The 69,641-nt window shown below is 53.3% G+C and overlaps 3 protein-coding genes across 3 annotated transcripts in view; 1 reads left to right on the top strand and 2 right to left on the bottom strand.

Annotated features, from left to right (window-relative positions):
* Positions 1-2,395: 2,395 nt before the first annotated feature.
* On the bottom strand, positions 2,396-18,909 carry TNFRSF9 (TNF receptor superfamily member 9). Its single transcript, XM_004596077.2, has 8 exons — positions 18,412-18,909; positions 17,915-18,098; positions 17,125-17,232; positions 15,991-16,128; positions 15,506-15,572; positions 10,923-11,056; positions 10,322-10,456; positions 2,396-2,743 (listed from the first exon to the last, which is right to left on the bottom strand). Exons 2-8 carry the CDS (start codon positions 18,027-18,029, stop codon positions 2,655-2,657), a joined length of 786 nt encoding a protein of 261 aa, XP_004596134.2. The 5' UTR covers positions 18,030-18,098; positions 18,412-18,909; the 3' UTR covers positions 2,396-2,654.
* Positions 18,910-32,586: 13,677 nt separating this feature from the next.
* On the top strand, positions 32,587-47,477 carry PARK7 (Parkinsonism associated deglycase). The gene is made up of 6 exons (XM_058660779.1): positions 32,587-32,733; positions 34,719-34,820; positions 39,512-39,571; positions 40,271-40,340; positions 43,852-43,938; positions 47,162-47,477. The coding sequence occupies exons 1-6, from the start codon at positions 32,644-32,646 to the stop codon at positions 47,320-47,322; spliced, it is 570 nt and encodes a 189-aa protein (XP_058516762.1). The 5' UTR covers positions 32,587-32,643; the 3' UTR covers positions 47,323-47,477.
* Positions 47,478-64,226: 16,749 nt separating this feature from the next.
* ERRFI1 (ERBB receptor feedback inhibitor 1) overlaps positions 64,227-69,641 on the bottom strand; it is an 11,535-nt gene continuing 6,120 nt past the window's right edge. Inside the window, exons 2-4 of the mRNA XM_058674712.1 lie at positions 66,680-66,875; positions 66,514-66,590; positions 64,227-65,824 (exon numbers count right to left, since the gene is read on the bottom strand). Of these exons, the coding sequence (XP_058530695.1) occupies positions 64,641-65,824; positions 66,514-66,590; positions 66,680-66,801 (1,383 nt within the window). The 5' untranslated portion in view covers positions 66,802-66,875 and the 3' untranslated portion in view covers positions 64,227-64,640. The remainder of the gene's footprint in view (positions 65,825-66,513; positions 66,591-66,679; positions 66,876-69,641) is intronic.

Consider the following 69,641-nt stretch of genomic DNA (forward strand, 5'->3'; position numbering starts at 1 on the left):
ACTAGCGGGAACCACAGCCCAGCTCGGGCATCCCCTTAGCTCCCCAACAGGCTTGTTCCCTGCCACTGATCTTGTGCATGCCAGTGATTGCTCTGACTAAGCCTGGCATAATCCATCCCCCTTCTTAGCTAGCCTTTGTCATCAGATGCTGCAGCCTGGCGTGGCCTGCGCCATCCCCAATGCCTACCCTCGCAGGTGAGTGCTGCAGCCTAGCCCTGTGCAGACTGCCCCCATCCCTGGCTATCATGCAGACCAGTAGATGTGACAGCCTATCCTCACCCACATAGCCACAGCCCATCCTGGCTCCTGCGTGTGCCAGTGTTATGGTTTGGCCTAGCCCCACCTGGCTCACCTCTGCGGAGCCAACCCACACACCTGTTGACAACTGAAGCAGCCCTGCCTGTCCTGATCCACACTCATGCCTGACTCACGTGCTCACTGGCAGGAGTGATGGCCCACCAGGGAATTTCCCCAAGTTCTCCCACCAGGCCTACTCCCAGAGACAGATTTCATGTGTGCCAGCAGGTGCTAGGCACTTACTTGGCACAGTCTTCCCTCTTTGCCCCCAATCTTGGCCTTTGTGTGTGCTGGTGGATGTTGTGGCCACCCTGCCGCTCCGGGTGCGCCTGCAGGTGTTGCAGCCTGGACCAACCCAACCTGTTCCCAACCCCAGCACCCATGAGTGTTGGTGAGTTCCATGATTATGCCTCGTTCAGCCCGTCATCACTCCCAGCCTTCAAGCCAACCAGCTGGTAGGCACTCCCACACGGGTAAGCCCCCAGAATCTGCTCCCAGACCCAGTTCTCTCATGTTCTTGATAGTGTCATGGCCCAGCCGGACATGGTTCACCCCTGCTCTGACATTGGCAGCTATTACGGTCAAGCCCTACCAGGCAAGTTCCCCAGCCATGGCTTTTGTGTGTGCTGGTAGATGGTCACTGATACCAACAAGCCCAGCTCAGGTCTCCCACATGGACGGGTGGATTGGTTTGGCCCTAAAAGTTCCTTCAGTTTCCCTCCTCCAAACCATCCAGTCTCAGCCCCCTTGTTTCCCTGCAAGTACAGCAGCCTGGCATTAACCAGGCCCAGGATGCCCACCAGCTAATTCTGCCAGCAGTGTGACACTTGCCTAGGTACAATGCAACCTAAGCGGTTGTCTACAGATGGGGTACAAAGCTTTTCGAAGTGAGTGATCTTTCTTAGGTGGGATTTCCTTTCTGTGTAAATGATAGATACATGCCTTATAGAGTACTTGGCCCTATCTCACTGTGGCCCCTGAACATTTCCTCCCCACAGAAACACCTGCTCAGCAACAGTGCCAGAGGGAGTGGCCAACTTTAGCACCTAGATGCCCCTCGTGGCCAAAGTTCCCATCAGAATGAAACCTTCCACTAAGAAGGAAAACAGAATTATTTTCATAAATATCTTACATTTGTTTTTGAGCACTTACAAAATGATTCAGTTTATATCTTCCTGAGTATGTTTGCTTACTCTGGTGTGAATTTCCTAAACTAACCCCAAACTGAATGATTTTGTTCTTTCTCAGTTTTTTTTTTTTAAATTATCTTTTAGGGGAAAAGATGACTCACACTCCAAATCCCTATTTTTATTTTGTAACTTTTACCAAAATACAATATAAGGGGTCTACAAAAATGTTCATGGAAAACATGTATTATGAAAAAAAATCACACATGGATGTCAACTTTTTGCATGAACCAGGCTCAGCTTTCCACTCTATTTTGCCTGCACTCTGTGAGGTGCCTTCAGATTGGGTTATGGAGGTATAACACAGCCCGTGCCACACACACACAGCTCCCAGCAGCTCAAGAGAGCACCTGGTGGATTTCGTGGGTTTGGAAACCAAGGCCGCACGAGCCCATGGGAATGGCCCATTTCTTTGTGGGTGCGGACAGTGGACAGCAGAGAATTAAACACCATGTGGTCAAAGCCAAGAGGAGGAATCAGGGGAAAAACGTTAGATGAAGTGGTAACACCTCCTGTCTAATGTATCTCCTTCCCTATCCCCAAAAAAGTTAGATAAAACTCAATACCATTGAAGAGAGGAAGACAGGCAGATGCCCCTTCATCAGCAGGGACAGAAGGAACTCCTTAGTTTGACGGAGTATATTTCAAAACCCACAAAACAATCACATACAAGAGGAAGGACAGGCTTTCGCGTCACATGGCAGGCCCAGCCGGGCGCCAAGCAGCAGGCTAAGCTGAGAAAATGAAAGCTGGCAGCGCAGCTGAGACGCCAGCGTCCCATAGCAAAGGGCCTTGGTGGAGGCCCGGCTACTCCATGCTTCCCATCCAGCTCCGGGCGGCAGAGGGTGGCCCCCGGCGTGGGTCCCTGCCCACCACGTCATGGGTGCAGTGTGGTGTTACAAGCATTTGGGGAGTGAATCAATGCATGGAAGATCTGTCTCGTTCTCCCTGTGACTCACCTTTCAAATAAATAAAGAAATCTTTAGGTGGAAAGGGCTAGAAAAGCAGAGATACTAGGAAAATGCCCCTTGCTTCTGTTAACGTGGCACTCAGTCGACGGCCAGTGGGCTGGCCTGTAGGTGGATGTGTCTAGCTGCAAGGGCGGCTTTCACAGCAGAAAGATGCAGGCACACACAATTCGCCGCCAATTCTTCTCTTTGGGTTCCCGTGTCACAGTTCACAGCCTCCCTCCTCTTCCTCTGGAAACTGGCAGCTGCAGGCGTCTTCCTCCTGAGCGGTTTGCACCGGTTTCATAAACGCTAGGAAAACAAGTGGTCAGTGCTCACACATGCTGTTGTCTGTGTTCATCATGCGTTTCCCACGGACCAGCCCTAAGCAGCAGGCAGGACCAACCTCAGTTTTAACAACCTCAGCCCCCATGCAGGTCACATCAAAAGCGGCTTTACCCCGACTTGCCTAAGATGGCTTTCCACCAACAAACCCTTTGATTATCTTTAAAAATGCCTGTTTGCATTTCCTACAGTGGCTTCCAAAAGCCTTGAGCGTGGATTGCTACAGCCATACCCCAAATACACCCAAAGTTTCAGCTCCCCAGCACACAGTCCAGTGCTGAGGGTGACTTAGACCAGACACGGAGTGTTTCTTTCTAATGAAGTGTTATGGCTTCAAGATTTTCACACAAGGCCCCTTGCTTTCGTGTAAGAGTAAGGAAAGAACCGATTTGTGTGTTAGCTTCCAGGTGTGCTGTCCATGTGATGTTCTTGTGTCCTTGTTGAACAGCTGTCCACCTGAAGCAAAGGTGGTGGTGGTGGTGGTTGTTTTTGGTCCCCACTATCACATGCTTGCTACTTTTGGAAGCAACCTCAGGGCAGCAGCAGGTATAAGATGTCCACTGGAGCACCTGCAGCAGGACGGAACGTAATACCCAAAGTACCTGGATGTAACTCTGTGGTTGGGGCCACAGTGAGTTAGGCGCCACCTACGATGCCAGCATCCCCTATAGGAGTGCCAGTTGGAGTCCTGGATGCACTTCTCACCCAGTTTCCTGTCAGTATACCTGGCAAGGCAGAGGAGGATGGCCAAAGTGCTCGGTGCCTGCACCCATGTGGGGGACTCAGATGGAGTTCCGGCCTCCTGGCTTTGGCCCGGGCCAGCTCTGACCATTCAGGGCAGTGAATCAGCAGATGACAGATCTTTCCTCTCTCTCTATTAATTCTTTCAAACAAAAATTAAAAAATTTTTAAAGAACTAAAATAAAGAAATCCACTGTTTTCCTAACAGACAGGAAGGCCTCAGTTTGCATGAGGAAAGGCAAGCCACAGAGGGTAACAATGCAGATGGGAGAACTGCAGAGGAGGATTTTAATTTTGCTGCCATGAAAGAGCTTCCATCGGAATTAGGAACATGCTTGGAACAAATGAAAAAGAAATCAAAGATGCAGCACAGAATCCAGTGTCAATGTGAAAACACTGAAAATTCAAAAATGGACTTGATTGCAGGACGAAGAGGAGTAAGCAAGGAATAGTGGGGATGCCTGGGACAGGGGTGTGGGGCTGTCACTGAGGCTGGGGACCCCCGTCCCGGGTCCCTGAAAGGGAAGGAGAAGAACCAGCCTGATGAAATGTAGCTGGAAAATCGGTGCCTGAAATGTTCCCAGATCCACAGAAGCTATAAAAACACCTGCCAAGACTGAGCGAACACCAACAGAACAAACCCAAAAAACCCAGAGCCCACGGGAGGCCATGTGAGCTGGGCGAGGGGAGTCAAGGCCAAGGACGGCAGGTGTCCGGTCAGGGCCCTTGGCACAGTCACTAGTAGACTCCTTTGGGCACCTGCATCCTGTTTTGGGGCACCGGGCTTCAGTCCCTCTCCACTTCTGACCCACCTTCTTGCTAACGCACATTCCAGGGCATCGGCTGAAGGTTTGGAGGCTCTGGGGCTTGGGTCCCTGCCACCCGGTGAGAGGCCTGGACCGGCTTCAGCCCAGCCCACCTTTGGGGTCAGACACTGGGGACAGGGATCAGTGGGTGGAAGATCTCCGGTCTTTTCCTCTCTGTGTCCCTGCCTTTCAAATAAAGTTAAAATAAACAGATGAATAAAATAGATTTTAATTTAAAAAGAAAAAGAAATCACATAAGCCAAAAGGAAGAAGCGCAATATTTTTTTCTAGAACTGAAAGAAAATAATGATGAGCCCAGTTTGGGGGCATGAATTGGTACTAGGATACCTCAGACGAATGGAAAACAGAATTGGGGCCCGGCGGCGTGGCCTGGCGGCTAAAGTCCTCGCCTTGAACGCCCCGGGATCCCATATGGGCGCCGGTTCTAATCCCGGCAGCTCCACTTCCCATCCAGCTCCCTGCTTGTGGCCTGGGAAAGCAGTCGAGGACGGCCCAATGCTTTGGGACCCTGCACCCGTGTGGGAGACCCGGAAGAGGTTCCTGGTTCCCGGCTTCGGATTGACGCAGCACCAGCCGTTGCGGCTCACTTGGGGAGTGAATCATCGGATGGAAGATCTTCCTCTCTGTCTCTCCTCTCTGTATATCTGACTTTGTAATAAAAATAAAGAAAAATCTTTTTTAAAAAAAGAAAAGGAAAACAGAATTTAACTTCTGCAGATGTGCCCTTAAAGAATGGCTGAAAAAAAAGCCTCTGACCATAAAATAAATGACAGAAGAAGGAATGTGAGAACGTCAGGAAGGATAAACCATGAACAAAGCAAATGTGTTGATGTTATTTTCTGACCACTGGAGCAGGAATTACAGCACTGTCAATACAGTTCTTGATGTCTGTTTATATTTAAGACAAGTACTGATTAGAGGAGGGTCAGGGAGGGCAAAGGTAGGAACCTGCCTGCACTTCCTTTGGACTGGCTGAGCTGGCATCAGTGGACTGGCTGGCTGAGCTGGCATCAGTGGACTGGCTGGCTGAGCTGGCATCAGTGGACTGTGACAGATTATGTATTTTGAAATAGAACATATGAAACTAGAAAACTTTCAGAAAATAATTGAGGGACCTGGGATTTGGTGAAGAGATCTTAGACACTGCTCCCTAAACAATCAATTGCTCGATCAAACAATCAATCAATAAAACAAAAGGATACATTGGACTTCATAAAGTCACAGGGTTCTCTGTGGCAAACCCCGTGAGGAGAATGGGAAGGGACCAGGTATTTACAAGCCATGGATTTGACAAAGACTTGCTTCCAAAATATGTGAAAAATTCGTGAATTTCATCAACAACAAAACAAAACAAAATCTGGTTACAAAAAAAGAGGCAAAAGACATGAAGATGGCCAAGATAGGAAAGGTCCTAACATGTAAAATGGGACCTCACAAAATCTGTGGGAGAAAAGGGGTTAAAGATAAGTTTATTCAGGGGCCCAGTGCAACAGCATAGCGGTTAAAGTCCTTGCCTCGAATGCACCAGGATACCATATGGGCACCAGTTCTAATCCCAACGGCCCTGCTTCCCATTCAGCTCCCTGCCTGTGGCCTGGGAAAGCAGCAGAATATGGCCCAAAGCCTTGGGACCCTGCACCCTCGTGGGAGACCTGGAAGAAACTCCTGGCTCCTGGCTTCAGAAGGGCTCAACTCTGGCCATTGTGGCTATGCGGAGAGTGAACCAGTGGATGGAAGATCTTTTTCTCTGTCCTTCCTTTTCTCCATAAATCTGATCTGCTTTTCCAAATTAATAAATTAATTTTTAAAAAGTTCTCAGAAAACAGGCATTATGAAAAAGTGCCTGAATTTCAATTTTTGCATCAAAATAAACATATCTTTCAACTCTACTTTTCACAAACCCTGAGGTGTCCTCAGATGGTCCCGTTATATAACAGTCTTCAAATGACCAAAGTACAGAGATGGAAAGCAGACCAGTGGCAGCTGTCGGGGAAGGGTGAGGGAGCAGGTGTGGCAGGGAAGGGGCCATGGGTGGGAAAGCGTGGTCCTGAGGGATGGGACGGGAAGGTTTCACACTGGTTGTGCAGATGCTAACCCAGATCTGCCCCCGGATAAAGGCTGCAGCCATTCACACTCAGTGTGTGGGTCACATTTCTGACTGGTTTTGAAATTATACACTACGAGCCTTTACTGTCTTTGCAATTTCCTAGAAAATTAAATTGCACAACAAACAGCTTTTTAAATGACCTTGGGGCAGGCACTGTGGTGCACTGGGTAAGACTGAAATAGCAGCCTCCGTATCCCGCAGGGCAATGCCTGGAATCCAGCTCAACTCTACTTCTGATCCAGTTTCCTGCTGCTCTGCATCCTGGGATATAGCAGGTGATAACCCAAGTACCTGTGTCCCAGACACCCATGCGGGAGACTTGGGTCAAAGTCGGGGCCCTCGGCTCTCGCTTGGCCTAGCTCTGGCTGTTGGTTATTTCAGGAGTGAATCTGCAGGTGGAGGATTCTCTCACTCGGTGGTGTTCCACCTTTCAAATAATAAAAATAAAAAGCTCTTTTAAAATGACCTAAAACGTTTTAAAAAAAGGATTACAGGTTCATTGCAATTCCCTAACTACCCATAAACACTTCTGAAAAGCATTTTCTAGAGAACTTGGCTGTTTGGGGTACGATGGGAGGGTTCGCTGGCAGCTTTGGGGCTCACGTTAAAGGTGTGCACCTGACACAGGGAATGGACATGCAAGTGTGGCCAGGAAGGGAGACATGTAGCATTTACACCCTAGGCAGGAGTCCGGGAAAATGCTCAAACCACTCAACCAGGGGCTTCTCAAAGACAACACAAACAGACAGGTGCCTAATGTCCCTGTAGGCAAGGAAATGCAAACTACATGCAGTTAGGGACCGGTATGTGGCAGATCACTTCAGAAGCCACTCAGGACACTTGCATCCAATATCATAGTGCTTGCTGCTTGCAAGCTGGCCCAAGTCCTTTGGCCCCTGCGACCCAAATGGGAGACAGAAAAAGCTCCTGGCTCCTGGCTTCCGCCCAGCCCCAGCTGTTTGGGAGAGAAGATTAACAGATGCATGATCTCAATCTCTCCCTTTCAAATAAATACACAAATCTAATTTAAAAATACCTGTTACTCCACTCCCTATGCCAGCTTCCTGCTGATGGCCCCATGTGAAGTGGCAGATGTGGGATGTGTCCCTGTCACCCAGGTGGGGAAGCTGGGTCACATTCCCACCTCTGCTTTAACTCAGCCCAGTCCTGGCACCTGGAGAATGAAACCTTGGGTGGGAGCACTCTCTTTCTCTCTCTCTCTCTCTCTCTCATAAATAAACACTAACAATTTTAAAAGGGGGTGGCATTTTGCTTAGCCCCACACTTTAGTGCTGGGTTCAGGAAGTGACTCTGGCTCCACACTCCGGCTTCCTGCTACCGCAGACTCTGGAAAAGCAGAGGTGATTCCTCAAGGAGTTCCCTGGGGTCACCCAGGTCACCCACTCCTGGCTCCTGGGTCCAGCTCAGGTCTAGCTTCAGCATGGAAAGGATTTCAGGAGTAAAACAAAACATAAGAGGTCTATGTCTGTCTCTGTGTGTGTCTCTCAAATAAAAAAAGAGAAAAGAAAAAGACACCACAAAACCACAAAGAGACACAACATCCTCCCATCACACAGCTAAAAATAGTGAGACAAAGGATGGGCTCGGGGCACCCGTACATCATCCCGGGGTTCCTGGGTTCCAGTCCTACTTCTTGTTTCTACCCAGCTTCCTTCCAATGTTCCTGTGAGGTTGCAGGAAATGGCTCAGTGCTTGGCCACCCATGCAGGAGACCCAGATGGAGTTTGGGGCTTCTGACCAGGGTCTGGTCCAGCCTCAGCTGCTGTAGGCATTTGGGAAGTGACCCTTCTCTCTCTCTTCATGCATGGTAGTCTCAGGTTCCAAAACAAAGACAGGCTGTGTGGATCCTGGTATGCAGGCCAAAGCCTTTCAGCATTGTCATCTGAAGTAGCCCTGACCATGTCCCTCAGCGTCAGCATGTGGCAACACATGGTCCACTCATTCAGCAGAACACATGGCAACAAAGCCAACTGCAGCCTGGTGCCTCCCACACCGCCCCGTGAGGCCATGTTGTTGGGCAGCAAAACTATGAAGTTGAGCAAGGAAGTGGACACTGGGAAACACTGGATGTGGTTAGTAGCTGGGGGAGGGAGAGCTCCGCCCTGGAAGTGGTGACCTGGAGGTGGTGTGACCTGGAAGTGGTATGCCATGGGCTTCCCAGAGCAGATCATGTCCCATATCTCACTCTGGACGGGCTTGCGTAGGTGTTCAATGGGAGGGGGACAGGGTGAGCCTTTTCTGAATTTTTTTTTGAAGACTCATTAATTTTACTTGAAAGTCAGACATACAGAGAGACAGAGTGGTCTTCCATTTGCTAGTTCAATCCCCCCAAATGGCTGCTACAGTCAGAGCTGGGGTGTCCCACAGGGTGCAAGAACCCAAGACTTGGGCCATCCTCCACTGCTTTTCCACACAGTAAACAGGAAGCAGCTGGTACTCAGAAGTGGAGCAGCCAGGACTCAAACTGGCACCCATATGGAATGCTGGCACCATGGGCATAGAATTAGCCTGCTACCCCATTGCATTAGGCCCTTCTCAATTTTTAAAATTGGTTTATTTGAGAAAAAAGAGACAGGCAAGAAAGAATGCTGCCATGTGTAAGTTCACTTCCTAAATGTTCACAATGGACAGGGCAGCGCCAGCCCCGAAGCCAAGAGTCAAAACCACTACCCCAGGCTCCCACGTGGATGGCAGGAACCCGACTGCCACCTGTCCCTGCTGAACTGCCGCCTGCCAGGGTCTGCATTAGCAGGACGTACAGGGACCCTGTCATGGGACATGGACATCTTAACTGCTGGGTTGAAGGCTTATCCAACAGTAGCTTGCAAACTTCACATCTATGCATCTTTGTTTGTATCCCAACATGGAAGGCTTTACATTGTTTTTCAAGGAAGCTGTAAGTAAATTACTGTAGTACGTTTTTAGATCAGACTTGGGGTTTTCCTGCAAACCATTTGAACAACTTCCAGATGGACACTGGGGCTACAGCATTGCCATCACAAAGTAGCTCCTCTACATAAACTGTCCTGCTAAGTGCAGGTTTTGTCCTCCACAAAGACATGGGAACAGTCTTTCCCGTCTACAGACTCTGCCATAAACATTAACAGCTCTCATGCTGACTCACCCCAGCCATGCGTTCCTTACTTGACTCTAGTTTGAATGAACAAACGAAAGCAGTTTCTGAAATCTCTCATTGTGTGATCATAATCCATCTCATTAAGTCCACTTCCAAATCCTCCCAGTGTCCTGTGCCTTCCTCGGGGATGGATCTAGACTCAGGTGAATGGCGTTTACCACCCAGAGGAACAGTGTAGGGTTGAGGGCTAGGGAGGATTCCTCTATAGGCACAGATACACACATACACACACAGAGGCATGTGTGGTGGCCCTAACTGCCACTGCACCTGAATGCTAGGGTGTGCTCTGCCATATCCAGACTTCCTCTGCCCCAGCACTACTGGCATTTGGGGTTGTATCACTCTTTGTTGGGGGGTGCACTGCAGAAGTGCAGCAACATCCCTAGCTCCCACCCACTAGGTACCAACGGCACCACCACCATGACCATGCACCAGCATGCACCATCATGACCAACGTGACCATCCACCACCATCACCACTACCACCATCCATCATCAAGACCATCTACCACTGCCTAATGTCTCCACTGTGACCACCATAACTGTGACCTGTGATCCCATAACTATCTCTGTCGCCACATGTTTCCTGACCTTAGGAATGTCCTTGTTCCCAGCCATTTTTGTAATTTAATCGTATATATTTCTTTATACCATGAAAACCCCTGCCTGGTTTTTTTAGATAAGACTTGTCTCCCACGGGTATGTGGGTCTTACGTTGTTTGAGCAGGTACAGGAGTTTCTTTCTGCTCCGTTTGGCCAGGGAGAAGTGGAGCCCGAGGAAGAAGAGCAGGAAGAGCAGGGCAGCCCACGTCAGCGCCAGCAGGAAGGTGAACATCTGCGGACTGCGCCCTGCGAAGCGGAAGACAGGCAAGATGGACACACATACTCGTGCTTCCCCCGGCATACTGCCAAGCAGGAAGGGAGCAGGCTTGGGTGTTTCCAAGCTGCTAACTTAGTAAACTTGCACAATTAAAAGGAAAAAAGACCTGGTAGTACTCATAGGAGCCCACGCCAATGAAGTGGCAAGGTGCTCCTGGCATATAGGAAACAGAGGACTCGATCACCTCCTATCTTGGCATTCATTAGTAACTGATAAAAAGGGGTCCTGTAATCACCCTCCTCACCCTGTCCCCTGGGTTGCTGTTCCACTTCACTTTGGGACTGAATGCCAAAGCCCTGAGAGCAAACAAGGCACCCTGAAGGCAGGGGTAAGAGGGCAGAGGAGGAGAGGTACGACTGCAGATGGAGACAGATCAGATACCCACTGCAGGAGTCATGACACAAGCACTTGATTGAAGAGCGGTGAGGCAGCTACCTGGCTCTCCTGTTGCAGGTGCAGGCACAGTGGCAGAGGTGGTACCTGGAGAGGAGCCGGTCAAAGTCGGCCCGCAGACCACATCGCTGTCCTTCGTCCCCTCCACAAGCACAGACTTTCCCTCCGAAGAGCAGCTTAACAAGATCAAGGAAAATAGTGCAAATGAGTAAAACGCAGAGGATTTCAAACAAAACCCTTTGACATTCACTACCAACGGAGCAGCTGGGGATGCTGATCTGTGGGTGGGGGTTGCAGGTGACAGGAGGATGTTTCAAAAAGCTTTGATCAGACTCTCTGGCTCCTCCAGTGTCCACTCGGTGTTCATGGTGCAGCCCACCCTCTCCCCTCCTAACTGGACCCTTCTCTCTTCCCTGCTCAGGGAGCCACCTGGGCTCCTGCTATGCGTTTGTCGCCTGCAACTTCTTAAACATATTTGACTATCTCGGGCACATAGAAAGGATGGCATTACATTATGAATTTTGGTATTAGCATCAGGAAGATCAGGGGGAGCCTGGGCCTGCCACATTGCAGATGACCTTAGGCAAGTGAAGCGTTCGGTTCTCTCCCCTGCTAAGTGAGAACTGTATATGCTGCTGGGCCAACAGTGAAGAACGAATGAACGTTTGTTCTTTTGTACGGCTGTCACACTCACTTGATGGCTGCTTTCATTATAATCACTCCCACCTCTCTCATCACATCATCACTGTCACAATCGTCACCATCATTCTCATCAATATCACCATCCTCATCACTGTCACTCACGCCATCATTCTCACGACTGTCATCATCATCACCATCCCCCATCAACATCAACATCACACCATCACTGTCATCACCACCATCATCACCTTCACCGTCACCCTGTTCCCCACCATCACCACCCTCCTCCTGCCTGTCGTCATCGCCACCGTCACACCATCATCATCGTCACCAAGGTAGGCTTTATCATCGCCATCATTCTCACCATCATGATCAACACCGTCATTGTATTCATCACCATTGTTACTGGTGGGTCTTTTCCCTGGCCCTTTACCTATCCCAACACACCCTCCAGAGCCCAGCTCTCACCTGCTCTCCAAGCCGATTCATTTGTATACTCTGAGCAATTTGCATTGAAAGACCTTTTCACAAAATTCAGGTTTATCATAAACTAATGCACTTTTAAAGCATAATAAAAATTCTAGGTTAGAAGAAAAATCAAATGAAAAAAAAAAAAAAAAAGGCATAGAAAAGGCAGGCACCTGCTGGCACACGTGAAGTCTGGCTCTGGGAGTAGGCCTGGTGGGGAAACGTGGGGAACTGCCCTGGTGGGCCATCACTCCTGCCAGTGAGCACGTGAGTCAGGCATGGGTGTGGATCAGGACAGGCAGGGCTGCTTCATTTGGGTTGCCTCTGGCTGGGGAGACTGGGAAGCACGAGAAAAAACAATATCACACTGGCACATGCAGGAGCCAGGATGGGCTGTGGCTATGTGGGTGAGGATAAGCTGTCACATCTACTGGTCTGCATGATAGCCAGGGATGGGGGCAGTCTGCACAGGGCTAGGCTGCAGCACCCACCTGCGAGAGTAGGCATTGGGGATGGCGCAGGCCACGCCAGGCTGCAGCATCTGATGACAAAGGCTAGCTAAGAAGGGGGATGGATTATGCCAGGCTTAGTCAGAGCAATCACTGGCATGCACAAGATCAGTGGCAGGGAACAAGCCTGTTGGGGAGCTAAGGGGATGCCCGAGCTGGGCTGTGGTTCCCGCTAGTGAACATGAGAGCTGGAATGGGGCAGTGAACTGGGCTGGACATGGCTGTAGTATCCCATGGCATGGGTGTGGACTGGGTCTGAGGTATGCCAGACTGGGCTAGGCTCTAGTATCCACTGGTGTCTACAAGAGCCAGGGTAGGGATGAGACAGGCTGGGCTAGGTCTCAGGAACCACTGAATTATTTGAGAGCTGGGTCTAGGGGTGGGCCAGAAAGGGCTGAGCTGTAGCACCCAACAGTAAGAGCCAGAATGGGTGTGGACTGCTTGAGCAAGGCCGCTGTACCTGCCAGGATAGGATGTGGGCCAAGAACCCACCAGTGCATGAGATCTGCCAGAGGAAGACGACCTGATGGAGGAGCTTGGGGAACTCCTCTGTCAGGTCACAGTCCCTGGAAGTAAGCACAAGAACCAAGGCTGGGGGCAGGCCAGACTAGGCCACGTTACAGTACCAGCCAGAATAAGTGTGGGTCGGTTCTGGGGGAGGGCCAGGCTAGGTTGGTTCATAACACCCACTGGCACATGTAAGAATGAGGATGGGAAGAAAAAAAAGAATGAGGATGGGGTACAGGACAGGCAGGATAGGACCATAACACCAGCCAGTTCATATAGAGCTGGGTGTGGGGGCTGACTGGGCTGGGCTAGGCTGAGCATCTGCCAGCATGAGCTGGAAGTGGGCAGACTGGGCTGAGCCAGACTGCAGTACCTGCTGGTGAATGCTGAGGTGAGGTGGGCCATGCCCGATTGGGCAGCAGCTCCGAACAGCACAGGTAAGATGCAGCAAGGAGGTGAACCAAGGGGAGCTGTGGGGGTTCCCCTGCTGGGCCACTGGGGGCATTCCAGGCTGGGCAGGACGGCAAAGCCCTCTGGCCTGCATGTGAGCTGGGTAAGGGGGACAGCCAGGCTGGGCTAAGCGACCATATCCACTGGTACATGCATGAGTCAGAGCAAGTACAAGGTGGTTGGTTTGTCACAGCATCAGTTAGCAGGACCCGGGACTGGAGGCAAGTCCTGTCAGGTTAGACCTAGAACCACCTGTACAGTACAAGATCTGAAGCTGAGAGTGGACCAAGCAGGGAGATTGTGAGGCCTTTTCTGATGGGCTGCAGCTCCCAGCAGTGAGCATGGGAGCCCATGCTGGGGGTAGGCCTGGCTGGACAGGCAGTAGCACTCGCCAGCATGAGTGTGAGCTGGACAGTGACTCAGTTAAGCTGAGCTAGGCTCCAACACCCACTGATGTGTATATAGGTGAATGGGACGCTGGACAGGATCCTGCACATACCTGCATGCATAGGAACTGAGGCTGGCAGCAGGCCTGGTGGGGCTTCTGGGGGTCACTCTGACTAGGCTGCAGTTTCCACTGGTGTACATGAGGGCCAAGTGTATGGTGGGCAGGGCTGGGCCACAGCATCCACTGGTTTGAATATGAGATGGAGCTGTGGGCAGAACTGACCAGGCAACTGCAACTACCAGTGTGTATGTGCAGGCTGATATGGAGGATGCACTGAGCCAGACCCACACTGGCTGGCACACACAGGAGTCAGGTCTGAGGTCACCTCTGGTGAGGTTTCTTTGGGGACCTCCCCCCAACTGGATTGCTGAACTCAAAATTCCAAACACAGGCAATATCACAATATTGTGGAGTGCATGTGTCAGAACTGGGTCTCCTATGGTTGAAGTCTGTACAGCATGCCCAGATACACACTGGGGACATGACAACCAGTTCCTTGAGACCTGCAGAGGACTTCTAGAACCACGGAGGGCAGAACAAATTGGACAGCTCTCCTGGTCAAGCTTTGACAGCAAGTACCTGGGCAAGTAGAGACTTAAGGTGGACTGTGTCAGCCAATGGACCTTGGAAAGATTTCCTCAATCTTGGAGGAATGAAATCAATAATCTCTCAGAGCTATCAAAACCACTTAAGCGGTACCCTCAGACCATGCTCCACACAGGGGTCCCTGGGATGACACTGGGTAGCCGTTCCCCAACCTCAGGTACTAATACAGTGGGTTGCTGAGAGGGGCCCTCTTTTTTCCCAGATACAGTAATTTAAAAAATGATATCACCCACTTTCTCCATTCCTCGACCCTCGCCACCCTGATTAATGGTCTACATGGACACGCAACTGTCTCAACTATGTAAACATAATCAAAAATAAGATGAAATATTATTTTTAAAAGAAGTAAAAAGAAAATGTGAGGCCCAGATATTTAGAACTTAGGATCACAGATCACATGACTGTGCCAATGTGCCTTAAAGGCTCATTCCTTAGGCTCACTCTTCGTACCTGTACAGGAGTGATGGTGGAGCAGCAAGTGGCTCACTGGCCAGCACCTGTCCACAGCACACAGCGAGCAGCTCTGGCTTAGACCCAGCCAGCACTCACACTGTCTTGCACTCTGTGGGCTTGTTTGCCATCTGTGCTGGCGGGGTACACCAAAGTGCACGACATATTCTGCAAAGTGAGAATTACACTAGACTCTTGTTCTGTGTCACTCTCAGGGCTGGCACGGAATACCTTAGAACTGGCCAGTCAGTGGGGCGGGGAAGAGGCAGCCACAAAAATGAGAAGGAAACAGGAAGCAGGTCAATGGGGGCGGAAGAGGGCAAAGGGTCTCTGCAAATGCTCATCCCAATACTCTGGAAGAATTTCTGGGAAACATGCCTACAGTGCATGGGCCACTGTGGCCTCCCCAGCCCCGCCTCCCTGCTAAAGCTGCTGAAGGCCTGGAGCTTCAGTCTCTCTTTGTCCTGAAAAAAGCTCAACTCAGACTCTTCATTACACAAGCAGAAGGGAATCCACATTTGTCAGTAAAAGGAAGGAATACATACTTGGTCCAGGGTCGACAGCTACTGCCTTTCTGGTTGTTAAACGTGCCAATGCGACAGTCTCTGCAACCTTGCAAGAAAAGCAAAGCAGCCACAGGGTGAACATTCCCCCCATTTCAAAACTGCTCCTACGATGGACGTAGAGCAGTCATTACAGCACCTCCACCTGCACAAATTGCTCATCAGCTCTTACAATGAAACCCCAGGATTATTTTTATTCTAATGGTATGTCAAGTACTTTATATGCCTAGAGATGTAAGGATGCATAGCTCTAGGGATTAATAAATGTTCTAATTTCAAGAAATGTCCATGTATGAAAAAATAATGGAAATTAAAGTGATACTATCGGTACCTGATTCATTGATTCATTGCTTATTATTTAAAGGCTCTGCAAATCCATTTTGTATTTCCTGCCCGAAGAATCAAGACCCAAGCTACTAATAAGTTTGCACAATGAACTTGAGCTAGATTAAGAGGAGAAAGCCTACCTTGTTTTGTAAGTTCTTGACCTTGGTCACAATCTTGCTCACACATTTTGCATCCTGGCCCCAAGCAGTGGTACCCAGCGATGCACTCACACTCGGTGTTGCTGGTGGGAGAGCAAGCTGTCTTGGTCCTAAAAACACCTGCAAAACCCCCAACATGGAATGACCTTGACCTGCCTCCCTGTGAAGCAAATTTACATAAAGGTGAGACTCACTCTCCTTGCAATGTTCCTACTGACTTTTGGAAATAACATTTACTTTTAAGTCTCTGTGAAGCCCTTTGACACTTTCCAGTCAGCTTCTCTCCCAGGATGTCTGCTTGGTCCAGTGGTCAGACACCAGTTAAGACACCTGTGCCCACATTAAAGTGCCTGTGTTAGAGTCAGTTCCAGCTCGGCTCCCAACATCCCAGGAGGCAAGGGTGATGGCTCAAGGGATTGGATTCCTGCTAGTCACATGGGAGACACAGGGATTGAGTTTCCAGCTCCCAGCTCCCAGCTCCAGCCTGGCCCAACACTATGGCGAGCATCTGGGGCAGTGGCCAGTGTGTAAGAGATCCCTCTCTGCCTCTCTGCCTCTCTCTTTCTCTGAAACAAAGAGATAAACTTAAAATGTTCACTCCCAGGGCAGGCATTACGGTACAGCAGGTACACCTGCATTCCGTATGGGATGACGGCCCAAGTCCAGTTGCTTGTCTTCCAACAGAGCTCCCTGTAATGTGCCTGAGAAGCAGCAGACGATGGTTGAAGCACCTGAGTCCTTGCACCCACGTGGCAGACTCAGCCTGCCTCATCCCTGGCTGTTGTGGCCACTGGAGAGTGGACCAATGGACGGAAGATGATCTATCCATCCTGCATCATCCATTCATATCTCTCTCTGTGTCACTGATTTTGATATGTAAATAAATCTAAAAACTTCATTCTCACCCTCCCAAAAGAACCTCTCTCCTCAAACAAATGTTTCCACTAACATTTAACAAGCTCAATCCACAAATAATTACACTTACACTATTTGACTAGACCTGTCTGCCAGCAGAGGAATCAATATTGCTAATGCCAAGATTTTCACTGGAGATAGTAAATAGGGAATAAGCCATATTGCTCCTGGCAAAGAACAGCACAGCTTTCCAAATCATACCTTCACAGCTCCTGCAGAGCTCACAGGTTCTCTGTCCGCTGTCACAGGGGGGGCCACTGGGACGGCAGGGAGCGAAAATCAGATGCCTGCTTTTGCCACAGAAGGTACCTAAGAAAGGCGGATAGTAGTTGCACATGTTTGACAGTGGATCAGCATGACCCGAAACAGCATGAGGTTTGCAAGAAAATGAGAATGTAAAAGAATGACTCGTTTTCTGGACATCTCAGTGATAGGCACTGTGTTGACGCCTTTTTGAAATTACACATGATGTACAAGGTTCCGCTTAGCTTAGCCACGGACTTAGAAACACGTGTATGTGATAGCCAAATCAGTGAGAAAATATTCTCATTCTCTACTGAGGAAAACTTAACAGTGCTCTGCATCAACCCAGGAGCCCAAGGTGAGCAGCTCCCCGCGGAGCTCAAAGGCCCTCAGTGGTTTCCCAGAGTTCACACGAGTCTGACTCTCCTACTGTGGCATCCTGTGCACCTGCTGATCCCTGCTGGTCCCTGCTGTGCCCAGTCAGAGTACAGGGGCTTGACTTCAAAGCCAGCATTTACTGGGGCCATGCACTGTGTCCTGTACCCCTTCAGGAACCCCCACCCCTGAGGTCCACTGAGACAGACAGGTTCTCTCATGATATCCAGATGACAAAGTTCAGGCACAGAATTGGGCTGTGCTGGAAGCAAACACATCGAAATGAATGAAGAAAAACTCACGTGGCTGGATGGAGGGACTGAGCCAAGGTTTCAACAGAGTAGACCAGGGCACGCTTTAGCCTGGTACTCACCAGCTGGACAGTTCGCACAGGGATCCTGCATTGATCTTGTTCTCTCCAAGTTCATGATCAGCAGCACAGTAGTCACCATGTTGTAGTAGCCAATTCTCATCATGGAATCTTGCATGGATGGAATAGCAGCAGAGCAGATTCCCAAAGAACTTTAACCAAAAGAGATGGACTCAGAAATACCACTCTGCGAAAGGCAAACACTCCCAAGGTGAGATGGTCTCCCACCGCCACGCCATTGCGATCGCCGCCCCCTCAGCCGAACGCCGCGGGGCTAAAGTGCTGAGGACCCTCTAGGCTCCATTCCTCACCACACCTCTTAACGCAGACAGGGACTTGCCTCACCGCAAAACTAGAGTGCCAACGTCTCCACTGCCAGGTTCTTGACTGTGACAGGCAATGAACGGGGAGAAGGAAGGACAGCACTGTGCCCACAAGCCCAGGCCCTGTCCTCCCTGCCACCTTGGGCCCCTCACCCCGTCTGCCCCACAAGGACAAACCTTGAGCTCTCAGGATCGCAGCTGCTTGCTCTGCAGTCCAGGCTCAGAGGGCTGTAGGTCCAGCCCAGCAGTTGATGACTCAGCCGGGGCGGGGCCTCGCGGGAAAGCCCCACAGCGATTTCCTCCTGTGAAGTGGTTCCTTTGACACTTGCTGACCCCCAAAATCCCCAGGAACTCCCAAGTCCCCTGGATGATAATGGCGCTAGTGACCGCTTCTTGGAAGGGCTCTCTGATGTCTGGGACATTTCCCAGAGGACTTTGGGAACAGAATTTTGTCAGTTAAAATCTATGGCAAAACTTTGTAGTATGTCCTTTAAAATATTCGAGAGGAAATCAGCTTCTAAAGGAAGAGGGGTATTCTTGTGGTGTGCTAACCCCCAGCTCCATGGTCTTGGTGGCACTTTAGCGGCCCGCCCTTAGGTACAATTGAGGTAGTGGGCACCAGACCCACTTCCCAGGGCATGCCATCCTCGAAAGAGCTCTGGGACCTGCAGCCGCTGCTGGACTCCTGGGGTAGCACCACGCGAGCCAGCCACTGGAGGTTGCAGGTCTGGAGCTGGTGTGGGCCAGGACTGCCTAGGGCTTCCCACCATGCTCCTGGCTGTGCAGGGCAGATGAGGTTGGAAGACGGAGAAATGGAGACCAGAGAAATGTAGCATTTGCGAGTGGAGGTGAAATCTCTGAGAGATTTGGGAATACAATAATCTCAAATTTTAAAACATTCCTGTTTACTTGAAAAGCACACAGAGAGAAACAGAGAACTTCTGTTTGCTAGTTCACTCCCCAGATGCCCACAACAGTTGTGGCTGGAAACTATCCAGGGCTCTCGCCTAGGAGGCAGAAACCCAAGCATTTGAACCTTGGCTGCCTCCCAAGGTCTGCCTCAGCAGGAAGCTGGGATTGGGAGCTGGAAGCAGGCAGCAAGCCTGGGTGCTCTGCTGTGGGATGCAGGGGTCATAAATGAACACCAGTTCCTGCAAGCTGTTTTGGAAAAGATGTGGAGGAGGAAGGATTAGGAGTGGGGAGGATGAGAAAGAGGGAAGAAGGGAGAAGAGCAGGGAAGAGAAGGGGAGCAGCTGGGCAGACCTGCTGGGCACCAAGTGGCCAAGACCCCCAGAGGACAAGCAGGGGGCTCGGTGGGAGGTGTGGGGCTAGGTGGGAGGTGTAGGCTTCAGAAACCATGGTGACTAAAACAGAGGGTTTTCCATGAGACTCCAAATAGACAAGAACAGTTTTTACTCTAGAGCAACGGGGGGCTTGAATCAGGAGGTAAAAAGAGAGAATGGGCTGCTTACTGCTGAACACCTGCCACATGCTAACCCTGCACTGTCTTGCTCCCATCACGCCATTCTCCATTCTCCTCCCGCAGAAATGTTTAGTGGCTTCTGTTGCCTGCCGGTGAACCCTGGACACTGGAGCCCGCCTCCAAGCACCTCCCAAATCTGACTCTGAAGTTGCCATTTTATTTAAAAAAAAAAAATTTTTTTTAACTTGCTTAGCTTGTCAGAGTTAGAGACCGAGAAGGTTCTTCCATCTGCTGGTTTACTCCTCAAATGGCCACAAAGGGTGAGAATTGGGCAGGTCCAAAGCTGGAGCCAGGAGCTTAGGGATCTCCCATGTCCCAAGGCTTTGGGCCATCCTCACTGCTTTCCTAGGCTACAAGCAGGGAGCTGGATGGGAAGTGGAGCAGCCGGGACATGGGCAGAGGATCAGCCTGCTAGGCCTCCACGCAGGCTCCCGAAGTTGCCTTTTTAAAAACCCAGCTCTTCAAAGTGGACCTCAGTATGTTCACCATGCCGAACAGCCATAAAGCCCCATCCAATTCCACACTTTCCCTCCGGTCAGAAAGAAACCCCACACCAATTCTCATCCCCCAGAACCTGCCCCTCACTGATCTGTCTCTTACCTAATTTGAACATTTCACAAAACAGAGTCCTGTGCAGCCAGTCTTGGGGTGCAGTGTCAGCCTGATGCTGGCAGTGCTGGCATGGCTGACTGGAGTGCTGGTTCAAGCCCCAGCTGCTCTGATTCCTGCTTACAGGCCTGGGAAGGAAGCAGCAGGTGATGGCCCAAGTATTTGGGACCGAGTCACGCATGTGGGAGATCAAGGTGGACGGAGTCCCTGGCTTCTGGCTTCAATAGGGTCCAGTGTTGGTTGCTGCAGACATTTGGGGCATGATGCGTGGAGGTAAGATAACTACCCTGGCCCCGTTCTCTCTTCCTGTCACTCTGCCTTTCAAATAAATAATTATAAAATGCAGTCATACCAATATATATACATGTACATACATGGTCTTCTATTCCTGGCATTTTTAAAAAGCTTTTTTAAAGATTTATTTTTATTTGAAAAAACAGATATGTATAGAGAAGAGACAGAGAGAGAGACAGGCCTTTCATCTGCCGGCTCACTCCCCAAATGGTTCCAATGGCCAGAGCTGGGCTGGTCTGAAGCCAGGAGCCAGGAGCTTCTTCCAGCTCTCCCACATGGGTGCAGGGGCCCAAGCACTTGGGCCATCTTTCACCACTTTCCCAGGCCATTAGCAGGGAGCTGGGTCAGAAGTGGAGTAGCTGGGACTTTAAGCACATATATAGGACACTGGCACCACAGGTGGGAGCTTACTCTACTTGCCACAGCGCCATCCCGATGCCTGGCAAGTGTACTTGGCAATGTTTGACTGTGTCAGCACTTCATTCCTTGTTAGGACTGAATGAATACTCGGTGTGTGTGTATACGTCACATACTGGTCACCCACTGCTCAGCTGGGGACATGCGGGCTGCCTAGTGAGTTTTTCATTGTATTTGAAAAGCAGGGATATAACTGTTGATTGAGATTTTCTACCCACTGATTTGTTCTCCCACACAACTACAGCAGTGAGGGCAGGGCCAGCCTGAACCCGGGAACTCAGAGCTCGCTCAGGGTCCCTCACGTGGTGGCAGAAAGCTAAGTGCTTGAGCCACCATCACCTGCCACTTCCCAGGGTGACTCTGGGGAGCCGGGACTCCAACCCGGGCACTGAGGCCTGGCCACGCCTCTGGCTGCTTTGGACGACGCCGCTGTGCCTTTGGGTGTCGGTGTTGGCGTCAGGGCACATCTCCAACGGCAGCACAGCCAGCAGCAGCCTTGTCTGCTCACTGTCTAAGGAGCTGCCAGGCTGGCTCCTGTGGTGGCTGCATCATCACACAGTCCCACCAGCAAGAAATGGGATTTTCATTTCCTCACAATCTTTTTAACATTTGTTACTTTGCCACTAAAAAGAAAGTGGACAGCCATCCCAGTGGTTATGAAGATCTCACTGTGGCTTTGATCTGCTCCCCTCCCCCAAGATTTACTACACACACGTGGGCACACACACACGTGGGCAGACACGTGCCCTATGTAATGGCAGCAGCCGGATTTAGAGCTGTGGTTAAGAGCCCACACAGGGCGGCCCGGGACTGAATCTGGCCTCTGCCATTTGTGGCTGGGTAACCTTTGGGCAGACTTCACCTTTGCGAGTCTCAGTTTTTCCGACCCTGGCAGGAACCTAATATGGTCAGTCATCTGCGTACAGTGATGACGACATGAAACAATGAATTGTAAGCTGTGATCTCGCTGCCTGGTACACAGCGCTTGAGGCAACTGTGGCTGTTACAGTGCGACTGCTTGCCGAAAAGCCCCTTCCTTCCCTGGCCTCCCACACTGAGCGTCAGGAAAGCAGCACACAGCACGCAGTGCTAGAGAGGCAGAAATGCACCCGCTGTCTGCAAAATGTGCTCACAGCACTGGGGTCATCCTACCTGTGACACCCCTGGGATGCCCCAGCCCAGCCTGGGCAGGATTGGCTGAATGTGAGGACATCAGCCCTGCTACTCTCCTCCCCTCCAAAAAAGAGGCTGCTGGGCAGGCAATGCTGCTTGGGATGCCATACCAGTGTGCCTGGGTTCGAGTCCTGGCTCCACTCTCCAGCCCAGCTTCTGGCTAGTGCACACCCTGGGAAGCAGTGGGTGGTGGCTCAAGGACTTGGGGTCCCTGTCACCCACATGGGAAAGCTACATTAGGTTCCAGGTTCTTGGACATTTGGAGACTGACCTAGGATGGAAGGTGTTTGTCTTTTGCTGCCTTCCAAATAAACAATAAATTAAAAGTGTTTTTGGTGTGTGCAGTGGGGAGGGGTGAGGAGAGAGAACGCTAATCATCTTCTGACACTTTCCAAGTCACCGCCTCACCAGGGACCACCTCATTTACATGTGGTATCCTGTGCTGAACGCCGTAAGACGACATTTAACCTGACTGTGGCTGTAACGCAAGGCCACGCACCAGACCACGCTTTTGGACAGTTGGTGGGCAGAGTCTCCACCTCCTCTGAAAGTGACGTACATTTCCCAGCACAGTAATCACTTTACTTTCTCAGGTTTCTGTGCCAAGTCACAGAAAAGTTTTTATTAAGCCAAAGGAGTCTCCAGATTCACTTTTTCAGTCTAAAGTGAGGCACAACCAACCACATATCAATAATTTTGCCAAACAATACACTCAATTGGATTAGGGTGTTTAAAGAACTCATAGCATTGAATTTTTGTGTGACAAAACCTTTGTAGTAAATGGAAGGAAGTTATATGCCTTCCCAGATACACGTCATCTAAGCTAGCACCAGAAGTGATATTCTTTTAGTATGAGTTTCATTTGCTTTAAAATGTGTGATAGTCCTTCATCCTTACTAATCTCTCCAACACAAGCAGAAATTCATACCTTCCACAAGATCTCCACCAAACGAAAGCAGAAACAAGCTCAACACAGCACAGGGGTGAGGTGTAGACACTTGAGCAGCGAGAGGCACACCTGGGTCATCCACAGCAAGGGACACTTTGCTGTCTGTATTGTCTGGGAGTGTGACATCGTGTCTCTCCAGTGAACATACTTTGAGACTAAAGAGCACAAAGGGTCAATTGTAAACAAAGAAGTTACAGGAGAAAGCGGGTTGGTGCGGTGGTATGGTGGGGTAAGCTGCTCCTTGGCATGCCTGCATTGCTTGCCCATGTATCTGTGGTCGGGCCCACCTCCCCTTCCAACCTGACTTCCTGCTAATGCCCATGAAAGAGGCTGCAGACGAGTCCCCGTCAACACATGGGAGACCTGCATTGAGTTCAATGTGGCCCAGTTCTGGCTGTTGTGGCCATCTGGGGAGTGAACCAGTGGATGAAAGATCTTCACCTCTGTGTCTCTCCTTCTCTCTGTAAATCTGCCTCAACAACAACCACCACCACCTTAATTTTTACTGAAAAGGCAGATATACAAAGGGGAGGAGAGACAGAGAGAAAGATCTGTCCAATGATTCACTCCCTAAGCGGCCGCAACTGCTGGAGCTGCGCCAATCGGAGGCCAGGAGCTAGAAGCCTCATCTGGGTCTCCCACAGAGTTGCAGGGTCCCAAGGCTTTGGGCATCCTCGCCTGCTTTTCCAGGCCACAAGCAGGGAGCTGGCCGGGCCCAGAAAAGTAACTTTTTCAAAGCAGATATGAAAAACAATTTTTCTGATGTTTTACATACTTCCACTTTTTACATCAAGTACAAATTGTATAGATACTGAATACTTATTTTTCAATCCTTTAAGTTATTACTGTCCAAAAAACACAAATCGTGTGACATTCTCCATTGTAACACGAAATCAGAGCAATAAAAACAATCTTATGGAGCCAATCCGTAGTAATGGATGTGAGGTGTGTTTTCATCCATAAAGAGCATGTATGGGCGCTCACATCCTGCTCAGCGACTGCCACCTGCATCCCCGCTGGGTCTGACACCTGACTCCAGCTTCCTGCTGACGCAGGCCACAGGCCACAGCATGATGGCACCAGCAAGTGGGCTTCGTGTCACTCCTGCGGCAGACCCAGAGCGCAGTGCCTTCCCCAAGCTCCCAGCTCCACCAACCCTGGCTACTACAGGTGAACTCAAGATGGGGCTGCCGTGTTCCTGTACTTCCCCACCTCTCAAAAATATTCTTCAAGAGCATGTATGCATCTGTAATCACAGCTGAATTCAATCAGTCATAGCTATTCAATGTCATCACTTACAAACATTATTTTTACAGTATTCATTCATTTGAAAGAGTTATAGAGGGAAAAGAGGAGAGAGATCTTTCATTTTTTTTGTTTGCTCCCAAGATGACTGCAATGACCAGGGTCAGGCCAGGCTCCAGCCAGGAGCCGGGAGCTTCTTTGAGCTGTTCCGTGTTGGCAGGGCGCAAACACTTGGGCCATCTTCTGCTGCTTTTCTCAAGCCATGAGCATGGAGCTGGATCAGAAGTGGAGCAGCCAGGACATGAACTGGTGCCCAAACGGGCTGCTGGCATGCCAGGTAACCCCAGAATAACATGCTTGTCAAGCATGATACAGGTTACAAAGGAAATTAACCATCAGTAGTGTTTTTACATTTTTAAAATTTATTTGAAAGACAGAGACACACAGAGATAAAGATCTCTCCTCTGTTGACTCACTTCCCAAATGCCCACAACAGTGAGGGACAGGCCAGCTGAAGCCAGGAGCCAGGCGCTCCATCCACATCTCCCACCTGGGTGGCAGGGACAGAATTTAGGAGCCATCAGCTGCTGCCTCCCACGATGCAAATTTGCAGAAGACTGGGATCAGGAGTGGGGTCAGTACTCCAACCCCGACATGGGATGTAGGTACCCCAAGTGACATTTTAATTGCCATGTCAATTGCCTGCTGCCAACAAACAGCATTTTTAAAGCCAGTCTGTGACGTGGTCATCTATGAACTTCTTCATTAACTCTGATTTTGTAAGAAGGGACTCTGAGGACTGGACTCAGTGCTGCCTTAAATCCTTGGTCTAGGTCCCCTTGAATATCTGGTTACTCAACACTACCATAAACCTCCTAGCTCTCAGCCCCCTTAAGGCCAACCTGCCTTATCAAGCTTAGTGACCTTCAGGTTTCAAGTGTGCGCTCCATCAACCCCTTGAGCCTTACAGTCCTGGTGTCCACCTACCGCCACATCTGTGAATCCCCGGCCCCACATTTCCTACCCCTACCCTGAGGCCATGCGACACCACCTTCCCTTTGTCCTCTCTCAGCTCTTCTCCTCGCCCTCACTGTTCGTTCGTTCTCTCTCTCTCTCTCTCTCTCTCTCTCTCTCTCTCTCTGCTCTCACCTTCTCCCTACCCCCCTGCTACCACCCTTGCTCAGTCTACCTGCAGGGCTGGCATCCATCCCATACGGGTGCCGGTTCATGTCCTGGCTGCTCCACTTCTGATTCAGCTCCCAGGTAATGTGCCTTGGAAAGCACTGGAAGTCAGCCCAAGCCCTTGGGCCCCTGCCCTCACACGGGAGACCCAGCAGCCACTCGTGGTTCCTGGCTTTGGCTCATGCAATCATTTGGGGAGTGAACCAGTGGATGGAAGATCTTTCTCCTAACTCTGCCTTTCAAACAGAAATAAATCTAAAACTCTGTATTTTATTTGCCTCCTCGTGCCGTGTGGCAGACTTACTACTCTAACATTGAGAAACTACGAGAGCTCAAGGAACCAAATCAAGGACCGATAGAAGCATCTGGATGCTTACCCCAGGCCAGCGTCCCACCCCTCCTGCGGCCCAGAACCCTCCTAAAATGCCTCCTCAGAGCGCGGGTTGACAGCTCTGGCCACAGATGCGGGGCCTAAAAGCGTCACCACACCTGGCGCCAGACCCCCTGGACATCAGCAGGTCAGTAGGAAAGGCTTCCGGGAGAGCTGGAGCCCCGCATTACCGTGGCAACCGTGGCAGCAGCGCTCCCACCCAAGGCTTTTGGCAGAAGCTCCCAGCCGTGAGGCAGTGGCTCCCACACCCCACCACGCTGCGGGCCACAGCAGGGCGTGGGAGCTGAGGACGGGGACTGGGTCGGAGCCCACAGCGCTCTCGCTTCTAGAACTAGCCCCGTGGCGCAGCGGGGCTGGAGAGAGCGCACCCGCAGCCTCTGCCACAGGCGCAGCCTGACGGCCAAGCCGCGTTCCTCAGGTTTTCCAGGAAGCCAACTCCCCGAAGCGCCGAGCGCGCCCCACTCTGGATTCTCCACAGATGCCACAGGCGCTGAGTTCTCTCCCGCGCCCACCAGCTCTGACAGCACGTCCGGCTCGCGACCGGCTTGTCTGCCCAGCGGAAGTCCGCAGGGTCCAGCGCCGCCGCGGTCACCGCCTTCGCGACGCCCGGAAGAACGTGACCTTCCGGGAGCGTGTCGCTGAGGCGGCGCCCAACCCGCGGCGCGCCGCCCGCCTCGTCCCGCCCACTGCGGGCTGGCGCGGCCAATCGCGGGCGGGCGGCCTGGCGTCACTGCGAGGCCGAGCGCCGTGGGAGGGCACGGGGCCCACGCGCGTGGCGGCTCTTCGCCGAGGGGAGCCCGCTCTCGAGGCCCCTCACAGACCACAGGGTCAGAATTTCCCCCCCTGGTCGCCAGCCTCGCCATAAATGTCAGGGTCCGCCTCCTCTTCCCCTGTGTCAGCGACCTCACCTTTCAGGCTGCCAAGTGGAAATTCTTGGCGTCGCCGGGTCCCGTGTCCCGAAGCCGGCCTTTACGCGGTGTTGAGCAACGTTTAGTGGCCCGAGGGTCCAGTTTAAATGCCACCTCTTCAAGGAAGCTAGAAAGCGGGGTACCTTTACATGTGGTACCCCGGGCAGTGGAGTGGGATGTAACTACCAAGGTGTTGGCACCTGCTCTGTGGCCGGGGACTGGGCAGTGACCAAGGCAGATGGAAGCAAGTGCTGTCCATGAAATAGACGGACGCGGTCACTGGCAGGGAGATGAGAAACCAGGACAAGAAGGCTGTGGTGGCTGTGGCCACTCCATCAATGGATGGGTCATTCTCCACAGGCGAAACTCACCTCCTCAATGCGCTTGCTACCAGAAGCTGACCAGGTTGCTTGGAAACTGAGTTTATGGGTTTCAGAACTCACAATGTATGGTATGAAATATCAAGTGTAAAAGCAAAGTGCTGTGGGCAGCGGGGGGTGGCTCTGCCTGGAAGTCAGGCAGGTGACTTCATCACCAGTGTCAAAGTGATGGTTCTTGGTAAACGGCCTGAATTTTTTGACTTAGTTCTGTGAATGTGTGATGAGAAATCTGCAGGGAGTGCCCCGAGTGTTCATGACTGATCGCATAACCCGGCAGGGCACATGGTGGGCAGGATGTGAGATCTGCCATCAGGCATCTGAACTTGACCAAGGTTGCAGGGCCTGTGCCAATCATTCCACCCTCCTCAGCCGCAGAATTGGAAACTGGATATTACTACACCTGCCAGGAAGTCAGTATAGAATGCCTAGAGCCAAGAAGTGAGAAGACAAATGATTACCATGCTATTTGAAAGTGCAGAGGTGGGCTGCATTGTGGTACAGTGGGTTACACAGCCACCTGGGATGCCTGCATCCCACACTGGAGCATTTTATTTTTAAAATGTTTTCTTGAAAGGCTTTGTTTTTGTTTGAAAGGCATATTTAGAGAGAAGAGAGAGATCTTCCATCTGCTGGTTCACTGCCCAAATGGCTGCAATGGTCAGAGCTGAGCCGATCAGCAGCTTCTTCCAGGGCTCTTGCATTGGATAAAGGGGCCCAAGCACTTTGGGCCGTCCTCTGCTGCCTCTCAGGCCATCAGCAGGGAGCTGGATCAGAAGTGGAGCATCCGGGACACAAACCAGCATCCATGTGGGATTCCAGGCCTGGCACATGGAGGATTCATTCGCCAATGGAGCCAGTGCGCCAGGTTGTGGGGCATTTAGGCCACTCTAGCTCCCTGCTGATTTTCCTGGGGAGCAGCAGATGCTGTCTGAGCCTGAGTGTGACACATGGGTCCCTCGGATGGCGACCCAGGCTGTCACGGCCACCTGAGGAGAGAATCTGGCAGGTGGGGGTCACGCTGCTTGTGTGTTTGTCTCTGTCATTCTGCCTGCCCAATAAATACCCTTAAATAAACACCGTGTCTTCTAGAGCAGGTGGAGAGCTGCAGCTTACCGCACCTAGTGTGTATTTTATGAGTAGTGAGAACTGAATGGTTTGAAACGTGCACTGGTTTATTCAGTACACACTGAACACGCTGAAATGTCTCACTGTGTAACGTAAAAATGTACTGACATTACCTGTCAAAGAATTATAAGAAAAATATTTCAACAACAAAACAATGTTTCAAACCAAAACAATGTTACAGACCCTGAAACTCAAAAACCTGCCTCTCCTCTTGAATGGCTGGCTCCCTGCCAGCCACTGCCACCTGCTGCCAGTGGGACAGGCTCAGCCACATACATGGCCAGCAGGTGACTGGGTGCTCCTGGGAGCTGTCCAGGATGGTGCTTTGTTGGGTGCTGACAGGATGTGCCATCTGCAGCTGCCTGCAACCCTGCACACCTGACATCAGCCCAGACCACCACCCTCCTGCAGAGTTGAAATCAAAATGGCTTAAACATGGCTCACTGCTAACTGCAATTCTTTCTGCTTTTGTAGCTTCTGCTTTATTTGCTTAGGTAACAAATTGTGTGAGCTTGCAGGCCTAATGGCCAACGTGACCTTTAGTGCCAATGGCCCCAATCCCCAGCCTTATTAACCCATAGATAATTCAAGATCGGGGTCTGGTTGTCACAGGTGGTGCCAAGGTTGGAGCCCAGACCTGAGGAGAGCAGGCAGGGGCTGGCAAGCCGAGCTAAGCAAGGAATGCGTAATCCTTCCTCCCTCACCTCTCGAGCTGTTGTAAATTGTGCCCCCCTTGAAGCTGTGTCAAAATGCCCCTATAAAAACTTTGTAATTGCACTGCTCAGGGCTGCACTCTGGTAAGGGGTGTTGGTCCCGGCTGGTGGGTCGGTCGGTCAGTTAGTCGGTTGCTTTGCCTCTCACTTATAATAAAACTTTGTTGTGACTGTCACTGGTGAATGTAACATTCTGTTTTAGTGGTTGAGTGGATGCACTCCTGTAACTGGGATCGATCCTGCCATCCAGTAAGAGATATAAAAAGATAGGGGACGGCAAGGTCGGAGTTTGACCTTGGGATGTGAGTCCAAAGTGTGTTGCCTCCAAAGGTTTGAGAACTGCTTGGTTCTCCGTGAGAACATGACCAAACCCAAACAACAGCAGGTACACCATCCAGACAACAGGGGAATACACCACCCAGATGACAGCAGGTATACCACCCAGACAGCGAGTACACCACCCAGATGACAGGTACACCACCCAGACAACAGTGAGTACACCACCCAGATGACAGCGAGTACATCACCCAGTGAGTACACCACCCAGATGACAGTGAGTACACCACCCAGACAGTGAGTACACCACCCAGACAACAGCAGGTATACCACCCATGACAGTACACCACCCAGACAACAGCAGGTACCGCTCAGACAACAGCCAAGTATCTTGTGGAGTGCAAGGTCACACTGGACCCAAGTGTAGGATGTTAGCAGGAATCTTTCTTGCCCACGCCTGGTGACAGCAGCTCCCGCTGCACTCCAGGAGCATCATGCAGCAGAAGTCAGGGGTTTTTTAAGCTCTCATCCCGCAGTCAGATTCAGACTCACACAGTGCGGGAGGCAGGACGAGAGCTACCAGTGCTCAAAGTTTTCCTGTAGTTAATTAACCTATCCTAGTACAACAGGAGGCAGGAGGGGCTGTTCGCAGAGACTTCAGAGCCAGCTCCGTGCTGTCATCAATGAACCTGAATGGCGCGGCTGGCAAGAGGGGCGGGCCCACACTAGGAGCCTCGAGCTGGTTTCACACCTTCTCATACCATTTGAATGAAGCTGTTTCTGCACCCTGTCCACTGTCAATTCACCTGACAAGCAGGTGCGAGCCATCCATGGCTCTGCCCCATCGCAGGTACGCCACCCCAGACAGCAGTGGGTACACAGCACTAAGCAACAGCGAATACATTGCCCAGACAACAGCAGGTGCACGGCACCCAGGCAGCCGCAAGGGAAGAGAGCAACAATTTCTCAATGATAACTCAATCTACTATATGTAATAATTGCATATTTTAAAGTATGAGTAAAGCATTGATTCGATAAAATTAGAGTGTTTAGCCTGATAGTTGAGTTGCTTGGTAGGAGTCCCACATCCCACACTGGGCTGCCAGGGTTTGGTCCCCAGCTCTGGTTCCTGATTTGTGCAAATGCACGCTTTGAGGGGCATCAGGCGATGGACCAAACCCTTGGGTTCCTTCCACCCATGAGAGTTTGAGTTCATTCTTGGCTTAGTACTGGCTGTTGTGGGCTTTTGGACGTGAACTAGCAGAGGGGCTCTCTCACTCTCGCTTTCTTCCTCTCCCTCTCTCTCTCTCTCTCCTGAACCACCAGGCTTATCATTTTCCTGAGTCACGCTGGCTGATGCTGCAGCACGCACCCCCTTAAACGCCCCCTATTGGTTAACTCTGGGAACCATAGCAAAACAGTCTTCTTTTGAGTTTATTTTCATCTACCTAATCCTTCATTGGTTCTTTCTGAAAGATTCATCTATTTTACTCGAAAGATCAAATTTTTCTCAACTATTTCACTTGGAGAAATTTATTTGAGAGTTCTCCATCTGGCACACTACCCAAGTGGCCATGACCCCAGAGTACTGAGCTGGGCTAGATGGACGCCAGGAAACTACACCCAGATCTCCCATATGGATGGCAGGGACCCAACGTGGGTTCAGGGCGCACAGTAACAAAGCGAAACTGGGATTCCAACCCAGGAACCCCGAGTGCCACATTAACCACTGCACCAAATGCCTGTCCCACTGTTCACACTTTCTTAATTTAAAAGAAATTTTCATGGCATTAAGAATCACATGAAATACTTGGAGGATTTTTTTTTTTTAATTTTGTAAACTAACGGAAGTAGCCTTAAGAAACACTGACATGCTTAGAATGCCATCTGATGTCCCCTATTCCTCACGGACTTGCTCAGACATATTTTCCAATCCTGGAGATTTCTCCTCCAGTTACACTGGCACAAGTACAACCCAGGTATAGGGTTGGGCACTACTGTGCCCTCTGTGCAGTGCCTGCCATTGGGCTGCTGTGGCTTAACGGGTTAAGCCACCCCCTCCACAGCGAATGGTGGGTCTGTGTGTTCTCTCCCTCTCTGTAAATCTGCCTTTCCAACAAAAACAAAAGCTTTCCAGTCACTCGTTTCGAAATTGTTAGACTTGTATGAGCAGCATCGCTCTGATCCTGTGAGAACACGGGGACACGAAATACCCACGAAGGTCACCGCGAGCCCGCGGAGTCGCCGGCCCACGCGTGGACGAGACCGGCCTGGGGATCCCTGAACCGCAGAGTCCCGAAAGACGAGACGTGCTGGGGCGACATTGCAAGAAGGAGGGCCCCCGAAGGAACGCACTGGAACCACAGGGAGCGCGGAAAACGGGCGCGTGACAGGGGGCACACACGCCCCCGGAGGCGCCGGGCAGGGTGTGCCATTCCGTGGGGGACGCGGAGAGCCGCGCCAGGGCAGCGGTGCGCCGTCCTCCCCGCACTCCCGGGCAGGCCTCCCCCGCCGCAGCCGGGTGGACTCGGCCGGAGGTGACGTCACGGGGTGCGCGGCGGAGGCCGAGGGGCCGGGCCTGGTGAGTGCGCGGCGCCGTGGCGGGCGGTGGGGTCGCGGTGAGCGCGGGGTGCGGGCCGGGACGCGGGGTGCGGGCCGGGACGCGGGGTGCGGGGCTTGTTGAAGTCACCGCTGTCAGGGCCGCTGTGCACGGGCCTCGTCGCCCCGTCACGGGCGACCCTCTCAGCGCCCGCGTGGAGTGCAGCTCCGGCGGAACAGCCCCGGGAGGCTGGCGGGAACTGCGGCCCGGGCTCCGTGTGTGGCGTGGTTGTCGGAAAGCACGAAGGCCGCTGCAGAAAGTTCGTGGGAAGTCCAAAGATGGTTGGCGCAAAAACTGTAAAATCCACGCGTAGGGTTTGTGCGTGTGTGTGTGAATGCTGGTAACCACCCCGCCTATGCATGGGCTTTAAGCGTTTTTTACCAACATAAACCCATCTTTTAGCTCTGTTTTCCACCAGCTGTTGGTCCAGGTGGCTTTTAGAGGGACTGCGGCTGCTGTCTCCCTGTGTTGGGTCAGACGCGGCACAGCTGAAACCTCCCTGTAAAAAATAACGTTAACCTGCGATCCTCTGTGGGGCTTCGTCCTTTGTCTGTCAGAGCCTGGAGCCTAAAAAATACCAACTTAACTTTGAGAAAGTCCCAGAACTTAAGCATTTGACTTATCCTATTTTTTTTTTTAAAGTTTGAGAAAAGAAAACCCTCAAAATGGCTGCTAAGCGAGCTCTGGTCATCCTGGCGAAAGGGGCGGAGGAGATGGAGACGGTCATCCCCGTGGACGTGATGAGGCGAGCTGGCGTGAGTCCGTCCGCGAGAGCCTTTCGTGTTCTCAGTGTTTGAAGATTGATATATCGCCAAGGCAGAGGGCCTGGGCACGCTGGCCTGAGAGCCGGGCAGAGCCAGGGGTCTGCAGGTGCATTGGGTCTCCCGTGTGAGTGCCAGGCGCAGGGGCTGGTCTGCTGGTCTACTGCCCACTGCCCGGGCATTTAGGGAGTGGGACTGGAAACAGAGCAACTGGGACATGAATTGGTGCCCAAGTGTGGGATGGCAGCTGGGCATGCTGTGCTACAATGCCTGCTGCCCCAAGTTTTAGGATTTCTAGAAAGTTCATTTTGAATGAAATCTGCCGAATCGCTGTGTGGCAACAAGCACCTGTTTATTCACTCCCTGTGTTTAGTGCTTGCCAATGTTTTGCCATTTTTCTTTGAACCCTGTGTTCTAACTTTTTGAAACTGTCTGCTTATTTATTTGAAATGCAGAGTGACAGAAGCCTCCCATCTGCTAGTTCACTCCACAGGCCAGGCTGGAGCCAGGAGCCAGGTCTCCCGTGTGGATGGCAGCGTGGTCACCCGCTTCATCCCAGAGCAGAGAAGCTGGCACCAGAGCCAACACTGCTATGTGGGATGGGACGCGGGTGCCCCAAGCCGCTGCACTCAATGTGTGTTTGAAAGAAGTAAATCTTGCATCTGCTGGCTCCTTCCGCAAGTGCTCACCGCACAGGGCCGAGCCGCACTGAAGCCCAGGGTCTGGAACCCCATCTGGGTCTCCTATGGGTGGCAGGGACCTGCGTGCCTGAGCCGTGACCTGCGGCCTTCTGTGGTGCATCCAGCAGGTGGCTGGCTGGGAAGCAGAGCAGGGGCCCAAACCTGGGCATTGCGTTGTGGTATGCAGGCAGCCAAGTGCCCGCTTGGTGGCTGTGCCAGACCGCCACCGCTCCAGCCTATTTCTTTAGAGACCTAACACCCGGAGGCCTGCTGATGCTTTTTCTTCTGTGCCCACCTGCCCTAGGAGTGCCAGCTCTCACACTGGTGTGTGTGCATGCATGTCCTTAGAGTGGCATTAGACTGTTGGATCCTGCACGCTTCCCCGGGTGGCATGTAGCTGTGTAACTGACAGCACCGACATGGCTGCACGTGGCTTCGTTCACAAGTGCCCTTCGGTGATGCCCTCCGTGTGTGCACAGTCTGCCCAGCTTTGTCGTCACTGTGTCACCGTGAGCTTTGTCCTAGGGATTCCCTTGGCAGACGTGTGGATTGTTCCCAAGCTGTGTCCTAAACATGGAATTTGAGGTCAGGGGACCAGCCTTTCTGAATCCTGCCAAATTGCTTCCCAGTGTAGCAATCTGTGGTCCTACCAATAGGATGGGAAAATTCCTCTTGTTGTCTACTTTTAAACTTTTGTAAGACAAAACAGTTTTTCCTTGTTTTAACTTGGATTCCTGCCTTTGAAACTGACCTGAAAGAGTGGCTGTTGGGGGCAGTGGGTAAGGCGCTCTGATGGCACCGCACGGCAGAGGCGTGAGTCTCCGTGCAGCTCCTGCCGGTGTGTGCTGGGAGGCAGCTGCGGGTGATGGCACGGGTCCCTGGCCCTGCCACCCGCGGGGCAGACCTCAGCTGAGTCTGTGACTCCGAGCATTTTGAACCAGTGGGTGGGAGGTCTCTCTGTCACTGTTACCTTTCTGCATCTCAAATAAAATAATAAGCTTTTTTTTTCAAAGTGAAGTTTAAGGGTAAGAGTAACCTTGTAAGATTATTCCGTGGAGTTATTAATAGGCTGGTTGTGTAATTGATCTCCCACACTGGAACACTTGAGGGAGCAGGGGTGTCCCAGTTAGGGTGCTGGGAACCCAGCTGCCTCTAGACCTGGTTATTAAATATAAATTTGGCTAACACCAACTGAACTTAAACTCAGTGTGGTTTTATATTAAAGCCCAGGACATTTGTGAATACATCGCTCTCAGCATGTCGGTGTCGTTAAACATCCCGATGGCTTCTCTCTTGTAGATCAAGGTCATTGTTGCCGGCCTGGCTGGGAAGGACCCCGTGCAGTGTAGCCGTGATGTCGTCATCTGCCCTGACGCCAGCCTGGAAGATGCGAGAAAGCAGGTTGGTCTCGGGTGTGGAGTGCCGCCTTCCTCAGGCCCTGCTGCTCGTGGCCTGTCCTGCCGTGCCTCCTGACCGCTCCGGAGGCTGTTGCTAGCAGGGACGGGCTTTACGGAAACTGTTGGGCTAAGATGCCTTTCCTGGTAACTCCGCCACCCCCGGGGCCGTGAGCTTCGTCTCACCTGTGGCGGTGCTCAGGGCCGCAGCGCTCAGTGCCTGGGCGGGAGCCCCGCGCAGGCTCAGGTTCTGCCTCACACACGCCCTCGCCTCCTGTGCTGACGGCCTGTTGAAGGCTGAGACAGAAATGGAAACCGGCTACATGCGACTTCACTGCCCACATGGCCTCAACAGCTGGAGCTGGGCCAGGCCAGCAGGCAGACCTCCAGCTGGGTCTCCCACATGGGTGGCAGTGGCCCACCGTTGCTTTCCCAGGCTCCTTAGCAGCAAGCTGGATTGAAAGTAGAGCACCTGGGCCTGGCGCGATAGTGTAGTGGTTAAAAGTCCTTGCCTTGCATGCGCCAGGATCCCATATGGTCTCTGGTTCCAATCCTGGCAGCCCTGCTTCCCATCCAGCTCCCTGCTTGTGGCCTGGGAAAGCAGTCGAGGACGGCCCAAAGCCTTGGGACTCTGCACCTGCGTGGGAGACCAGGAAGAGCTCCTGGCTTCAGATTGGCGCAGCTGTGGCCATTGCAGCCACTTAGGGAGTGAATCATTGAACGGAAGATCTTCCTCTCTGTCTCTCCTCCTCTCTGTATATCTGACTTTCCAATGAAAATAAAATAAATCTTAAAAAAAAAAAAAGTACAGCAGACTAGGGCTGGCACCATGGTGTAGTGGGTTAAGCCTCTACCTTTGGCGCTGCCATGCCATATGGGTGCTGGTTCATGTACCAGCTGCTCCAGTTTAGATCCAGGATCCTGCACCCACGTGGGAGTCCCAGAAGAAACTCCAGTGTTGTGGCCATTTGGGGAGTGAATCAGCAGATGGAAGATCTTTCTCTGTAAATCTACCTTTGCAATAAAAATAAAAGAAAGTAAAGGTAGACTGGACTCGAATCAGCGCTTCAGTGTGGGTGCCCCCATCGCAGCTGAGGATGAACTGTGGTGTTCGCCCCCATTCTAACTTTTTCAACAGGCTGTGAGAGAACTGCATCTCTCCCACCCACCCCCGTGTCAGGTCCCTTTCACGTCTCCCTCTGCTGACCCAGGTGGCCTGCGATTCATTTCACAGGGGACGACTCAGCCTTGATTGGCACTGGGATTCGGGGGAAGGGAGAGGTCTGCCTATACTGTGCCGCTTTTTAAAGTCTTAGAATTATGCTTCTCTGCTCTTAAAGGCGATGGAGGTTGTAGTGAGAGCTGGGTCCCTAACCCGGATGTGGCTCAAAGGCTGGGTGGCAGGACACAGGCGGCGGGCAGAGCCAGCTGGTGAAGGGAGCCCCGCTGAGCACAGGGCCTGAGGCAGAGTTGAGCTCCCGGCGATCATTGCAGCTGTCCTGCTCATGGGGCGTCCAGATTGGCCTGTGGTCCTCGCGGGCAGCGGGCTGAGCGCCAGGGGAGTGTCTGCGTGGCGGAGTGTCGGGCTCAGTGGCTGCCTTGTGTAGAGTTGATGCTCAAACTCAGAGCTGGTTCAGGCTTTCACACGTTTTCTTCTTGGTTTGGGGGTTTTGTTCAGTTTTAAAATAACAGCAAAATATTCATGGCTCTAAAAAACTTAATTCTAAAAAGTATGCTTGTAGTAAGTATATACTAGGTTGTCATTTTGTAGTTGAAAAAAATTTTTTAACTTTCAGTGTCTTAAAATATTATTAAAGCAGTTTGCATTTTGTAATTTCATGAACTTGTTATTAGCTGTCTAGGATGTTTTGATGTTTGAGATAATATAATATTGGATCATTTAATTAACCTTTGTCTTTTAAACTTTTGTTATTTTAACTGCTATGTACCAGCTTGCTGTAGATAATTCATATGGTATGGACATGAGTGCAGGCTCAGGTGTCCCTATCATGCTGCCCTGGTCCCCCTACATCCACACAGCATCCCTCTGTGTGGGAGCCCTGTGTGCACACCTGGGGCCGTGTATGTACACTGTGTGTGGTTGTGGGTGAGCTCCTGTGTGCACGCCTAGGGCCGTGTATGTACGTGCACACTGCGTGTGGTTGTGGATGAGCTCCTGTGTGCACGCCTAGGGCCGTGTATGTACGTGCACACTGCGTGTGGTTGTGGGTGAGCTCCTGTGTGCACGCCTAGGGCCGTGTATGTACACTGCGTGTGGTTGTGGGTGAGCTCCTGTGTGCACGCCTAGGGCTGTGTATGTACACTGCGTGTGGTTGTGGGTGAGCTCCTGTGTGCACACTGCGTGTGGTTGTGGGTGAGCTCCTGTGTGCACACTGCGTGTGGTTGTGGGTGAGCTCCTGTGTGCACACCTGGGGCTGTGTATGTACACGGCGTGTGGTTGTGGGTGAGCTCCTGTGTGCACACTGCGTGTGGTTGTGGGTGAGCTCCTGTGTGCACACTGCGTGTGGTTGTGGGTGAGCTCCTGTGTGCACACTGCGTGTGGTTGTGGGTGAGCTCCTGTGTGCACACTGCGTGTGGTTGTGGGTGAGCTCCTGTGTGCACACTGCGTGTGGTTGTGGGTGAGCTCCTGTGTGCACGCCTAGGGCCGTGTATGTACGTGCACACTGCGTGTGGTTGTGGGTGAGCACCTGTGTGCACGCCTAGGGCTGTGTATGTACACTGCGTGTGGTTGTGGGTGAGCTCCTGTGTGCACGCCTGGGGCCGTGTATGTACACTGCGTGTGGTTGTGGGTGAGCTCCTGTGTGCACGCCTGGGGCCGTGTATGTACACTGCGTGTGGTTGTGGGTGAGCTCCTGTGTGCACACCTGGGGCTGTGTATGTACACGGCGTGTGGTTGTGGGTGAGCTCCTGTGTGCACACTGCGTGTGGTTGTGGGTGAGCACCTGTGTGCACGCCTAGGGCCGTGTATGTACACTGCGTGTGGTTGTGGGTGAGCTCCTGTGTGCACGCCTAGGGCCGTGTATGTACACTGCGTGTGGTTGTGGGTGAGCTCCTGTGTGCACGCCTGGGGCCGTGTATGTACACTGCGTGTGGTTGTGGGTGAGCTCCTGTGTGCACGCCTAGGGCCGTGTATGTACACTGCGTGTGGTTGTGGGTGAGCTCCTGTGTGCACGCCTAGGGCCGTGTATGTACACTGCGTGTGGTTGTGGGTGAGCTCCTGTGTGCACGCCTGGGGCTGTGTATGTACGTGCACACTGCGTGTGGTTGTGGGTGAGCTCCTGTGTGCACGCCTGGGGCCGTGTATGTACACTGCGTGTGGTTGTGGGTGAGCTCCTGTGTGCACACTGCGTGTGGTTGTGGGTGAGCTCCTGTGTGCACACTGCGTGTGGTTGTGGGTGAGCTCCTGTGTGCACACCTGGGGCTGTGTATGTACACGGCGTGTGGTTGTGGGTGAGCTCCTGTGTGCACACTGCGTGTGGTTGTGGGTGAGCACCTGTGTGCACGCCTAGGGCTGTGTATGCACACTGCGTGTGGTTGTGGGTGAGCTCCTGTGTGCACGCCTAGGGCCGTGTATGTACACTGCGTGTGGTTGTGGGTGAGCTCCTGTGTGCACGCCTGGGGCCGTGTATGTACACTGCGTGTGGTTGTGGGTGAGCTCCTGTGTGCACGCCTAGGGCCGTGTATGTACACTGCGTGTGGTTGTGGGTGAGCTCCTGTGTGCACGCCTGGGGCTGTGTATGTACGTGCACACTGCGTGTGGTTGTGGGTGAGCTCCTCTGTGCACGCCTGGGGCCGTGTATGTACACTGCGTGTGGTTGTGGGTGAGCTCCTGTGTGCACGCCTGGGGCCGTGTATGTACACTGCGTGTGGTTGTGGGTGAGCTCCTGTGTGCACGCCTGGGGCTGTGTATGTACACTGCGTGTGGTTGTGGGTGAGCTCCTGTGTGCACGCCTGGGGCTGTGTATGCACACTGCGTGTGGTTGTGGGTGAGCTCCTGTGTGCACACTGCGTGTGGTTGTGGGTGAGCTCCTGTGTGCACGCCTAGGGCCGTGTATGTACGTGCACACTGCGTGTGGTTGTGGGTGAGCTCCTGTGTGCACACTGCGTGTGGTTGTGGGTGAGCTCCTGTGTGCACGCCTGGGGCTGTGTATGTACACTGCGTGTGGTTGTGGGTGAGCTCCTGTGTGCACGCCTGGGGCTGTGTTATGCAGATGCACATTGTTTGGTCGGGGCCGGTGTGCACACGTGAGCTGCTGTATCACTCACAGGCACACGTGGATTACGGAGGCTTGGGTGTTCTGTCTGAGCACCTGTATGCACATGTTGGTGTACCGTGTTCACATGAGTGTGTGTGTGTCATGCACCTAGATGACTCGGTGTTGGTGAGCACCCGTGTACACACACTTGGGCTCTGTCATGGTTGTGCACTCACACAGGTTACACGTGTTTGCATCCATGGTGCAGGCCCCTCGCCTGTCAGTGCAGTGTGGGCATGCTGTTCTTGTCTGCAGTGTGTGTGGTTGGAGACAACAGCCATCGGTCACAGCAAATTGACTGGTTCATAGCCAGACGTAACGCCTTGCTTGGGTTTTGCTTGTGTCTCCTGTTTAAAATGTGGAATATGGGTTTCCACTTTTAAAATGCAGTGTTTTCACTTTTTTCTTCTTAAACTTGCAGGGCCCCTATGACGTGATCGTCCTACCAGGAGGTAACCTGGGTGCTCAGAATCTAAGTGAGGTAAGGGCAGCTCCGCCGGGACGGGGAGCCCTGCAGGCACGTGCAGAGCCGGGTGGGCCCTGCTGTTTCAGGGAGGAGGCTGCGAGTGAAATGGAAACGCCCAAGGAGCGCGCATGTGCGAGCCTAAGTTCAGACTTCTAGGAACATTTACCATGGAAATTAGCTAAGTGGTGGGGCAATTCTTTGCAGACAAGTTCCAGGAAGTAGCTCCAAGTAAGACACTTGTCCCCCCTGCCAGCAGGAGCTTCTTCTGCCTTTGTGCAGGTGGCAGGTTAAGCATGCAAGGCTCAAGACCACCTGTGTGTCCCTGGGCTGTGAGGGTCAGCCTGCCACAGCGGTTGGTTCAAGGCCCGATGGGGGCAGGCAGCAGAGCAGCCAGCCCTGAGTGGTGCTCCCGCCAGCCTCGACTGTGCTTGGCCGCACCCTCGCCCCCTGCCCACTTTACCTGAAAAGCAGAAAGGCAAGGGGCTGCCAGCAGAGCCACTGCTTTGTTCCTGTCCATGCAGGTGAGGAGTGAGTGTCCCTCGGGGTAACTGCTCTATCAGCATTCGAAGACAGACTCGGTGATGTAGCAGTGGTTGTTGGAGAATAGATTGGCTGTTTTGTGGTCCGAACTAAACTTGGTTCTACCCAAGTTTCCTGGCAGGAGCCTGGACAAGTGGCTTTGTGTCCATCTGAATGACTTTGCTTCTTTTGCAGTCGGCTGCCGTGAAGGAGATCCTGAAGGAGCAGGAGCAGAGGAAGGGCCTGATAGCGGCCATCTGTGCAGGTACCGTGCGCTGCAGCCCACGACCCCTGGCCCAGTGTGAAGGGCACGTGCCTGGCACACTGGGCCCTGTGGCCCAGAGTTGGTGGCATCTCACAGGAGCAGAGGAAGGGCCTGATAGCGGCCATCTGTGCAGGTACCGTGCGCCGCAGCCCGCGACCCCTGGCCCAGTGTGAAGGGCACGTGCCTGGCACACTGGGCCCTGCGGCCCGGAGGCAGTGGCATCTCACAGGAGCAGGTTGTTGCACAGCACTTTGGCATTTTCCATGCTTGGCTGACTCGGAGGAGAGGGAGGCCCTCTGGAATCCAGGAGACAGCTTGTCACAGCAGGTCTCGCTGCCAGGAGGCAGTGCTGCCCGCAGCGGTCAGCAGCTCTGCCCCACACTGGCTGTGCCCTGCTGGAGCCTTGGGCACTGTGCCATACACCATGCCACTTAGGAGAAGCCCAGTCTGCTTCCCTGCAAGCTCTGTGTGCTGGGACCACTGAAGCCTGTTCCGGCTCTCGGATCAGACAGCGGGCTGCGGCTTGGGCTCTGCCGTGGTGGGCTGCTCACCGGTGCCCTCCTGTCTCAGGACTCCAGGAAGAGCAGACGAGGAAATGACAGGCTGATTTGTTAGAACGTCTGAAGTCTTTGTAGCAGAACTTGCAGGCTGGGGCCCCGGAGACTCCGAGAGCCCCAGGCCAAAGGGGACGCTTCCGAGGCACCTTTCCCTTTTCCTTCTCAGCAGTGATGACCGAGTGACGTGTGCTTCTGGAAGCTTCCCCATCCTAGAGCTGATGCAGCAGGTGGCAGTGGTGGTCTCCCCTGAGAGCGGCGCTGCCGTCCCCACATCCTTGTCTAGGGAGAAGGCGTGGGGCCCCTCAGTGCTCTGAGCGAAGGAGGAAGGAGTTTGGCTGGCTTTGTGCCCAGGGCCGGGAGAAGGCAGGCAGGACAGCACAGCAGGGTGTCGATGGGTGTCCCTGAGCTCACCCCGTGGCACACCTGCCTTCAACCCAGACGCTCTGGCCAGGTGCACCCCGCGCCGCTGTGCTGGGCGCAAGTCCAGGAGACAGCTGTCCTGGGTGGGGGCGGGGAGCAGAGCTGGAACAGAGGGTCAGGGTGTTCACAGGGTGCAGGTGGCATCAGGACGTGGCTTTGGGGAAATTGGTTTTTTGTTTGTTTTAAAGTGATCATAGTAGTTTATTTTAAGATTTATTTATTTTTATTGCAAAGTGGAGAGACAGAAAGGAAGAACTTCTGTCTGCTGATTTACTCTGCAAGTGGCTGCAACAGCCGGAGCTGAGCTGATCCGAAACCAGGAGCCAGGAGCCAGGAGCTTTTTCCTGGTCTCCCATGGGTGCAGGGTCCCAAGGCTTTAGGCCGTCCTTGACGGCTTTCCCGGGCCACAAGCAGGGAGCTGCATGGGAAGCGGGGATGCCGGGACACACAATGGTGCCCATACGGGATCCCAGCACGTACAAGGCGAGGACTTCAGCCACTAGGCTATTATGTCAGGCCCTTGTTTTGTTTTTGATGGTGATGCAAGTTTAGCCGCTACTCTTGAGTAAAACAGCACGAGAGCGGAGGCGGTCTTGAGAAGACAGTACAAGGAGCCTTAGCTTGAGTGGAGCCTGTAGGGCTTGCAAAGAGTGGGCAGCCCCTGATGGGGGACAGGAGGACCTCAGGACGCCGGCATTGGCCAGGTGTTCTTTTGTAAGTCACCAGCAGGTGGCGCTGGTGGCGTTCCAGCCTGACATTCGTCAGCCTTCCCCGCTGCTGCCCACAGCAGCCTATTCAGCGGGCAGCGTGTCAGATGATGACATACTTGCTGCCTCCTGTCTCATGCTCAGAATGAGGGTCCTGAACCTCAGAAATCAGTACTAGCACGTGGCTTAGCATGGTGGGCAGTCGGGAGAGGGTATCGGTCCCCCCTGCCCGGGGGCGGGCAGAGACCCTCCCTCTGCGGGCATGCTCTCCTGGCTGGGTGCTCGCTGCCACGCAGTGTCCTACACAGGGGGGATGGTGTTGGGTGTGAGCCCTCCTTCTGCGCCACGTAGAAAGTGCTGAATCCCCTCACGGGGGCTCTGCATGGTGACGTTTGGTCAGTAGAGGAGTTGGGCTCAAATTGACAGGGGATTGTGACAAGTTCTGGAAGACATGTGTTATATAATCCCATGTGTGGATTTCCAGAACCTTCTGTACCGAAGCTATCTTCCAGTCCCTTTGTCGACTTTCACGGTCTTCGTGAAGTACCCACATGTGTTGGGGCTTTGGATCTGAGAGGTGAAAGTGACTTGAGGCAGACCGCCCCCTCGTGCTGGCCTCGCTCACTTGAGCAGCCCACAGGCGTGTCACGGACCCGTGCTGGACACGGACAGATCAGGAGGGCCAGGGCTTCATGGTTGCCCAGCAGGGACTGCCCAGGCCTGCCGTGGACTTAGGCAGCGCCGTCCCCTTGGCTCAGAGCACACTGACCCAGAGCCTGTGTTTCCAGGTTTCGCTTAGAAAAAGGGACAATAGACTTTTTTTTTTTTTTTGAGCCTTATAAGGCGGTGGTCTAAAGTATAAAGATTTGGGCCCGGCAGCGTGGCCTAGTGGCTAAATCCTCTCCCTGAGCACGCCGGGATCCCATATGGGCACCAGTTCTAATCCCTGCAGCTCCACCTCCCATCCAGCTCCCTGCCTGTGGCCTGGGAAAGCAGTCAAGGACGGTCCAAAGCCTTGGGACCCTGCACCCGCGTGGGAGACCTGGAGGAGGTCCCTGGCTCCTGGCTTTGGATCGGCGCAGCACCAGCCATTGCGCTCACTTAGGGAGTGAATCATTGGACAGAAGATCTTCCTCTCTGTCTCTCCTCTTCTCTGTATATCTGACTTTCCAATAAAAACAAAATAAATCTTTTTTAAAAAAGTATAAAGATTTTTGTTTTAGTTCTTATTTGAAACCAGTTGGGTATAAATGTGCATGCGATTGTGTGAATTTGGCCATTTTCAGTGAATGAATTCGGATAAAAATCTCAAGTTGGTGCGTGCACATTTCAGGGCCTTCGTTGGAGAGGCGCGGTGTGGGGCCCGGGGCTGCGGTCCGTGTGAGTCACGTGATGGGGTCACGGCGGCGCTGCTGCACCTCAGTCATCACAGGCGGGCCTGTCGGGGTGGGGCACTCGCAGACCCTGCCACCCAGCGCCTCTGGGTGGGAGCGTGGGCGGATGGGTGCCATTCTCTGTTTTCCACTTACAGCTTGGAAGAACGAATTATAACAGCGAAATGCACAGTGGCGGGGCCTTTAGTGGCGGACCCCGCGGTGGGCCGCTGGCTCACGCTCGGTTCTGGGCGCTCAGGGCGCCGTGTCCGTGTGTGCAGCCTTTTGGAGGCAGTGGTAATAGGGATAGTTGTGTCTCCAGTGGAAACATGCTGGGTTTGCCGTGTGCTCCCTCACCGTCCTGTTAGGCCCGTCTGAGCACGCTCCGGCCGGGCGGCGCTGCCCTTGGGCCTTCCGTGCCTGTGTGTCAGCCATGTCCTCCACTGTGTTTCAGGTCCCACGGCTCTGCTGGCTCACGAGATAGGTTTTGGAAGCAAGGTTACGACGCACCCACTTGCTAAAGACAAAATGATGAATGGGAGTAAGTATGCTTGTAATGGAGGCCCAGGGAGGCTTCTGACGCGGGCTTGCCACTCCCCAGAAGAGGCCCTGCCGGCCGCCGCTGCCTAGGCCCCAGCTGCCCAGGCCCCAGCTGCCCAGGCCCCAGCTGCCCGGCCCCAGCTGCCCGGCCCCAGCTGCCCGGCCCCAGCTGCCCGGCCCCAGCTGCCCAGGCCCCAGCTGCCCAGGCCCCAGCTGCCCGGCCCCAGCTGCCCGGCCCCAGCTGCCCAGGCCCCAGCTGCCCAGGCCCCAGCTGCCCGGCCCCAGCTGCCCGGCCCCAGCTGCCCAGGCCCGCGCCTCGCCACGCGGCACGGCATGAGTTCTGAACCAGAGGCCCGCGGGTTCCTGCTTGTCACAGGGAGGAAGTGATGCTGCAGGGCCCGCCTAACTAGGGTCGTGCAGTTTCCGACAGCGTCCTTGTCCCCACGGTCCAGAGTGACCTGAAGGCTGCTCTCTGCTGTAGAATGACCAAGGGCTGCTGGGGCCATAATTCCCTTACACAGAATCGCACAGACATGGAAGCCTTACTTACTATCAGAGCGATTCTGTTCATAATAAAATGTGCAGAACAGTGTAACTGGAGGGTAAAGGAAAACTGAACTCTGCGTCGTGGCTCTCGGAGTCACCTCTGTGCAGTCATGGAGGAAACTAGACTCGTCCCTGCACAGTCCGCCCCTGTTCCATGTCTCCTCTGATATGACGGGCTGTGCCACAGCCTCGCTCTGCGTACAGCTTGCGTGACGTGCAGCACATACACACGCCCACCCTCGAGTGCACGAGCTGACCCACGCTGGGTGTGTCACGATGTGTGTCATCGTGCTCGAGTCATTTCCCTTTTTCGTCTTCATCCGACCACTCTAGTAAATTCTAGAAACATCCCTGAGCATAGCCAGGGCTTCCGGAATAGAGGGATAACATGTTCTCTCTTTATTGCATATTGCTTTTATTTTTAAACCGACGAGCTTTATTTTTAGGTCAGTGTTAGATCCTCAGCAGCATTAAGCAGAAAGTACTGAAAATCCCAGTGCCCAGCCCCCATCATGCCCTGCCCCACTTGGCAGATCGGGCGGGGTGGCAGCCCCACACTGGCCCTCGCTGTCACCTGGCATCCGTGGCTCGCATCACGCCACACTCTGCCTGGTGTCAGTTGTAGGAAGGTATTAACTGGGCAGTAAACTAGGAAAGTTGGTACTTTAAGAAAAAGGCTGTGGCACTGAGCTGCGGCCCGTTTACCTCCTATCTTAAAGACGAGAGGGAGCCATCACCGGCCACTTCCCAAATGCCCACAGTAGCCAGACGGACAGCAGGCCTGGGCATCCGTCCCCACCTCAGGGGTGGCAGAAATCAAAGTCCTTGTATCATCTGCTGCCTCTGAGACCTGTTAGCAAAGGCTATGTGGGAGAGAGATCTCCAGCCGGGCACTGATGCGGGGTGTGGGCACCCTACTGTGCCATGGTGGCTGCCCGCCCCTGAGCATTGAAACTGGGCAGTTGAATTTACTTGGAGCTAATGGAGGTTTTAGAGGGTGGGGAGGAATGTGCAAGATGGGCTGGGCTTCCTTGGGTGGCGTGACAGAGGGCAAGGCCCACGCAGGCTTCACTCTCTAGCGTCTGCCCCACGTGCTTTCATTTCTTGGAAACTTGAGATTGATCAGGAATTGAAAGTTGATCGGGAGCGCTCACGAACCCGCACTTTAGGAATTGGGTTCCCTGTGTTCGCGGGTCAGCAGGAAGGGTTTCCCTTGGATAAGCCTTCAGCCTCAAGACCAGAGTCGTCCCAGCCTCATCGTTCAACTCCGTCCTCTGCAGCTGAATGTGCAGCCATGCAGTGGAGAGCCCCACAAGGGTGGGCCCCCGAGTGCCCACCAGCTGAGCCGCAGGGGCAGGCCCAGGTGCCCACCCCTCTGAGCCGCAGGCCGACCCCGAGTGCCCACCAGCTGAGCCGTAGGCTGACCCCGAGTGCCCACCAGCTGAGCCGTAGGCAAACCTCGAATGCCCACCAGCTGAGCCGCAGGCAGGCCCAGGTGCCCACCAGCTGACTGACGGCAGTGCCTCTGCTGTGCCCTCAGGCCCCGTGTATTTCCATGTGACGTCACACAGCAGTGCCCCACCTGGGGCCTGTGGTAGCTGGGTGGCCTCTGGCAGTGCATCGAGGCCTGGGGAAGGCTGCTGAATGGCAGACCTGGGATTTGAAAAGCCAGTCCCGGAGTTGGCCAACTTCTCCAGTGCCCGGGAACAGACATTTCAGGCTTTCTGGGACTGCAGGTCTGTGGCAGCTGCAGGATGGCTGTGGCTCTAGATTGGCCAGCGCTCGCTGAAAAGCCTCTGGCTCTGGGAGTTTTGCTTTGAGAAACACCTCGTGCCTAATGCCTGCGTGTGGTCTCTGCCCTGAACACTGCCTGCTGCTGGTCATCACAGCCGCCACCAGGTGGCAGCCCTGGACCAGCTGCAGGGTGCCAGCATTCGGCCCGACCACTTAACTATGTGCCTCTCATTGTCCTGGTGTGTGTGGTTGGAGTCCCTGGCCCAGCTGGTTTCCTGCTTGGCATGGCTTCACCATCAGTAAACGGGGTCCCATCGTGACACTCCCACCCCGCCAGACCAGCGGTCCCGCATGGCGGAGGGATTGTCATTCTCACTGCAGTTACTTCCTGATGGCTTCATGGGAAGGAAGTAGGGTGACCTTGGTCCCCGTGCGTGCTGTGAAGCCACTCTGCGGAGACCTGAGTGTGTGGCTTCATTCAGGCGGTGCTGGGAGGGGCACACCAGGAGGATGGTGCTGGCGGTAGTGGCGGAACAGGCCTTTCCTGAGCAGGAGGGCAGCGTGCCTGGGGCGTTCTCACGCAGTGTGTTGTGCCCTGTCTGCCCCAAGGCGGGGTGCGCAGGGGCTGGAGTGGCTCACGGAGTGGGATCTCAGCATCTTGCCTGTCCTGGGCCCGCTAATGTCCCCTGTCACTGAGTGACAAGGCCAGACCCCAAGGGCTGCCTCTGCTGTGGATTGGGATTCAGGGTGATTCCGGGTACTGAGAGAGCTGGCAAGGGTTCCCTGGGCTGGCTGTGCCCAAAGAAAGTGACCTTGGCATGCCATGCGTGCACTGGACTCAGGGCTCGCAGGAATGCTGGGATGGGTCCCCTGGCAGCCAGTGATGTGGGCTGGAGGATGTGCGGCCTGGCCCTGGATGTGACTGTGTCTGTCCTCCCTCACAGGTCATTACAGCTACTCGGAGAGCCGCGTGGAGAGGGACGGCCTGATTCTCACCAGCCGCGGCCCAGGGACCAGCTTCGAGTTCGCACTGGCCATCGTCGAGGCGCTGAGTGGCAAGGAGGTGGCCGATGAAGTGAAGGCCCCGCTTGTGCTGAAGGATTAGTGTAGATGTGTCCATGGAGAGCGCACGAGAGCCGGGCCTCTGTGGTCACTGAAGACAGCGGGTCGTGTCTAAAGTCATGGCCGCGCACACCGCTCGGCCTGCATTCGTGTCTGTACATTTCGTAGCTTTGCACAATAAACGGCGCTTAGCACGTGCTGGGGTCGCCACCTGTGTCCCCTCTGCTCCCCCCATGGGTGCAGCCGCAAGCCTGGGAGGAGGCTTTGCACAGCAAGGGGGAAAGGCTCCAATGTGACAGCCTACATGGCCTGTTCCCTGACCACCAAATGTGCTATTCGGGGTGCCGGGCAGGTGGGCTGCAATGGGCAGCCCTGTCAGGCAGTCCCCCCACCTGCCATAAGCCCAGCTGGGATTGGGCAGCTGGTGGCTGGAGGAGCTGCCAGCAGGATGCGCTGTGAGCCCAGGGTATTGGCAGTCATCTTGTCACTGCGGGAGAGCAGCTGCAGTGGGCTGCCTGCTGGGCAGGGTGGGTGTTTATACATTCTCATCATTTTTGTTTTAAAGGTTGATTTATTGGAAAGAGTTCGGGGGAGAGGGTCTTCCCCTGTGGGTGCAGGGGAGCAGGTCACCTGTTGCTGCTTTGGGGCTGTTAGCAGGGAGCTTGGCAGATGGATCAGCCAGGACACACTCCAGCACCCATCTGGGGTACCAGTGCCGCAGGTGGACGTTTTACACCCTGCTACAGCACCAGCCCAGGTGTTAATTCTTAAAAATGCAAATATTGCAGATTTTGATTAGCACTGTAAAAGGTGGTGGGGACTGCTGGGAGAGACGGGGGGTGGCGGCAGGCAGGGTCGGCGTCGGAGTGATGGGGACACTGGGACCCCAAGTGAAACGGGGCTTTAGCTTGTCCCTGATGAGCTGCTGCGTGCCTGCCCTGTCGCTGGCACATCTGGGCAGTCCTTAGGCCATGAGAAGGGGAGGAGAGAGTGGAAACACTCTGGTGTCTTCCTGTAGGAAGAAGTAGGTAAGGAGGCCGCAGGTTGAATTCTACCACGTGAGACGGTTAGAGAAGCCTGGAGGAGCCTGGGTGTGAAAGGCAGGAAGAGACAGGAAGTGCAAGGGCCCAGTGGTGCGGAGGGCTGGGGAGGAGGCCAGCGGGAGGGGCAGCCAGGCGCCGGTCAGAGCTGCCCAGGGCTGGGGACCTTGGGAGGGGCGTCCCATCCTGGTCAGGCTGGCTGTGCTGACAGGATCCCAGGGAGCTGAGGGTGCGGGCAGGTGGGCGGGATCTGTCACCACTGGCGCCAGGGTCAGGCTGGGTGTGGTGAGTGCCCACGGAGGGTGTGGTGGGAAGGGGCGCCAAGGACTCCCCCACATTCAGACTGGAGTGCAAGGTCATGCGGGGACTCCACCTGGGCAGGAGGGGAGAGCAGTTCAGGGTTCAGATCCCAGGGTTGGAGATGCCTGGAACATAGATGGGGAAGGAAGCCGTCAGCCCCCCGCCCCCGCCTCAGAACAAGGCCCCTGGAGTGCGCTGGGCCAGGAAGGGGGCGGTAGCAGACTTTGCTCTGAAATTCCTGTGTACTTAAGACAGCAGGAGGAGGTGGTTCCGGGACACCGGCTTCTCGGCACCTCGTGGTCGTGGAGTGTGTGCCGCATCCCATAGCCCTAGTCCAGCTAAACCATGCAGTGTGTGTGGGCTCCCCACCCCACAGAGCTGGTCCAGCTGAACTGGGGTGCCTCTTCTGGCCCGTCCTGAATTGCTAGCCTTCAGATGTTGCTAACATTGAGTCTCCACCCTCTATCTGGGCCTGCTTTCAGAGCTCGCCGCACCTGCCATCTGCCATCTGCCTCTAGGAAGCGGGGAGCTGGGAGCTAAAGGAAGGTGTTGTCTGCACTGGCAGAGTGGCCTGGAGTTGGGAGTGACTCCTGGGGTCACCCAAGTCAAAGTTCATGGTCTTAGGGGCAGCAGCTGCCATCGGTGGGCTTCAGGCCTTGGCCCAGGCCAGGCCTCTGGCAGTCAGCAAGGAGGCCGCTGTGCGGGGCAGCCAGTGGTGCTGCCGCAGGACTCCAGCCTCCAGCTGGGATTGCTGGAGAGTGTGGGCTATGTAGTCCACAACCCTCAGGCTGCGTTAGGAAGAGAAGAAAACCTGGTCTTTGTAGAGGCTGGAAACGGCCTGCATGGTGGGGCAGAGCCATCCCTCAGGCTGCCCCGAGCTGCGAAGAGCATTCACCATGGGGAGCGTGCAGCCAGCCCCGTGGTCCTACATCAGCTGGTGGCACGTCCTACCCTCCGAGAACCTGGACAACTCCTCATGGCCTTGGCAGCGCAGCCTGCAGAATCCTCTGGTAACATCTGAAAATGCCTCGTCCTTGTTCCTGGCAAGGGAGATGGCAGGAGAGATCTCGACACCCAGAGCACAGGCCCAGGCCTCCCGCCGGGCTGTGGACAGTGCCATCAGAGCTGGACGAACCCTCCTGGACTCGGCCTCTTCCCCAGACCCAGCTTGAGGCTCCCTGCGGGAGCCGTGCCTGGGACCCCGCACTGGCATGGTCTTCAGTGCTGTCACCATCACCATCATCCTCACTTCCTGCCACCTGCAGGGCCAGCCGCTGGTCCACACCCCAGTGCTAACCGGGGGTACGGTGCTGGGCTTTCTGTGAGCCACCCTGCTATGTCAGAAAGTTGTTGGGAAAATGGAATGAACAGTTTATTTGGGTGCTTAAAACTTTGAGATCTGTGCATAGTTTTATTTCATAGTATGCATTTGCTACGAGCTTTTGAAGATGCCTTGGTTGCTTGGATTTCACAGTCTATTTATCTTTTGATTTTTCCTGGAACTTAAACTCACGTTTTAAGTGCGTGTATTTGAGGAGGCAGAGGGCAAAACACAGCAGCTGTCTCATTCACATGTTCACCACCCAGATGCCCGCAAGCAGATCAGGACCTCAAACACTGAGGCCATTGCTGCCACTGCGCAGGGTTTGTGTCACAGCAAGCTGGAGCCAGGAGCTGGGGATTGCACCTGCACTGATACGGGATGATGAGGGACACGGTCATCTTTTGTTTTATGCAAATGTTAGAGAGAGGAGAGAGAGATCTTCCATCCACAGGTTCATTCTCCTAATGGCTGCAAAGGCCAGAGCTGAGCCAATCTGGAGGCAGGAGCAGCTTCTGGGTCTCCCACGTGGGTGCAGGGTCCCAAGGCCTTGAGCCATCCTCAACTGCTTTCCCAGGCCAGAAACAGGGAGCTGGATGGGAAGTGGAGCTGCCAGAACAACCATCAGCCTGCATGCAAGCTGAGTTCGGGGGAGGGCCAGGCTAGGCCAGGCCACTGCATCTGCTGGTGCATACAAGAGCCAGGAGAAGTGCCAACTGGCAGGGCTTTGCCACAGCATCTGCTGGCAGGTGCCGGGACAGGGTGGAAGTCGTGTCAGACTGGACCATAGCACCCCCTGGAAAGTGTAAGATCTGGGAGTGGAAGTGGCCCTGGTGGAGAAACTGCACAGTGCTGGGTTACAGTTCCCGCTGGTGTACATGAGAGCCAGGGCTGGGGGCAGGCCAGGCTGGGAAGGGCAGCAACGCCTGTGGTATATGTGTGCACTGAGTCATGAAGTGGGGTGGGCCGAACTAACCTGCAATACCAATAAGCGTATTCAAGAGCCCGGCTGGGATCTAGCATGGACTAGACTAGTCGCTGCACATATTTGCATGTGCAGGAACCAACGCTGGGGGTGGGCCTGGTGGGAGTTATTGGGGGTCACCCCAACTAGGCTTCAGTTTCTTCTGGCTATGTAAGGGGCAGGTCTGTGGCAAGCTGGATTCACACCTGTCAGTTTGCATGAGACATGGGGCTAGGGATGGAACTGACCAGGAAACTACAACCACCAGTGTGTGCATAGGCTGATGTGTGTGACAGCCTGAACTGGACTGGCTGCCACATGCAAAAGATGGGTCTGGGGTCTCCCCAAATGAGGCTTCTTTGGGGACTCTCCAACTGGGCCCCTGGGAAGATAATAGGATGTGTGGTGCAACCTTGGAATGTATGTGTTGTAACTGGGCCTCCTTGATTGCTGGTGCCTGGGCAGTGAATGGCGCGAGAGAAGACAGCTAGCTCATTTAGGCTTGCAGAGGACATCGAGTGTCATGTCAGAAGATGGAGAACAGAATGGGTTGGATAACTTCCTGGCGGGTTTTGGCAGCAAGTGTGCTGGGGTGAACTCTGTCAGCCAGCGGATCTTGGAAGAATCTTCTCAACCTTGGAGCAATGAAACCAACAGCATCTCGGAATCACCAAAACCACTCAAGCAACACCCTTGGAACGTTCTTCTCCACACCAGGGTTTCTAAAACGACATCAAGTGGGCATCCCCCATCTCTGGGTACCGATGCAGACTGCCACTGGGAGCAGCCCACCCCCCCCCGCTCCGTGCCACCTCTCGCCCCACAGATACAGGGGAAAGGGGAAGAAACAAATCAACTTGAAGCATTTATCCCACCCACCTTCCCTCATACCCTGACCCCACTCTAAACAGTGGTCCTCATGGGCGTGCATGGACGTCAGCTCTGCTAACATCAGGCGGCGTGGCCTAGCGGCTAAAGTCCTCGCCTTGAACGCCCCAGGATCCCATATGGGCGCCGGTTCTAATCCCGGCGGTCCCACTTCCCATCCAGCTCCCTGCTTGTGGCCTGGGAAAGCAGTTGAGGACGGGCCAATGCACTGGGACCCTGCACCCACGTGGGAGACCCAGAAGAGGTTCCTGGTTCCTGGCTTTGGATCGGCACAGCACCGGCCGTTGTGGCTCACTTGGGGAGTGAATCAGCAAATGGATGATCTTCCTCTCTTTCTCTCCTCCTCTCTGTATATCTGACTTTGTAATAAAGTAAATAAATCTTCAAAAAAAATAAAGTGGAGCAGTCAGGACATGAACTGGTGCCCATAAGGCGTGCTGGTGCCACTGGACCGCCCCAAGGCAGGCACCTTAATGCACACGGATATCACAACTTCTGTGCTTGTCTTAGCTTTCTTCTTGCTAAGGGAGAAGGCCCTCCTGCAGCTCTGAAGAGAAGACCAGGGTGGACAGGGCAGCCACCAGCCTGTGCTCACTGCTCCTTAGGGTTTGTCCCTCTGGCCCTCCCTACCTGAAGCTCCTGCAGCCTGGGTGCCTAACTAGTGGGTGGTCAGCTGAGTGGCTAGCCAGAGGGAGACCAGGAGGAAGCCTATAATAGGTAGTTAGCCAGACGGGCAGACAAAGGCCAACCTCCGACCTGCCCTGGATTGGCCTACAGCAGTACGGTGGTGCACGAATACGATGTGCCAAGTTCATGGGCAAGATGAGGTCACCCTCCTTTAGCACTTGCTCGTGCTTCCAGCTCCCTGATCCGGGAAAGACAACCACTCTGCACACTTACAAGAGCGTGGATTGCCTCAGGAAATTGGGTAGCACCATGTCATTAGTCTGTGAGGCACGCAGCCCAGTGTCACCTGGGTCTCAACACTTTGAAAGCTGTAATTATACAACAACTATGTCAGTTAACTACTCATCAGAAGGACTCCGAGGACGGCCCTGAAAGCCCTCCCAGCCCCCTTCCCCAGCAGCCCCCTTCCTGTCCCCCTCCCAGGGTCCTTTCTCCATGTTGACGTTGACGGGCGCGCACTCACCCACCCTGCACACCTTCTGGTTTATACATGTGTGGAAGCTGTGTATTCTGGTTTCAAAGGCGATTTTAAAATGAGTAGCTGGAGCCCGTGGTATGGGTTGCCTGGGGTATCTCATTTAGGGGCACACTTTGCCATGGGGATCTGACCAGGTCAAGTGCGGGATGTGTGGGCAGGACACCGCTGCTCAACTGCAGTATACCTTACCTGCCCGACCCCTCTGTTAATGAATCTTGCCCAGTCTGTTAAGACAGGGGTGATTTGGTTTTGTGTTTTTTTGGCAGGACACACAGCAGACATTATCGTTCTGTGTGTAAGTGTACAGCGATGCTGAGTGTACAACGAGCATCGTCCCCACCACCTACCTCCAGAACATTCCTCATGAACTCCCCCATTTCCCTCTCCTACAACTCCTGGCAGCTCTAGAACATCCCCAAAACTGCTGGGGAGTCTCTCTGGAGCCTCCCCCACAAAGCAGGGTCCACTCACAGGCAGCAGTCCAGCCCCTGAGCTGACAGCTGGCCACTGTAAGGCCAGAGCAAGGAGCCTGGCAACTCCTGAGTGAGCACAGCTGTTCAGAGATAGGAGAGGGCTTCACTTTTTTTTTTCTTCAGAAAAAAATAGAATTAAAGAGAAATTTATTTTGGTGCAAAAAAAAAAAGCTTGAAATTCAGGCCTGTGCAGGCTAAGCTGCCACCTGCAGCCCAACATCCTGTATGGACACCGGCTCACAGGCCGGCTCTGCACTCCGACCCAGCTCCTGCTGCATCTGGATGCACTGTACGGAAGCCGGCTCAAGTGCTTGGGCTCCTGCACCCACGTGAGAGCCAGAGGACGCTCTGCCTCCTGGCTTCGGGAAGGTCTAGCTCTGGCTGCTTCAGCCACCTGGGGAGTGAACCTGTAGATAGAAGATCTTTCTCCCCCTCTCTCTTCATAGTTCTGCCTTTCACATAAATACATGAATCTGTAAAAATTCATAAAGACTCTACATTTTCCATCACCCCTTTTTTTCTAAGATTTATTTATTTTCACTGGAAAGGCAGCTTCACAGAGAGGAGGAGATACAGAGAGAGCTTCTGTCTGCTAATTCACTCTTCAAGTGGCCACAACAACCAAAGTCCATCAGAGCCAAGAGTCAGGAGCTTCTTCCAGGTCTCCCATGCGGGTGCAGGGTCCCAAGGCATTGGGCCGTCCTCAACTGCTTTCCCAGGCCACAAGCAGGGAGCTGGATGGGAAGTGGGACCGCCGGGGTTAGAACCAGCACCCTTATGGGATCCTGGTGCATGCAAGGCGAGCACTTTAGCCACTAGCCTACAGTTTGGGGCCCTTCCATCAACATTTTAACATATGCCTCCAACCACACTTTCTCTTCCATGATCTGTCCATAGTGTTTATGTTAAATAACGCGGCAGTGAACATCCATATACAAATGTCTGTTGAAGACTTGACTTGTGATGTTTCTGAGTACACACCTGGAAACAGAATCGTGGAATTCTAAGTGGTGGTTGTGGGTGGGTGCCCCCTGGCCTCCCCTCCGTGACTGTTGGTGGGAACTTTGCTATGGTTCTCCATTATTTGTGAGGATTTATTCAAGTTTTTGTTGCTGATATTGACAAAGCACTGAAAGCCCTCCTTCACAGGTGTTCAACACTCGAGGTAATGTTTTTGGCGACCAATTTGTACACACTACATCTCTTTTTTTGCAAGTGAAAATATTTTTAGAGACTTCTTTAGATCAAAGAGCAGGTACACTTAGGTTTGGCAAATGGGACCAAGTTACCTGTCTTGCTCCCCACCCCCCGTCCACTATACCAATTGACATCAAGTTTCTGATTTCTTTTTGAGAGAGATGAGAGAGCTCCCAAATACTGGGTCTCTCGGATCTGCAGCAGCAGGAACCTGGAATCAGGAACCGGAACCAAAACCTGGGATCAAGTGCAGGTCCTGGGACCCATGGGCATCCCAGTCAGCATACACCTGCTCCAACTTTGACATTTTTTGTTGACAAAATATTGTGAAATTGTCTTGTGTGTACACATCTGGTAAGAATGCAGCTGGGCAGTGGAGATCAGCGCTGGTCCAGTCTTCCAATGGCCACAACAGCCGGGGTTGGGCCAGGCTGGTTAGGAGCCAGGTAATTTGCCAGGTGGATGGCAGGAACCAAGACTTGCCAAGTCACTTGCTACCCATATGAGCGCCCATTGTACCATGGTGCTATGTGCCCCCCTAACTTTTCTTTTCAAATAGGATTTAATTCATTCCCTGTTCATATTTCTGGTAAGTCTTGGGTTAGCTCTGGGATCTTACCTTGTTTATCATTTTACATTAAATTGTCCTTCTTATTTAGCATCGATCATTCAACATAGTTTTCTTTCTTTATTTTCAAGTGGTTTAGAAGTTGTTGTACACCCAGTCCTGGGATAATCTTCCAGGCTTCTTTCTTTGTGTGTTGCTCTATTTTCTGCCGTCGGTCCACTTTTGTGTCTAGCACCCAATCTTTTGACAATGCTATAAAATATTTTTTGGCCAGTTATCACATTTTTCAGTTCTAAGATTTCTACTTGGTGCCTTTTTACTGGTTTTACATCACGCCCAATAATTCCTGTGTCTTCACCTCTTCCAGCCATCTTCTCACGTAACATGTTTACTATATTTATAACTATCATTTTACAGTCTGATAATCCCAGCATCTGGCTTACCTGTGGGTCTGTTTCTTCCGGTTTTTGTTTGTTTGTTTGATTGTTTTAAAGATTTATTTATATGAAGGGCAGAGTTACAGAGAGAGTGGAAGAGAGAGGATTTTCCATCCACTGATTCACTCCTCAAATGTTGACAACCACCAGGGCTGGGCCAGCTAAAGCCAGCAGTCAGGAGCTTCACCCTGGTCTCCCGGGTTGGAGGCAGGGGCCCAAACACCTGGACACACCTGGGGGACACACTGGCTGAGCCTCCCGGGACCCCAAACACTTAATGCTGACCTTCCTGAGCGAGGGCATCTGGCTGATGAAAGGACTTTGGTTTCGGAGTTGTCGCTTTTTTTTCTTAACATCCTGGATGTCACTCCACTGTATCCTGATGTCCTGTATCAGTGGGGCACGCGAGGTTCTTAGACCTTTGCAAAGGTTTCTTCGCTTTGGCAGGTCCGATCCATTTTTCTGCGGTGTTCCGAAGCTTATGGAAGTATGTGCCACGGTGGTCTTGTTTCTGAGTGAAGTTGGGGAGCTGTGTGCCACGCTGGTCTTGTTGCCCCATAGACCACTGGCATTCATGGAGCCCTTCCGTAACATGGCCATGACAGACCCAAGGAGCTGGTAAATTTACTTATTTTCGGAAAGATTTATATGCTTTGCTTGAAAGTAAGAGTTACAGAAAAAAGAGATGGAGAGACAGAGTTCCACGCACTGGTTCACGCTGCAGAGGGCCGCCACAGCCGGAGCTGCCAGCGCCATCAGTCAGAATCAGGTTTCATTCATTTATTTTTATTTAAAAGGCAGAGCAACAAATACACACATGGAGAAAGAGAGAGAGAGAGCGAGCTAATGTTCACCCTTTGGTCTACTCCCCAAAGACTTGTAATAGCTAGGCCTGGGCCAGGCCAAGGCCAGGAGATAGGAACTCATCCACGTCTCCCATGCCAGTTCCAGGGACTCTGCTGCTGTCCCCTGGGGCATGCCTTTAGTGAGAAGCTTTAGGCAGAAGCAGAGTCCGGACTTAAAGCAAGCCCTTCAACACAGGGCGGGGGCACCCCAGGCCAGGTCTCAGCTGCCACGCCCAACACCCACTCCTAGAACCAATCACAAAGCAGAATGGTGACGAACAAGCCCACGCCATTTCAACGGATGTCTTCTAAGTCAGCCACGACTTGATTCAGTGTGACTGGTGTATACACAACACAGCCGAGTTTTATGTGCCATGGAGGGTGTGGCATTTATGGGTGATTCAGAAAGAATAACGCGAGTTTGTGTGGCTGGAAATGGGCACTGGGTAGGGACTAAGTAAGGACAAGATTAGGGTGCATTCTCTGTGGATGGTGGCACCTCTGCCCGTGCCAAACGGCTCAGGGCAAACTTGACAGCCACCAAACTGATGCTGGCTGGCCCCTGGGTCATGCTGCCTTTGAGTCTGAAACTCAAATGCTTCTGTGAGTGGGTGGGGGTTGTCCGTGACCACTGTTGGCAGGGCTCTGGGGAGAAAGCTCCAGGCACAACTGGGAGCCGAGCAAGATGCTTTCCACATGTGTTTCCAAGCGGCCCCTTCTTGCTCAAGTCGCAGATTCCTACAAAAAAAAAAAAAAAAAAAAAAAAAAAAAAAAGGAACAATTGCATGATTCAGCATGGCCGAGGCTTGGAAAGGGAGAAAAATGTGGCTCCGAAAAACAAAAACACAAACAGATCTCTGGCTGCCGGCCTGAGATCCTCCTACACAGCTGGAGTTCCCAACAGGATCCACAGAACAGCTGCTGCATCAGGAGGCTCCAGTCGGGGACAGGCGCCTGACCCAGCCCTGAGATGCCCACGGCCCAGATGGAGCGCCTGCATTTGAGTTTCAGCTCTGCCCCTGACGCTCCTGTGGACTGTGGCAGGCACCAGATGATGGCTTGGGGCTCTGCCATCTACCTGGAAGAAAGATCTAGATTGAGATTGAGTTCCTGGCTCGTGGCTTCAGTCTGGTGTCCTGGATCTGCCCGTTGCGGGCATTTGAGAAGTGGGCCAACAGATGGTGAAGAGTGGCCGTGTTGCTGAGCTCTGGCCAAGCGTGCGCTCTCTCTGGGTCTTGGTGCTCCAGGTGGGATGGTCCTGATGCCACAGTACACAACATTTCCTGTGCCTGGTCCTGTGCCTGCAAGCTCCTGGCATGTGGGAGCTGTTCACACAGTCAAGGACACATGCCCATCAGTGCAGGCAGCTGGGGAACCTGTCGCATGGGACAGCTGGCGTGAGACAGAGCCACACTGTGTGCCTGCGAAGCTGCCAACCTGCCACTCAGGTGGATGTGGGAAGCACGAGCCCAAGGCTTGACGCACACACTGGGTGAGCTTCCCGAAGAATTGCATGTTTGTGCCAGGATGTGGGTTTGAGAAGCACACTGGGTCCTACAGACCCCTGCCTCTGTGCCAGTGGTGACACTGGGCCCTGCCACCTGCATAGCTCCCAGCCCCGGCAAGCACAGGCACCCGGGCTGTCCTGCAAACAGCAGACATGTAATTAGAGGCTCCGGGGCCGGGCGAGGCAGGGCACGGGCAAGTCTCGTCCTGCGTGTGGGTGCCGTGGGCGCTGGCAGTCGCCCCTGCAGCCGGCAGCTGGCAGTAGAAGCTCCCATTACTCACCCAGCTGCAGACACCAGCCCCGAGCTTCCGCGCGGCCAAGAACTGCGGTCCATTCCTGAGCAGAAAACACCGTGTGCAAGGACGCTCAGCCAGCCAAGAACAGCAGGCAGGACGGCCAGGAATTCAAAACACACAGAACACAGCTTCCTGTGTGTGCTGCGCCTGGGGCGGCCCCAGGGCTCGGGCCAGGAAGCCAGTACTCTGACTTACACAAGATGGGCGGGCCCAGCAGTCTGGTAGTCCCAGGGGAGGCGCTGGGCTGAGCCCACAGGACTGCGAAATGAAGACACGCAGGAGGCATGCCACTAAGATGTTTACTTGACGTCGATCCAAAATAGTTTCCAAGGAATGAAGGTGCTGCCTGGCTCCAGAGAGCAGGATACCCTGGTGCGTCCCCAGGGCTGACCAGCTCCCGGATAGTGTGCGCAGGGCCTGGGGAGTCGGGCAGCAGCGGATGGGCACGTCTCTGAGGATGCTGCTCCGGTGAGCCTGGCCAGGCCTACTTGCTCGGGGTTCCTGTAGGTTTCTGGAATGCCAGGGTCAGTGCTGGTGGCATGAGGGGCATCAAAGCCAACAACCCACTAGCACCTCTTCTTCCAAGACAGGTGCAAGCTACCCCTTAGAGTTGTTCCCGCCCACTCCCAAGCTCCCCTTGCAGACCCACACACTCCTCCATCTGCTGCCATGGGACCTTCGATGGAAAGGATTCCCCCAGGGAGAGGAACAGACACACCAAGCGCGTTCACCTCTCCACATGCAGGCACAGAACATGAAAGCAGAGGGGAACATGTGGAAACATGCTCTCATCACAGAATCACAAAGTTGTTCACAGTCAAGCGAAAAGCAAGCATGAGGATTCATACTCCATCCCCAGCTGCAGCCAACTGCCTCGGCTGCCTTGTGCCTAGGCAAGTGTCACACTGCTGGGAGAAAAGCAGCCAAGAGCTGGCAGGCTTTCTGGGCCTGGTTAATGCTGAATTAATGCTGTGTTAGCTATACCAGTATTGCCAGCATAGTTGCCTATTCTGTTTTTTTAAAAAAAGATATGTGAGGGCCCGGTGCCATGGCCTAGCGGCTAAATCCTCACCTTGAACACACCGGGATCCCATATGGTTGCTGGTTCTAATCCCGGCTACTCCACTTCCCATCCAGCTCCCTGCTTGTGGCCTGGGAAAGCAGTTGAGGACAGCCCAAAACCTTGGGACCCTGTACCCGCGTGGGAAACCCGGAAGAAGCTCCTGGCTCTGGCTTTGGATTGGCGCAACACTGGCCATTGTGGTCACTTGGGGAGTGAATCATCGCACAGAAGATCTTCCTCTCTGTCTCTCCTCCTCTCTGTATATATCTGATTTTGCAATAAAAATAAATAATTAAAAAAAAAGAGTGGAGCTGGCATTGTGGTGTAGCTAGCAAATCTGCCACTTGCAGCACCGGCATCCCATATTTGAGAATAAATGAATAAATAAATAAATAGTTAGACATGTGAAAGCGCCCTGCGAGATAGCATAGTGGTAAAGATCCTCACCTTGAACGCGCCAGGATCCCATATGGGCACCCGTTAATCCCAGTGGCCCTGCTTCCCATCCAGCTCCCTGCCTGGGATAAAAATAAATCAATCTTTAAAAAAACAAAAAGATATGTGAGAACTGTATGTACTGCCACAGGGCGGGTGGGGTGAGGCCTGGCCTCCAGGCAGGGGGCTGCAGACTGCCCAGGGAAGAGGTCTGGGAATGTGTTGGTGTGGGGGCTTCTGAGGATTGACTTCTGGGAGTTTCCACGGACCAGGCCACTGCCCTTACAGGCAGGAGAGGGAGTGGCCTTCCCAGGCGCTGTGGCAGGAAGCAGGATCAGAAGCGGAGCAGCCAGCTCAGACAGAATGCTGACCTAACCCACCACGACACATGAGGGGGCCCAGCACTTACTTTTCATAACATAGTTTAAAACAAGCATTAAACATCCATCAACATGTATGTGTTTTGGGGACTGGGGGGCGGGGAAGGAAATGAATAGAAACGGAGGCTAGGTAATCCAGGCTTGATCCTATTACCACGAGCGCTGGGCCCCACTGAGCCTCACATCCTGGCTCCTGCACTCTCTCACACACTCACATGGGCTGATGGCCAGAGTGGTGCTGGTGAGGCCGAGACCAGCTGAGATCTCCCGCTGTGAGGCCAGTCCTGGGTTGCTGTGTTGTCATGAGGAACAAGTCAAGGAGGGGCCGCTGCGGCCAGCTGTCCTCCCCTGTCCCTGCTTAGCAGCGAGTGTGGGAAGGGCCAGGAGTCGCCAGTGCCACAGCATGCCTTCGAACTCAACTTGCTGGTTGAAGCCTAAGTTAGCAAATGGAGTTCTGGACTGTGTCCTGGTGGGGTGGTGTCAGCATCGCAGTGGGCGCATGCTCCTGGACAGGGACAAATGGAAACAATGGGCACATTCTTGCAAGATCAACGAAACTTCCGGGCAAGAGGGAGGCAAACGTGGAATTCGTGGCAGATGGAGGGGGCGTTTTGAAAAGGTTCCTGGACCCTGTGCATTACAAAAAACTGCATGGGTTTCAAAACTGTTGACTATCAAGATAGACTCACATTCACCTGCTACGACATGCTGGGAAGAGGACCTCACTGAGGCACCGAGGAGCTGGAGTCATCAAACAGGGACCCTTTCAGAGCAGCATGGGTACCCCATGGCGGAGGATTCTTGGGGGGCAGGAACAGGGAATCACTGATGCCTAAGGGGAGAGGGTGGAGAAGTGGGGCAGTGTGTGGCCCAGCAAGTTAAGCCGCTACATGGAACACCTGCTTCTCTATCAGGCTCGGGTCCTGGCTCCTCCGCGCCTATCTGACCTCCTGCAGGTGCGCCTGCAAAGGAGTGTACCAGGCACAAGGCCTTGAGTCCCTGCCGCCACCTGCTTGGAGTTCCCAGGTCCTGACTTTGGCCTAGCCCAGCCCCAGCTGCTGGGGTAACTTGAGGAATGAACCAAAGGATGGAAGACCTCTCCCTCTCTTCCCCTCCATCCCTCCTTGTCTGTGGAGAGCGGGACTAGGCCCCAAGATGGCGCTTGTTATTGTCTTCTCACGGCACAAAGGCAGTAAACAAGTTTTAGGAAGTTGCAGAGGATTGGTTCAAGGTCTCATGCAGTCTGCATGGTGTGCGCGTGATCAGAGTTGTGATTGGTGTGTGTGTGCGTGATCAAGGCTGTGATTGGTGTGTTTGATGCGTGGCCAAGCAGCCCTGTTGGGATTGGCTGTTGATAGGGTTTTAACCTAAGTTTGAGAGAGAACAAAGAGAAGAAGAACAAAGAGGAGTAGTGGTAGAGTAGTAGTAGAAGAGGAAGCCTGTAAATATGCTGTAGTTACTGCCCTTCTGTATTATACTTGGATTTCTTGTTATGTTATGTTATGTAATTAGTTTGTCCTTCAATAAATCCTCATAAGAGCAAGCACCTGTGTCGGAGCTGCACTCGCTGGACGAGGGACCCCGTTACTTGTCATATTGCCTTTTTTAATATCGAATAAATCTTTAAAAAATAGAAATTCATGAAGATTATACTCCAAAGAAACTGGAATGTTTTTTTTTGAAAGGCAGTTATACAGAGAGGAGAGAGACACAGAGGAAGAAGCTGAAGACTTGCCAACAGAACTTCCCTCCACAGCACGTCATACACACTGTGCCGGGCAGAGCCGAGCCGGGAGAACTCCCTGCTAACAGAGGCAGTGTGCGGCCGAGGCCTGGGGCCATGTCCCATCACGGTGGTCTGGAGGCTGCTGTTAGTCATCTCCCAGGGGTCCCCACTGCCATTTCTCGCCATCCCCTCTCCCCCTGCACTGCAGTGGCATCCAGTTCTTCCGGTTTCGTTTCTCTTGCACCTGCTGCCCACACAGCAACCACTGTCATCTTGTTAAAACAAACCACGGACTTGCTGAGTGGCCACTGCCCATCCTGCACCTGCAGTGGCTGTCAACCTCCGCATGCAGCACATCCAGCCTCTTCCAGAGCAATTTCTCATGTTTGCTTCCTCTGCTGGTCGCCCACCTCCCGCAGCTACCACCTGACACCCTCAGAGGTGAACTCCTGGGGGAGGCAGGATGCTGTCGCCACGAGGTTGCACACGGACCCGTTTTCCTCGAATCTGGCGCGTGGTTGATATGCAACAGATGTTTGTCGCCTTTACCCCCCCAAGCCCAATTTCTTTCTTTACAAAACGCCAGCAAGGATACCCTACCTTCCAATTGCTGCAAAGCCTTCCATGTACAGAGTCCTGTGAAGGGTGTTACTGTGTCCCAACTCCTCCCCCACTTGACCAGCAAGCAGAAGCTGTCTGCCCTTCACCCAGTGACCTGGGGGTGAGAGTGGGTATCACAGCCTGACTGCTCCTGGAGCCTTCACCCAGAACCGTTAACAAGTGCCACATGCAGCACAGGTGCTGTGAGAACCAAGGAGGTCCCTGGCCTTCACCTAGGACTCAAGGAACTTGGTGGCAGGTGGTCCCCCTGCACCTGCAGGGCGGAGGAAGGTGAGGGAGATGCCTCAGGGACCTTGGCCCGGTGCCCTCAGACAGCACTGCAGGTGTGTGCTGCAGAGGTGCCACCCACGTGAGGGCTGGCATGGCAGGCGACTCCTGCGGGATCTCCCCAGGTGCCCACGGAGTCTGAGCTCAGCCAGCATCAGAGCCAGTGTCTCCTCCCTCCTTCTCTCCCCATCCACAGATCCAAGTTCACCTTGTTAGAGGTCAAGGTCATGATATTTTCACTTGGGGATCATTTTAAACGAAGTTACTTAAACTGTCGTTTCTGAGGACAAGTAAGTCATTAGACTTCCCAGACTCCTTGGGCACATGAGGGTCTAACACCGGGGTGGGGGTGGGACCAAGTCCTGGCTGCTCTGCTCCTGATCCAGCTGGGAAAGAGCTGGGGTCGGCTCCGGGAGCTGCGCCCCCGCGGGATCCCGGGCGGAGTTCCTAGTTGGTAGGCTTTGGCTCTGCACAGGCCTGGCTGCTTAGGGAGCCAGTGGATGGAAGAGTTTTTCTCTCTTGGACTCTGCCTTTTGAATAAGTAAGGAAATAATTTTTTTAAAAAGATAAAGCTGTCAGATTGTTGAGATGCTTTATAAGAGTTTAGGCAAGAAACATTATTAACGGTGTCATAAATAAGTATTATAACTTTATTAAAATGAAAAGACAATATTCAAAATAATGCAACAAAATGAATAAAATCCTTTGTCCAATACTGTACACATAATGCAGAAATCAGTGCATTTTCTAAAGCATGTTTTAACCTTCATTTAGTTCATACTAAAATATAATAAGCTTTAAATAGCTCAAATATCATTCAGCAGTTTAAACTGTAAACAGCTTGTTTAACTGTTAAGAGAACATTGTAGTCACAGGCCCATGATGGGCCAACAATCTCTCATGCCTACCTACACAAGACACAGCCCCGGAACGCTGGGCACACACGGCCCGAGTTCCGGGCCCACCGGGCCTGGGTGAGGCAGTGAGAGTTTCCAAGCAAAAAGATGCTGACGTGACCTCTGGAATTAAGACGTACTGTGCTACTGGTCAGAAGTGTTTTACTTAACAAGCAAACAATCCCCAGGAAATACTGAATAGGAACCAGCAACACAAGGCCAGCTTGTGTTGTACTTGTTTATTATTAATACAGTCTAAAAAAACAAAACACGTGACACACATCCGCACACAGCTCCTCTGGGCCGCAGAGCTAACTGCTGCGGCGTGGCTCTGCACGCCCCACGCGGGCTCTCCCAGCGACTCGCACACTCGCTCCTGTCTCCCGGGCTGCTTCAGTGGCCAGGGGAGCAGGCAGGAGCTGGAAGGAACGACACTGGCTAATTCAGCTTTGCACTCTTCAGTGTGAGAACATGGTGCCAAACAGGACTGCTTGCAAGGGAAGCGAAACAGAAGAGAACAGGCTGCGAGGCCAGGTTTCTTCACACTTACCAAGGAACCTTGCTGGGATTCTGATCTCAACACTGCTTCTCCTTTCCTCTGCTCACTGCCGCTTGAGTCTAGCATTCTGGATATATATTACTCTAGGATAGTAACTAGCTGGTTAGCCTGCAACTACAGCCTATGGCTGGACCACAAGTGTACACAAGGGTATATAATGCACGCACTCGCAGCAAGGCCGCCCCTCCTCCCTGCCTTGCTGCCACGGCTTGGGATCATGGCCTCGGACACACTTCTCTCCAACGCTAACCGACTCAGGGGTTCTCGGCCTCACAGCACCTCCCAACCGCCCTCAGCCTCTCATTAAGACAGAGTTCAACAACTCGATTTCGCAATCAGCAACACTTCGCTGCGACGTCCAGCTGGCAAGGTGAGAGCCGAGGCTCAGGCGCCCTCCCCACGTGGAGCCCCGTCTACGGGGACACCACATAGGCGGGGTGCTTGCGCTTCCCGTGGCCACCCAGCTGCACCCTGGCTTTGGAGTCCAGCTTCTCCATGGTGGAGACTGTTCTGCAGTCGGCAGGCAAGGGCTGCAGGTGGGCGCTCGTGCCCACTTCTTCCGCTTCCCTGAAGAACCTCTCGTACTTGTCCATGTAGGGCGGCCTCTCAGGCAGCAGGTAATAGTGAGTGGAGCTCACCTTCCTGCCGTTCTCAATAATGGGCAGGATGCAGGGAGCCTTACTGGCTGAGCCCTCGCTGTTCTGTCTCTGCAGCGCTTTGCTGCTAACGTATTTGGGGTCAGGGGCAAAGCTCTGTGTCGGGGGCATGACCCCATTGAGGTATGAAGGCAGGCTCTTGGGGCTCGGCGTGCGCGAGCTGCTCCGGGACACAGGCTCCCGGGGGGGCACTTTGGGGGGCCTGTCCTCGTCGCTGTAGGTGCTGGACGTCACCTCTGCTGACCAACGCCTGTAATCGGGCTTTGCCGGCCTGGGAGGGATGGGGATCCTAGGGGGCACCTCGGGTTTGTCTTCGTCGGAGTTGGGAGAGGCTGCGTGTGCGTAGCTGGATACCCGTATGGCCGGCTTGTGAAAGGAGCCAGCCGGGCCTGAGTGAGACCTTCTTAACCTTCGGTGGGCTTGTGGGGGTGGGGGGTTGGGCTGTGGCACGCTTCCACCTTGGTCAGGCGCACAGTTGAGGTCTGTGGCAGAAACTGCTGGGGTGTCAAAATAGGCGTAGTTGATCTGCCCACACCCGCGGAAGCTTCGCCTGCCAGGAAGGTCGTATTTGAAATCAGAAGGTTTACAGTCCTCTAGGAGCAAGTCCGTGTCTGAGCTAGTCAGGAATTCCACCTCGCAGTCCGTCTCGTCCAGACTGAGGTCTCCGGAGATGGGCAGCGGGGGCAGGGGCCTGGAGCCCCGCTCCCCGAGAGCCGCACAGGGGAGCAGCGAAGGGGAGGCTCTCACGGGCGTCAGCGGAGGAGTGGAGGCACCCGCTCCGTTCACCGAGAGCTTCTTCATGCCACACACCATCTGATCCTCCTCACGCTGCCCCAAGCTCTCACTGGGGGCGAGAAGAAGAGGGGGCAAGCTGGGTCTTGCTGCTGGGCCGCTTTCTGCAAAGCAGTGGCCGTTCACTGGAGCAGACCTTGAAGTGTGCCCTGGAATGGACAAGAGATGCGCATGAAAGGCAGAGCCCCCGAGCCGCGCGGCACCATCCCTGGCTTCCACCCGACGGCCGTGACCCTGAGAACACCCATGCAAGCTCCACAGGCGTAATTAGAGGCCAGGAGACCGGGAACGCACGTGATCTGGTTCAAAGAACAAATTATCTCTTGTATCTTCTCTGGACGTGTGCACAGCACACACCCACACATCTCAGGCAAATTCACAGACGATGGGCAGTGTATAATTTATGTGAACACCAGACTACACCAGCCTTGCCATTGACATGCGACAATACCAGGCACGCAGAACATGAAATGAGATAAGCGCTCAAACTGAGAAGCAGCACTTGACAAAAATCTAAGGAACATTCCAGGTTTTGATTGGCATTTGTACTCCGTTCAGTGCCAATAATAAAGATGGGATCCTAAGTATGCACAGAGCTGTCCAAGAACTAGCTCCTGATTTTAGAACCCGCCCTTCCCACTCGACTCGTCGGCCAACAGCAGCCCAGCATAAGGACAGCAGATGCAACAGCCTGGAAAGAAACAGGACGACCTTCAGAGTCTGCAGCCGCTAGGGGTCAGACTGCTGTTGGAAGAAGTTCAGCTTTTCTCATTTAAAAACCGGAGACAAGCTAGTCCCCGCAGCCCTGCCAGCGTGCCCTGCCAGGCCTCACACTCACCCAGAGCCGGCAGGTGCTTCCGAGCGGTGGGGTTCACACTGCAGGCCATGGAGACTGGGTCGAGAGTTAGGAAGTTGCTGGAGGGAGAGAAAAGCACCTGGGTCAGAAGCAAGCGGCCTCACGCTGGCATCTTCCCGGATTACCAGTCAATGTCTTTTCCACTTACTTGCCCAGCTCTCTCCGACTGCCCCAGCAGGTCTTCACGCTCCCCATGGCTTGGCCATTATGCAGAAATCCAGACTTTAATGGGACTCTAATCTCTTGAGCAGCCACGCCGGCTGTTGACATTGTGCCTTTTCTCTGGGATGTCTCCCAACTGGTGAAGCGGCAGGGATTTTAAGTCAGCCAGTAGCTTCCATACCCTGGGGTGGAGGCAGAGAAGGGCTGAGTGAACAGGATAGTTCAGCAATGCCTTTATTAAAAAACCTCTCAGCACAAACAGCTAACAGAGACTAGGCAAAGTGGTGGGGGGATGGCATTAAAGAGACGCACTGGGACTGTAGACTTTTACTTCGTTCTTACTGCACTAATTCAAGATTTAAAGCATCTAGCACAGTGCCAGTCTACCGCCAGCAGTCTGTGGCCATGCCAGCACAGCACGTTCCGGGGCTCACAAGCCTGCCGGGAACCTGGTAGGTCAACTGAGCCGGCGTGGCTGTCCTTGATCTAGCTTTTCTCAGGCTGCACCAGTGACTCCAGAAGTGACCCTATCGACACGGCACGCCTCTGTCGCTCACACGCCACCCGCCTTCGCCAGTGCCCACAGCTCTGCACAGAGCTCCTCCAGAACCCAGCTTCTCTGTGCCTTTGGTTCGAGCTCGGTCGTGGGAAAAGAGGCTCTAGCTACTACATCCTGTGTAGGAAAGAAAAAGTCATCTCTACAAAGACTGATGTCCCTTCTCCTTTAACAGTCAGCCGGCACACTTCCTAGCCTGGGGGGGCAGGCGCCTGTCCCAACTGCAGCCTTGACACTGCCCTTGGTGAAGGGCCTGTGATTCAGGGCCTGCCTGGCTGCAAAGCCCCCAGCACCGCGATACCCAGCATGGAGGCCAAGGGCAGCCCCCTGAGACCAGCACATCCTCAATTTCAGGAACAACCCCATCCTGGACAGACCTTTTTTCTTAGTCAAAATGTGGGTTTTAGAGAGAGAGAGGAGAGAGGGTGAGACAGAGTTCACAACCCACTGGTTTAATCCCCCAACTGCTGCAAAGGCTAGAGCTGAGCTGATCTGAAGCTGGGAGTCAGGAGTTTCTTCCAGGGCCCCAAATGCAGGTGTAGATGCCCTTGGGCTGTTCTCCATCTCCCCAAACCTCAGCGGCCACAAGCAGGGAGCTGGATGGGAAGTGGAGCAGCCGGGCTGTGAACTGGCACCCATCTGGGAAGCCAGTCCTGCATTAGCCTACTACCCACCTCCTCGGGCCCCTTTGTCAGACCTTCCATGTCTGCTTTTTAATTTGACTTTTCTATTGTTTATTACACAAGTGATAATTAGTGTTAACCTCTACTGCCTTCAGGTATTCGTGCTCATTTATCATCAACTCACGCCCCCTCTTTGATACAGTGCCGCCAATCAGCAGCAGTCCATCAGCATCCTTCTGCAAGCCTTTCCTGCCGCTCCTCGCACACCTGCACCTCCCCCTCCCCCCGGTACTGTGCACTGAGCTCAGACAGGCTGTCAGGAAGCAGTCCGACTGGAGACAGGGGACACAGGATTGTACCTACAACCACTCAGCGACCCCCAAACTCCCATTTACAAATTGGCTGCCACAGGAGCAAGGCTGAACCGCCATCATTCCTTTCTCATCATTAGGTGTTCAAGCAGTGAACAGCTGTGTAACCCTCTCGTTGGCAAACGTGCAAGGCAGCGGGATGTGACAGAGACTCCGCGTGCGACTATGCCTCACAGGAAAAGGCAGACACGAAGTCCCACGGGGCGAAGAGGGCAGCGACAAGTAAGGCGTGGCGGCCCGGGGACTCGGCCACGCACTACTGCACAGCAAGCTGCTTGGAGCCAGCCAGTAGAGATCTTATAACAGGGTTAAAATAATACTTCAAATAGTTTTTCTTCATACCAGCCTCTCAACGATGCAGGATAAATAAAGAAGTCCATCATTTAAGAAATCTATGTGACTGGGAAATCTTTTTGAGGAGTTTCAGATTGCGAAAGTAAAGCAAGAATGTTATTTACAATCAAGGAAAGCTATAAAAAATTTTTAAAGCCAATTAAAAAAAAAAAGCTCATCTCTCCCTCGGTGGACCCAGGCCAGTGGTTGACATGCTTTTCCTAGGCATTCCTACAAGCGCTGGCAAGACTACAGGGAAAGTGTCTGTGGTAACAGAAAAACGAAAGGCAAGATAGGAAGATGACTATGGTATTAAAGTAGTTTGAAAGCGCCCGTGTGAAGATGGTACATCCAGATTATGGAAAATGCTGTGGGGGCCTCCGGAGGCCCAGCCCCCACCTGTGGGCAGGCCAGCAAGCACTACTAGTAATTACTGTGCACACGTCAGCCTCCCAATGCCATCTAAACCTTAGCTTTCAACAGGACGATTGTGTAACCCTCGCCTCCGCTGAAATGGCTTTGGAATTCTAAACTTACGTTTCAATGGTCACTTAAAATTATTTATATGTTCTAGCAAAAGTTATTTTTTATGCATTGTTCCCATCACCTACTTGTTGGCTTTCTTAAGAAAAAAATTTTTTTAGTATAAAAAGAATTGTGTTCACTAAGCCAGCTCACTTCTGACCACAATGGTGTCTTTGTGTATTCATAGAAGGTGACCTGCCTCTACATTTCAATGGGGAATTGTGAATGGGCCGTGTTATGAAACCGTCCCGACTTCCTACTACATGCATGGGAGAAGCAGAGAGGGCAATGCAAGGGCCATGTTCTCGCTCGCTCGCTCGCTTTATTTATCTATTTATTTGGATAATAATTTCAAACTGTAGGCCCAGAAAGATTCAGAAGCAAAGTTTACAAATGGTTCTTCACATTGTAGCTGCAGGTACGTGCCACCTGACGCCCTGCGCCACCCAGTGAAAACCTCCCAGTATGCAGTGCGCAGCACTGGGGGAGGGGCGTCTCCATCAATGTGGCCAACCTTGAGCTGAAAAGAAACAAACTCCA

The sequence above is a fragment of the Ochotona princeps genome, chromosome 2 (assembly GCF_030435755.1).
Source record: "Ochotona princeps isolate mOchPri1 chromosome 2, mOchPri1.hap1, whole genome shotgun sequence".
In the NCBI taxonomy this organism is placed as follows: Eukaryota; Metazoa; Chordata; class Mammalia; order Lagomorpha; family Ochotonidae; genus Ochotona; species Ochotona princeps.

Excerpts from the sequence above, each read along its gene's own strand:
- TNFRSF9 (XM_004596077.2), bottom strand. The coding sequence starts at position 18,029 with ATGCAAGATTCCATGATGAGAATTGGCTACTACAACATGGTGACTACT. Across the intron at positions 17,233-17,914 it reads CTGTGCGAACTGTCCAGCTG|GTACCTTCTGTGGCAAAAGC; the intron begins GTGAGTACCAGG and ends CGCCTTTCTTAG. Across the intron at positions 15,573-15,990 it reads TCAAGAACTTACAAAACAAG|GTTGCAGAGACTGTCGCATT; the intron begins GTAGGCTTTCTC and ends TTTTCTTGCAAG.
- PARK7 (XM_058660779.1), top strand. The coding sequence starts at position 32,644 with ATGGCTGCTAAGCGAGCTCTGGTCATCCTGGCGAAAGGGGCGGAGGAG. Across the intron at positions 34,821-39,511 it reads TGGAAGATGCGAGAAAGCAG|GGCCCCTATGACGTGATCGT; the intron begins GTTGGTCTCGGG and ends TTAAACTTGCAG. Across the intron at positions 43,939-47,161 it reads AGACAAAATGATGAATGGGA|GTCATTACAGCTACTCGGAG; the intron begins GTAAGTATGCTT and ends CCTCCCTCACAG.